The 72,089-nt window shown below is 41.9% G+C and overlaps 1 protein-coding gene across 1 annotated transcript; it reads right to left on the minus strand.

The window, feature by feature from the left end:
- Positions 1-36,472: 36,472 nt before the first annotated feature.
- LOC135730163 (taste receptor type 1 member 1-like) lies at positions 36,473-53,749 on the minus strand. Its single transcript, XM_065248004.1, has 6 exons — positions 53,568-53,749; positions 47,961-48,258; positions 45,289-46,026; positions 44,974-45,186; positions 44,768-44,888; positions 36,473-37,407 (listed from the first exon to the last, which is right to left on the minus strand). The coding sequence occupies exons 1-6, from the start codon at positions 53,747-53,749 to the stop codon at positions 36,473-36,475; spliced, it is 2,487 nt and encodes an 828-aa protein (XP_065104076.1).
- Positions 53,750-72,089: the final 18,340 nt, after the last annotated feature.

Here is a 72,089-nt window from a genome sequence, read left to right on the forward strand (position 1 = left end):
TGTAAACGCCGGAGCGCGATCTAATGGCATGATCAGAATACTATGCCTGAAAAGATTAAACTTTTATTTAGTTTAAAATAAATAGACTTTAGTCTAAAGAATGTGTTATTGGCGGCCCCCGGTGGTTTTGGCACAGTTCATTGCTATACCCATACTGAATATTTCATTAAATCATTTGTTACAAGCAAATGCTTTATTTTTGACAGAGTGACCATATTACACATTACCACAGCGGTTTTAAAAGACACTAGTTTACAATCAGCCCCCTGCTGTGAATTATCTCAAACACCCAGACGCTCACAGAGCAGCTTCTGTTTGAGGCTGATCAGAAAAATATAGCTTATAGTTAAATAGATAATAGCAGATTTAAGTTTAACCAGTTACAACTAAAATATTTTATTCTTGCGTGACTTTAAAGAAGTCTCTTGACAAAACAAACGTATTTATCAAGTTGTATTTGTCATAAGATACACGCAGTCAATTCACCTAAAATCTAAAATAATACTTTATTTTTGTCAGAGCAGACAATATAAGACTCTTTGTATAATATACACATATTCACACATGTTTTAAGAAGCCTTTAATTAAAAATAAACCCCTAAGATGGGATAAAGACGTCTTAAAAACATTTAAAAGTTTATTAACGTCAGATATAAGTTCTCTGTCACCGTCGGTGCGCGTATACACATGTCTTAATCAGAGACTTGGTTAAAGAATCCCCTAAATCTAAAATAAACCCTTATTTTGCCATAGTGGACAGAATTACATTTATTAAGTTTATTTTAAAACGGCAGATATGAACGCACACCCTGTGCGTTCTCAGAAACTGCCGGAGAGTGATCTTTAATACGCGTGAACCCTAGAGAGCAGGTCATGAAAAGACTCATGGAACTCGTGAAGCGGTTAAAATTTTATTTAGTTTAAAATATACAGGCTTTAGTCTAAAGATTGTACGTCAGCGCCGAAGGTTATGGCTTAGGGCTTTGCTTAAACTATACACATATACGGAATATTTAATTAAATAACTTGTGATGTTACAATCAAAAGTTTTAATCAGAGCCTTGTTCAAGAATTTTCTAAATCTAAAATAAACCTTTACTTTTTGTCACCGTAAGGGCGAATTACTTCTTATTACTACCAATATTGAGTTTTAGAAATCTTTACTCGTTTACAATGGACAACCCGCTGTGAGACACACTGGGGTGAGACGCGCACGGGCGAGAAAGAAGGGAGGGAGCGGGGAGAGAGACGCTCATGGCAACTGTCAGTCCAGAACCTGTACAGTCTAAAACAATAAAACTTTTTTTGACAGCAATAAACATGACAGCATACGCTTGACATAAAACACACACAGGAAAAACAACCCGCTGATTGACACGTCGTAAAACGATCACAGTCCGGACACTCGCTGTCTAAACTAGACAGCTTGTACAACTTTTGATTGATAGTCCCGCCCCCTGTCAAAACACCACCTGTCAAAACACGACCTGTCAAGGGGGTCATAAATCATTACTTCGACGAATGGTGGGTTACTACAACTACTGGCGCTGTTGTAATAGCGTCCAGCACAGCGGCTCGGTGAGCCTCTCTGCTATGAATTTCCTCCGAGCGCGTTACAGGTCTGGCACCTCCCACGCCGGGACCGCGCTTATATGCTTCGATTGTCTTATCCATGTTTCGTGCTCCCCCTGCTGTTCCTCTCTTGGGTGATACCGTTCATACGACGCATGGCTGTTCTGTCTGTGTTGCTGCTCCCCTCTACCGTTCCTCTCTTGTTGAGATGAACAAGCGGGAAACCGTAGAACTGGATAGATGCATACGACAAGCAAACACGGGCGGTCTGCCCCTGTTCTCTGTCATAGCACAGCCACTCGTGCTCCACGCTCGCGGAGTCCCTCGCTCCTTTCCCCACAGTGGTGAGGTCTCTTAACGGCTTAGTTAGCACGCGGTATTACGGCTCTCTGCCTCTAAATGCAGCTGTCTAGTGTTCAACGATTACAGAGCTTCATGCCCCTCCCCTCCTGGAGCGGCGCGATCTCATTCGTCTGCTTGATAGGGCGGATTCGCCGCTATTGGAGCACCAAGAACACTCATTATAAGAGCTACCGGCTCACTATTCATCTGTACAGAGCTTCATGCCCCTCCCCTCCTGGAGCGGCACGATCTCATTCGTCTGCTCGATAAGGCGGACACACCTCTATTGGAGCGCTAAAACACTTATTATAGAGCTTTACCGGCCTGAGCCTGTCTCACTTCGGAGAGCTCACTATTCGTCTGCCCGGTCATTTCTCTCTGGTTTAGACGGAATCAGAGGCAGAACGAATTTGTTTATAATATACTGAGGCCCGAATACCTCCCGACGGCAATCAGCCTTCGGCGCGTGGAACGCCCGTTTGTCTCATATCAATCACCTTGTACTGTGAATACGGTACATTAAGGGGATGATTTAGCACTGCAGCACTCTCGACCGTGTTATTGTGATAATGCGGTCGGGCAAACTACGGTGGTTTCATTATTTACCGAACCAGACTGAGATCTCGCCCCCTGTACAAGCTGACGAGTCATCTCCTTTATAAACTCATTGCATCGTTTTATAAGCTATGTTCAATCAGAGTGATACACATCTCATGCTTAAACTACCAAGATGCAGAAATATTAACCCATTACGATGGGCGTGCGGAGATGGCATCCGTGGGACACGACCTACATTACGTGCCTTATGACACGCTGACACGAGCTGCTAGGACCCCTTTACCGAGGCGTCCTTATGCAAAGTCTGATCCATTCTGTCTAGTGACATTAAAAAGTATAAACCCCCCGTGAATCGTGGGTGGAACACTTTTCTCCTCACTACAGATGCTCGTGCACCTCTCTCCCCTACCTATATCTATGTGGCCGTGATAACAGCGAACCACGCTTTTATGACCGACCATTCATTTAATTCACAAGTCTGTCATCTCTCTTACTTACTTACTTATTCATTTAGCTGACGCTTTTATCCAAAGCGACTTACAATTGCTGAATATGTCAGAGGTCTGGAGCAACTAGGGGTTAAGTGTCTTGCTCAGGGACACAATGGTGTGTCACAGTGGATTCGAACCCGGGTCTCTCACACCAAAGGCGAGTGTCCTATCCACTGCACCATCACCACCCGCATCTCTCAGATGCGGACGGCGGCGGTAACGGCGAACCATGCTTTTACGGCTGGCCATTCACTTTATTCATAAGCCTGTTATTTCTCAGTTGCGGACGGTGCCCGAGGCACAGCGCTCTGGAACTGCCCAAGGTCCTGTATGAAAGATACGTCTGACGTACATCAGACGATCAGCTGTTCATCTGTGTCACAGATCACTCACAAGAGCACCTGTCAATACGTTTATTTATGGATCGTTGACGTTATCACCTCCCGTGACAATTATGCTCACTCGTGTTTAGTCTACTCCATGTTTGGATTAGCTACTCGAGCATGGTCTTAGCGGTTTTTCATTTTACATTTGTGACACGGCCGGCTGGTCCCCGCCGTCCACGTTGTCAGTTTACAGCTTCAACATCCCTGCTTCGCGCACTACTGAGGTTTGTTGCATTAAAGGTGCGCCCATTAGCTCACCTGTATGCACGATATGGTTTTTAATTATATGCGTCCACCGTGCGCTTAGAGAAGTTCACATATGCACGCTATAACATTTTGGTATACACTAAGATGCGCTTGGAAAAGCTCACCTGTATACACGGCTGTGTTATGCTTTGTGACACATACATTGTTGTTCATCTGTGTACGTTCACGGTGCGTTGGGTGTCCACCGTTACGTTCATCAATCATATCTGTACACATTCACGGCGCGTTCTGTGCACTGATTTATCTATACGCATTCACGGTGCACTGAAGGGTTCACCCGTGTGCGCACAATTTATTATCAGAACACATGACGGCGCGCTAGAGAATCTTGCCGGCCTGTGCATTATAACACTCTGATTCATCTATATGCATTCACGATGTATTCAAGTGTTTAGATGGATTGTTGAAACCATCGCACTGGCTCACGCCCCTCTATGAGCTATGTCCTATATAGAGCCCACTCTGTGCGAGTTTGGCTTCTTCATGGACTGGTCTACAGGGGTATCTATATTTGATATCTGCTACGCGGCCGGCTGGTCTTTGCCGTCTACGTTGTCAGATTGTACAGCATAGACGTACCTGCCCTACGAGCGCAGGTTCTCTCGGCTCAATCATGCACGCTCATGCGTTTTATGTGTACACCACGGTGCGCTCAGTGAGCTCACCAACGTAACTCTGAATTTACTTATCTCGCACACCCGCGGCGCGCTCAGTACTTCGCCGTCTTGTGCTATGTTATGTGCCCCGGTGCGTTTAAAACCCCACCGTGTGCGCGTCAACATTTTATATGGTGCTTACACATTTGCTTTAAAGCTGTGAATATGCCGGGTATAGGGCCACACGCGGTGTCTCTCCGGTAAGGCACTTCAGTACATTGTTTATGCACGGCGTGATGGGATTACGTCCCCCCATAGCATCAGCTAACTGACGCAATGCTTCGTTCCCGTTATTTCAGGGAACCGGGGTTACGTGAATAACCTAAGCGTTTTCCATGAAGACTATGTTAACAAAACCAGATTTGTATGTAGAAATTATTTATTTCTATTGTTTTGAGGAAATAAAACTGTAAATTGAAAAACAATGTGGTGCTGTTTAAATTGCAAGAACATAATGTTGAAATAACAGCCTATTCTCATACCATTTTTGGCTAAAATTATTGTCAGAGAAGCTTTAGGCCTATAACATTAGTGAATTAGTGATGAGATTGCAAATGGAAAAAGCCACTCTGGAACCAGTCAAATGGATCTGGAAGAGGACTTTTACTTTGAACACAATGGAATTTCTCATGGATTTCTCATACAACACAACGCTAATCTTATATCGGTAAGTAACAAATGTTTTTTAGCCTTGCTATGTAGGCAAATTTACTTTACAAGCCTTAGTTCTTTGCAAGCAAATTATGTCAAATTGTTTTGTTTCAAACACAGCTCCGCCCATTTACCGGCATCTGTAATTCAGTGGTGTGCTTAAATTTAATCAGTTTGTTAACTTGATAAAACAGAAAAGTAACTGTAGTGCTTAAATTATTTCTAACAGGGTAGAAAAAACCACTTGCTCAGAATATTCTGAAAGTTGGGCCTCCAACATAAATTTTGCCTAGGGCCTCCAAATGTCTAGAACCGGTCCTGTATAAACCCTATGTGTTTCTGCATTGCGTGTAGATTTTTTCATTATCCGTCTTTCCTGCCATTTTAGGTTAAACAGTTAACTTAGCTGGTTAAGTCGAAAAGATACGTTTTAGTAAAAAAAACAACGTGTTTTTAGTTATTTCCCTAATTAATAGGTGGGCAACCTTTTAATTTGTTGCTGCATTTACTGCTGGCTGCTAGCTAATGGCCATTTTTTAAAACATGTTTTAAGCTCCCCACGTGGACTTGGCCCAACATGGTTGCATAGTCTAACGTTACAGATGTGGTAGCATCAGTTAAACATTGTGGTTTAAAATAAGAAGTTAGTTTTGAACATGATTGATTGTCGTTTTTGCGGCAGAACATTGCAAACGTTGAGGGGTTATGTGTTGCACTGTAGGATTCACAGAAACAAACCACGCTGTGTTTTTAAGTGTGAGAGCACTGATTGCAGGCAGACATTTTGAACATATGCAGCATTTAAGGGTCACTTCTATCGAAAGCACAATGTGCCAGCACCGTTTGTTAGTGCTAACACCGGCACAGCCATCGTATCAAATTTTATTTGCGCCATGTCGCTTTGTTCAGACCGATTTCAGACCGTGCAGGAACCTCTTGTACACTTAAAAAGACATTTATTGGAGGGAAATAAATGTCCAGTGGCCGGTTGTCAAAGCACATTTACTTTGAAGTCATCATTTACTGCTCACTTGTCTAGGAAACATCCACAATATTCAGTTAATAACATAAATGTTATTTACAGAGAAGTCACACCCCAGTGCTCTGCCACTGCTTGTGAAGAGGCTTCCCAGACTTTAGATGGTCCAGCAAAAGAAGGTACTGAATTGCCACCGAATTTCTTAGGAATGTTTGCTTGTTCTATCTAAAAATGCAAGGGCCGCTCCTACTTCCTGCTTCAACAATACAAATAATTGTTGAAGAGATGCAAAATGTACATGAATTAGGCCTTGATTACACGTTGAGCAAATTACAGTCATTCTTGAAGGATGAGGGAAAAGTCTGTGATTCTATTAAGGATTCTGATCTGTTCTCTTCATCTCACAAAGGCCCACTGAGAACCACCTATGCAAGAACTCAGACATTCAAACGCATGTTTAAATATGTAGAGCCCAAAGTAGTTAGATTAGGATATGATGAAAATATGAGCCAAAGGCATGCTTTTTACATACCTGTAAAGCAAACATTGATTAACTTACTAGAATCAGAATTTTGGAAGAATTTAGTGTTGCAACAGTCGAATGAAACAGATGCATGTGTTCTTAGTGACATTTCTGATGGACAAGCCTTCAAGTCCAACCAGTTCTTCATTGCAAACCCAGGAGGCCTGCAACTTACCCCGGATTTCCACCGACTGCGGAGCGGCTGCAGATCAGCTCCGCTGCCTTACGGCTCCGCACTCCGCCGTCCGCCAATACCCACCACAGGGTTCCTGCGGGGTCTTAAAAAGTCTTAAATTCAGAATGTTAAATTTAAGGCCTTAGGGGCCAGTCACACCAATAGCGTTTATGGCAGTTGCAGGCGCCTTTTTTGAATGATATTCTATGGGCAGGGTGCGTTTGCGCGCTGTTTATGCGCGCCGAGCGCCTTGCGGTTTTTTGCCGCCTGCCGCGGACGCGTTTTTGAAGGAGCGCTGAGAGCGGAGAAGCGCCCGACGTCATTCGTGTCTTTCCATTGTCCAATCGAATGAGGGGAGAGGCGGGCCTTACGTTGTGGCGAGGGAAATTTACAGTTGCTTTGAAGAACCGGACTCCACTCGCTCACTCTCTCCTGCGTGTTTGTGCACCTCTCATCCTCAAACAAGGTCAGAGCAAGCGTCCTCTTTTTAAAGTTTCTGCTGATATGACAGTTAACAGCAAAAGAGCGCTCACGCTTCAATATTTGATTGACAAGACAGCTGACTCGGTGGTTGCTTAGCAATATGAAAAGCCGCGTCGCACTGCTCTTTTTTTAAAAAGGCAGTGCGTCGCGCCTTGCGTTTGCAAGCGTTTAAAGCGCTTTTGGTGTGACTGAAGCCTTAAAAAGTCTTAAAAACATCCAGATTTTTATCCCAGGTCTTAAATTTAATTTACCCAAGTCTTAAATTTCTTACCTCTGTTCATTCCCGAAAAACGTTGTCCGCAGAATATAACATAGTAATTTAAAACGCTGAAGAACTAACTTAATCAGTGGCGGAGGCAGAAAGTGTATGATGGTGGGTCTCTAAAAAGAAACGTTCCGCACTTTGTCATAATCCACGCAAATCGTGCCATAAGCTATATTTCAGGTGTTGTGATCTTACTGTATACTGTGGGTTTGGCGAGAAACAATCCTTAAATTTAGTTTTGTATAAGCAAAAATCTTTTTCGGGGTAATTTATAAGCCAGTGGCACCTGAGCATTTGCCAGGTTCTGAAACAGAGGACACAGAAGCGAACAAAAATCAACGCTGCTTTATTGAAAATCAACTTAAACAGTCGGGCCGTCGAGTCACGAGCCACCAACAGCGTGTCAACTTTAGTGTTACACAGTTTTATATTTTAAACTTTAATATTTCTCTCTGCTGCAACGCACTCGAACCTAACACGCTTTCCCTTCAGCTCTCCACAAACAGCAGCGATTGGCAGACGGAAAGCAAGAAAGTACCGTAATAAACCATATATTTCAAAAAAGTGCAATTGTCGTCTTTTAGGAACAATTCAAACTTTTTGATTGCGCAAATGCTTCAGGAGTTACGGTTAAATGAACAGCGGTAGAATCAGAGCCCTTTCGGATTGGCAGCCTGCTGCATACGGCATCGCCTGGTTTATTTAGGTTAACTGAGCATAACATTCGCAAGTCATAATCATATTACAACAATTAACGATTAACTAAGAATAATAATATTTTAAAGTTAATTTCAAGGTTAATATTCTGACGTCTTTATACAGTCTTTATGACGTATCCATCTTAGAAATGCGACCCTTCGGAGGCTACAGCCTTCGGATTGAGAAACGGTCTTAGTGGATAATGTTAGCAACACATATCAAACAGCCTTTTAATGGTAAATTTCATTTTCTTAATGCAGATTAATCCGTTATTGTGTAATTAGAGAGGCTATTAAACCTGATGGGGGTATATAGTGCATATTTATGCATAAAACATATGGGTGGAGTGTTTTTTTGGCACTGATTCTGTATTCAATTAAATGCAATACATTAATTTATTAATAACTTGTTTTAATAAAATGCATATATTAATGCTTTTAGGGATTAATAATAATTGAAAGTGATCTTTGTATATTTATAAACAGGCACAAGATACACAGCACACAGTCAATTGTACATTAAACATTATGGGGTGGGTAGGGATTAGCTTAAACCAGGACTAGGCCTTAGTTTAATTATGACATTGAACTAGTTTTAATAAACATGCCTTACTAAAAACATTACTTATGTGCATTTTGATGTATTTTAAGATATGTCAGTGCAAATTGTTTTCAAGTTTGGAAAGCTCTTAAAACTAGTCTAATCCCTGTCTGGGAAACCTCCCCTATAAGCTTACGTACTACAGAGTGCGATGCATTTTAAAGCTTTAAAGTTTTTGAGGCAGTGTAAAACTAGGCACAAACCAGCAGCTGACCATAGTAAATGATCTTATATTAGTGGATTTTATTTGTCAAAAAACATTGTTGATAGAATTTTATAAAAATACTACTTACACATATTAGTGTGATGTATAAATTTTGTAAATCAATGCATTTCTTGACTATTAATTAAGAAAAATCACAGCTCTTTGCCTCTAACTCAATGTATTTCCATGTATTTTGATTATCTGTTTTAAAACTGCGTTCATTTTATATTTTTCTATAACTGAATCAATAAAAATAGAACGATTTGAGAATTTCTGAGATCATTTGAATGCTTCTAGTAATGTGTCGTGTTGGTCTTAAATTTTACTCATAATGGTCTTAAGAGGTCTTAAAAAGGTCTTAAATTTAACTTGCTGAAGCCTGCAAGAACCCTGCCACCAGATCCGTATTTGTTGCAGAGCGGCTGCGTGCTGAAGTGACGAGGACCCATGAGGTCTCGCGAATTCACGTGATGATCGCACGATACCTAGTTCTGTCTCTGCCCATTATTCCGTTGAATTATGACGTTTTTACAAACCAGCCCAGATCACAACACGCGATCTCGCATAGACAGAGCAGTACATCAAATCCATCCAAAATTCAAAAAATTAGAAGGCTGCTAAAACATTTATTTATGCTCTATCTTTAATGTATTTATTTGAAACTCCCCCTGGCTCTGTTCTTGTCTATTATTTGTTGTTTCTGTATTAATGACTTTATTTGTGTGTGTTTGTAATTTTTGTATTGCAAAGATTTAATAAAAAAAACACGAGTTCTCGCGTATTCAGGTATGATCACGCAATAAAGTCATGGCTCCGCCCTGCGGAGCTGTCCGGCATCCGTCAAAAAAAGAAGCTCTGCGTATTTGTGCCGGAGGGCTGCGGATGGCCGGAGCTGTGACGGATTCGGAGCGCAGTCAGTGGAAATACACACATGGACTTGAATGGAAACTGATTGACTCCGCCGTCGTTCCGCAGCGGATCCGCAGCCGTTCCGCAGTCGTTGGAAATCCGGGGTTATTTTATACCAAGACGCATTTGAAGTAGTCAATCCTCTCGGCTCAGCAAAAAAGACCCACAAAGTTGTTGCTGTTTATCTTTCGGTGGCAAATTTGCCTGTTCATGTGCGGTCTAACACGGATCATATGATCCTAGTCTTGCTGTGTGGAGAGAATGACCTAAAACAATTTGGATGTGCTCAAGTTTTTGCTGACATGCTATTAGATCTGAAAAATTTTGAAGAAAATGGAGTCACTGCAGGAGGGAAAACAGTCCAAGGGCTTTGTACTGTATTGCAGGGGATAATTTAGGGTCACATGGCATTGGTGGGTTTACTGAAAACTTTAGTCATTCTCATTATTTTTGCAGGTATTGTGAGGTCACCAGAGACGAATTTCAGAAAGAACCCAATCTTTGTGGACAGCAAAGAACCGCTGATACATACAACGCTGCTGTCGCCTCTCTGTCTGAGGAGAGCAGAGAAGTCAAAGGAATAAAACTGAGGTCAGTTTGCAATGTTTTGCCAAACTTTCATGTATGCCAACCTGGCCTCCCACCTTGTTTAGGCCATGACATTTTCGAGGGGGTCTTGTCCTATGATCTTGCTCTGTACTTGAAGTATTTCATTAAAGAAAGGAAATGGTTCACATATACCCAATTGAACAGACGAATCAAACAATTTAAGTACAAGGGTTCTGATGCTCTCACCAAGCCATGTTTTGTCAAATCAGGTGCACTCAAACTATCTGGTCAAGCTGTCCAGAACTGGAATTTTTTGAGGTTGCTACCTGTTCTAATTGGTGACAAGGTGCAAAATGCAGATGATGACGTGTGGCAGTTGACTCTCCTGCTCAAAAATATTGTGGATATGGTTTGTGCGCTAAAGATTTAGTTGTCACAGGTAGCTTATCTTGACATCATAATCCCAAACTATCTGGATTCAAGAAAGTGTTTGTTTCCTGAAAGTGCTCTAAAACCAAAACACCATTACATGAGACATTACCCGTCGCTTATGGAGACACACGCTTATGGAGACACACAAATCTGTTCATCTTTCCAAATACCACCTGTTCTCTGTGACACAACAAAGTACAGGAATGCAGTGTGTTAACATTAATGACTTGGTAGATTTTTATCCATTAACATCATACATCATTGATGAACACAGAGTCATTCCACTGAAACACAGCGTTTTGTCAAAGTGATCTTGGCCATGTATGAATAGTTAAAGGAACACACCCATATTTAGGGATTTCAGCTTATTCAACGTAACCCCCAGAGTTAGATAAGTCCATACATACCTTTATCATCTCTGTGCGTCCTGTAACTGTCCAGCTCCAGCTACCATGCTGCTCCCAATAAGTGACAAAATAACGTCAACATTTTCCAGTAAATATTTTGTGATTTGTATAGTCACAATGTGTACAAATAACAAGGTCATATGAGACACCTGGGGAGGAGCAGAGAGTTCGCTCAGAGCTGTGCTAATCACTCCCCCCAAGTAGAAGCGCTTTCTTTTGAGAATATAGTTCCCTGTGTATATATGGTTAAAAGATGGCTGTGTCTCATATGACATTGTTATTTGTACACATTGTGACTATACAAATCACAACATATAAATAGGAAAATGTTCCAGTTATTTTGTCACTTATTGGGAGCAGTATGCTAGCTGGAGCCATTTACTTCCAGTCTTTGTGCTAAGCTAAGCTAGCGGTGGGTGCGTCACTCAAGAGTTACAGGACGCACGGAGATGAAAAAGGTATGTATGGACCCCAAAATATGGGTGTGTTCCTTTAAAATTTTTTAAAGTTATAGTTTGCCAGAAAGGGTGAATGGAATGATAAGTTTAGCCTTAAGTTGTTCTCTATTTTTTTATCCCCACTGAGTGCAGTTTTGAACCTATTTCATTTTGGAATTAGAGTTGTCTAATATAGATACAATATGTACAGTGTTCCTGAGTAAATGTATCAGCTATTTTTGTAATATTTCCTTTTTATGTCTTAAATGCAATTTGTAGAGATGACTGAACCATTTCTACGTTTCGCCATCACGGAGGTCTTGCCTGACCTTCCAGAAGTATCAAAGGACATTTTGGTAGAAACTCTTCAATCCCTGGGGATAGAGACCCATGATGACTTTTAGTTTGTTAAGGAAGAGGATTTGTTGTCAGCCTTGAGGCCCATACAAGCCCGGAAGCTGGTTGCTGCATGGAGTCTGAAATGTAAGTTCAGCATTGCTATTTATGATGTGACCAGTTATCAACATGGCTATATTAGTTCAGTCAAAATATAAAAACATCCATATTATGTCTCTGTTTTGTGTATGTGTATATTTAAAGGCCAGGGCCAGGAAAGTGGTTCTTTAAGCCTTGCTACCTCAACAGGACCTTCCACGTCTGTGCCATCTCTGTTGCTAATTTCAATGTCGTCGTCGTCCAGCAGCTGTGAGAGCCCAGGTTGCTCTTTTCCAGACTCATTCCAGATTCCATGGGGAGAGTTCCCTGAGGCTTTGACGCAGGCTTTGGAGAGAGGTATACGTCCAGGTCCAAGTTTGAGGAAGGAGATGGTTAGAATTGTGGTCTGTGAAATGATGAAAGTAACATCGTCCATAAGTAAAATGAACGCTACTGATGTGGCCAAAAAAATGGTGGCAAAATATCCAAAATCACTTCAAGATGTCATAGAGGATGACATAATAGGCACGGGGTACCAGTCCCTAGTTAAACAAATTCAAAACAGAGTTGAAAATGTGAAACGACCTTCAACACCAAAAATAACACACCGAAAGAATTGGCATGATTCTGACTCTGACGAAATACCCAAACGGGCAAAAATTCAAGACACTTATGGGTGCATCCATTGGCATGTGAAGTTTCTGCCCCTTGGAGAAACAGCCGAAAGCCAGCAGCAGAAATAAGAGAAGCTTAAAAGTCTGTTTAGACAAAGTGAACAAAGTCCAGTTGCTTTGAAATTGCTGATGAAGTCGACGTTCTATACCCAATGCTAAGAGGTCAACAACGGGAAAGATGTAAAGTACCTCCTTGAAAACTGGCCATATTGGTTTCATGAGATTGGCATGACGGTACACTTCAATGAGCTCACAGGAGTAGATCTGAAGGAGACTTTCCTGAAGAATGTGGAACAGAAGGGGGAAAGGCTCTTGCACTTCATGAAAACTGTTGCTGCAAACAAAACCAAAAGATTCTATCAAGCTGCGACAAAGTTACAACTGCTGAGGGGGAAACACACAGGTTCCTCTGAAGATGTCACAGAGATGGTGCTGCTTCTGCTAGCTTATTTTGATGAGAAAGATGTGATGTTCCATTATGTTGAGGACACTTGTCTGGCTGGGGAAGTGGACATGGACAGAGTTCCCTTGACTCCCACAATTGTTGTGTGTGGGAAGATAACATTTCTAAACCACACACAAACACACATTCTCTCTCTCTCTCTCTCTCTCTCACACACACACACACACACACACACACACACACACACACACACACACACACACATTCTGGTTTCCATGTTTTTTGGGGACATTCCATAGACGTAATGCATTTTATACCGTACAAACTGTATATTCTATTCCCCTAACCTGCCCCATTCCCTAACCCCAACCATCACAGGAAACTGTCTGATACCTTAGATTTTCAATAAACATCATCTTGTTTGATTTATAAGCTTGTTTCCTCATGAGGACATCAAAATGTCCCCACAAGGTCACAAAAACACTGGTATTCCTATCTTTGTGGGGACAATTGGTCCCCCCAACGTGATAATTACCAGGTACACACACACACACACACACACACACACACACACACACACACACACACACACACACTCACATACACACCCCTGCCTTCCAAACACATGCTCTCTCATTCACACACTGACACACATCTCCACCTCTTATTTTTGTTCTTGTGTGGATTTGTCACTCACTCACATACGTACACACACCTGTTTTTACACTTGACACTTGAGATGGTGACAGACATGTTGAATGTTAACATTGTTGTTGGATCCTGTTTTTTTTTTGTAGGACAGTCCTGCTATCACTCCAGAAGAATGATGCTAAGTGTAGATCAAGTCATCGTAAACGTGCTACCAAATATTCTTATAGGCCTATCCTAAAAAAGATATAATTTAAATTTTTTTAAAATTCCAGTAAACTAAAATTACACTAACAGAAATATGATAATGCATATTAAAAACGTGAAGTTGTTCATTTGAAAGATAAATTGTAAACACATGTAGTACGTAACACCACTATCTCACATTAAGTGCACTACATTTCTTCCGTCATGCATCCCTCTTTACAGTAAATACATTACAGCATACTTGATTAAATGTGAGGACAGTGAAATTGTACACTTATTATCAGTCTTATAATGTACTTAAGTTACTCGGGCAATCAGTACAGGACCTCGCTGGTTTATTTTGGCTTAGTAAGTTATATCAAGTTATGTACCAGCTCAGGTTAGCTGCCCTTACGAAAATTAACCATGGTTTTACTACAGTTAAGACCAAAAACTGTACTCCCCCTGACGTGGACCCCGACGCCCTTCCTCCCTCTGGTCGGGTTGGGACGCCGGAGTTCGATCCAGAGATGGTGGCCGTGCTCGCTCGAGCGGCGGAGACCGTAGGGTTAGAGTGGGTTCCCCCCCCTCAGCCCGAGCCGTCCCGCCTGGATGATTGGTTCTTTGGAGCTGCCCGGGTGTCACAACCCTCTCCACCGGTGCCTTTCTTCCCCGAGGTGCACGAGGAGCTGACTAGAACCTGGAAGTCGCCGTTTTCTACCAGATTACGGCCGTTTCAGCCCTCCCCCCCTCACCAGCGGAGCCGTTAAGGGTTATACGGGGATCCCTCCTGTGGAGCGCGCGGTCGCGATGCAGCTGTGTCTGGCTAACGCTCCCTCTTGGAAGGACCGCCCAACCCTCCCCTCTCGTGCCTGCAGACAGTCCTCCGGTTTAACGGGCGCTGCCCACCAGGCATGTGGAGAGGCGGCTTCAGCCCTGCACGCAATGGCGTTGCTGCAGGTTCACGAAGCGAAGGCCTTGAGGGATCTGCACGAGGGAGGACACGACTCGCCTGTCCTTTCGGAGCTCCGGGCTGCCACTGATCTGGCTCTTCGCGCTACGAAGGTGACAGCCCAGGCGATTGGTCGTGCCATGTCCACGATGGTGGTCCAGGAACGCCACTTATGGCTATGTCTGGCGGACATGTCGGACGCGGAGAAGAACAAGTTCTTAGACGCTCCAGTGTCCCAGGCTGGCCTCTTCGGTGAGTCGGTGAGTCTTTTGCCCAGCAGTTCTCCGCCGCCCAGAAGCAGACGGAGGCGATCGCTCAGATCATGCCCCGGCGCAAGCGACCTGCATCTCGCCCTCCAGCGCCGGCGGGCCCGTCTGCTCCTCGCCGAGGGCGCCCTGCGGCGGCTGCCTCCACCCCCCCCCCACTAGAACATCTTCCAGGCCACGGAGGGGGAACAGCCGTCGGCAGACCGCCCCGCCCGCCCCACCCGCTTCCCGTGGTAAACGGAAATCGAAGCGGCCCTGAGACGGGCGACCTGGATTCGGATGGGATCACTCTACGGGAGACGGTGATGGCATCGCTCCCTCCACCGGTAGAGGGCCGGGGGGAGAATCTTTGGTTTCGTCTTGTTTCTGTTCCGCCGGCTTCTCAGCCGGCACCCACAAAACCACAAAAAGAGTGCATTCCTATTCCTTCTCCAGGTCTTCAGAGGATCGAGAGAGATGTGAGCGGGCATTTACATGCTCTTCCTCCCTCTCCTCTATCGCCAGCGGGTGTCCTGAGGAGTCCCAGCTCTCCGCTGAGGAGACGGGACCACCAGCACCCTCATCGGAGTCTGTGCTCTCCGTTGAGGAGACCAGACGACCGTCACCCTTAGCGGGCTTAGGTCAGTGTCACACACACACATACTGTAGATACTTATGCTGTCTCAGCAGACGTACCGGCAGTACCACCTGTCCCGCTCCGCCGCCCCACCGCGGGTACCCCGGTAGTGCCGTTAATTCCCCTCGTACGGTCCCTGGGGGCTTGGCTTCAGCTTCCCAGCCCGTCTCGTTGGGTTTTACGCACTGTCCGCCTCGGTTACGAAATACAATTCATCCGGCACACACCCAAATTCTCGGGCATTCGTTTCACCACGGTGAAAGCATCCGATGCACATGTACTGCGTGCAGAGGTCGAAGTCCTGCTGGCGAAGGACGCGATCGAGCCGGTCCCTCCTACCGAGATGAGGTCGGGTTTCTACAGCCCGTATTTTATAGTACCCAAAAAAGGCGGGGGGTTGCAACCGATCTTGGATTTGCGCGTTCTGAACAGATCTCTGCAGAGGAGGTCTTTCAGGATGATAACACCGAAGCAAATATTCAATTCGCCCCCAAGATTCGTTTGCGGCAATAGACCTGAAAGACGCGTACTTTCATGTGTCCATTCTCCCTCGTCACAGACCGTTTCTCCGGTTTGCATTCGAGGGACGGGCATACCAGTACAAAGTTTTACCGTTCGGGCTGTCTCTCTCTCCCCGTGTGTTCACGAAAGTAGTGGAGGCGGCGTTAAAACCCCTCAGAGAGAGCGGTGTTCGCATTTTGGCTTACCTCGACGATTGGCTTATAATAGCGCATTCTCGGCGGACGCTTTGCGAACACAGAGATTTAACGCTTCGGCATCTCGCCCGTTTGGGTCTTCGGGTCAACTGGGAAAAGAGCAAACTCTGTCCCACGCAGAGGATCTCTTTTCTCGGGATGGAACTGGACTCGATCAATTTATCGGCGCGTTTGACAGAAGAGCGCGTCCAGTCAATTCTGACTTGCCTCGGTTCATTTCGAGGGAAGAACGCGGTCCCGCTGAAACAATTTCAGAAGCCCCTGGGGCATATGGCAGCAGCAGCGGCTGTGACACCGCTCGGGCTGCTTCATATGAGACCGCTTCAGCGTTGGCTTCACGATCGAGTCCCGAGGAGAGCGTGGCGCGCCGGCATCCATCGTGTAGCTATTACACCTGCGTGTCGCCTAACATTCCCCCCGTGGTCGGACCCCGCATTTCTCAGGTCCGGTGTGTCCATGAGACAGATCGCTCGGCATGCTGTTGTACATACAGATGCGTCCGACACGGGCTGGGGTGCCACGTACGACGAGCTTACAGCTCCAGGGGTGTGGACAGCACCCCAGTTGCACTGGCATATCAATTGCCGAGAGTTGTGGGCAGTATATCTGGGACTTGTACGCTTCGCTACGGAGCTGCGAGGGAAGGATGTACTAGTACGCACCGACAACACTGCGACCGTTGCGTATATCAACCGTCAAGGCGGTTTGCGCTCACGTCACCTGTCGCATCTTGCTCGTCATCTCCTCCTTTGGAGTCAGAAGCATCTGAGGTCCCTTCGTGCCGTTCACATTCCGGGCTCGCTCAATACAGCAGCGGATGCGCTTTCTCGAGCTGCGCGCCCCGGCGAATGGCGACTCCACCCCCAGACGGTCCAGCTAATTTGGAAGAAGTTCGGTCGTGCGCAGATAGACCTGTTTGCGTCGCCGGACGATACCCACTGTCGCCTATTTTATTCACTAACCGAGGGCAGCCTCGGTGTGGACGCATTGGCACACAGCTGGCCTCGGGGGATGCGCAAATACGCATTCCCCCCAGTGAGCTTAATCGCACAGACACTGTGCAAAGTCAGGCAGGACGAGGAGAGCCTTTTACTGATCGCCCCATATTGGACGAGCAGGAATTGGTTTCCAGAACTAATGCTCCTCGCGACAGCCCCTCCCTGGTGGATTCCCCTGAGGAAGGACCTTCTTTCTCAAGGAGGGGGCACATTATGGCACCCGCGCCCCGACCTGTGGGATCTCCATGTGTGGTCGTTGAGCGCACGCAAGGTTTAGGTGATTTACCACAAGCGCTATCTAACACAATCGACGCGGCACGAGCTCCGTCCACAAGACGGGCTTACGCGTTTAAATGGAACCTTTTCGTCACCTGGTGCTCTTTGCAACGCGAGGACCCCAGAGAATGCCCTATTAACATCGTGCTTTTATATCTTCAACATAGGTTAGACGGTAGGCTGTCACCCTCCACCATTAAAGTTGATATCGCTGCTATTTCTGCTCATCACTCACTTATCAACGGCAGATCAGTTGGCCAGCATGATTTGGTTATTAGATTTTTAAGAGGCGCTCGTAGGCTAAACCCCTCGCGCCCTCCTTCTATTCCTCCCTGGGACCTGTCCATGGTGCTGAAAGCCTTCAGGCCCCCCCGTTCGAGCCTTTGCAGTCTGCGAGTCTGAAGCTTTTATCAATGAAGGCTCTGACCCTGGTAGCATTGGCCTCAGTGAAGAGAGTAGGGGAATTACATGCATTCTCTGTTGACGATTCGTGCCTTCAGTTTGGTCCTGCTGCCTCGAGCGTAACATTGAGGCCCAGACCAGGCTACGTGCCCAAAGTTCCCACCACTCCCTTCAGAGATCAGGTGGTGTGCTTGCAAGCGCTGCCCCCGGAGGAGGCAGACCCAACCATGGCTTTGTTGTGCCCCGTACGCGCACTGCGATTCTACGTGAACCGCACGCAAAGCCTCAGGACCTCAGACCAGCTCTTTGTTTGTTATGGTGGCCAGCAGAAAGGGAAAGCTGTCACTAAGCAGAGGATGTCTCATTGGATAGTTGATACTATCGCCCTGGCTTATATAATCTTCAGGGTATTCCTTGCCCCTTTAATTTGAGAGCGCACTCCACACGGAGTGTTGCCTCATCTTGGGCTCTCGCTCGTGGTTCCTCGCTAACAGACATCTGCAGAGCTGCTGGTTGGGCGACACCTAATACGTTCATTAGATTCTACAGTGTTCGTATCGAGCCTGTATCCTCTCGTGTTCTTTCCTCACCAGGGGGAGCACGGAGAGCAGTCTCGCAGGTCGGCTTGCAGCCTCCAACTGATGCTTCATAACTGTGTCAGTATGGAAGGCCTTCAGAGCAAAAATGCGTAATGGTTTGAATTGTTCTTCCTCCGCTGCCTTGGCAGCCTTTGTTGCGGAGCATTGGCTGTCAGCCTTCACTAGCTGTATCCTCACGAACCTACGTGTTGGCTTGGGCTCCACATTGTGTCCCACCGCGTTCCTTTGTGAGTATTTTTCCGTGGGGTTAATCCTACCAGCCCACGTTTCCCTTAGCAGAGCACTGCTTTGCTTACACAGCCACGGCTGTCTTTATTCCTCAACTACGGTTGACTTTCGCCCACCATTAGCCCTTAAGAGGGGCGGTGGCTTCCGCAGCGTTCCTATCCCGCTCAGGTAGGGCGCTTCCCAGTCGCTGGCACTTCTGTGGGGTTCTAGTGCCCGAGTTCTAGTACATCTAGTGCCCGACCTTCTGCCTTAAAACCTATCTCCTCCTCCTTAAGTGGAACCGGAGGGCTTTACGCAGACACTGGAAGAGGTCAGCCCCTAGTGGCGTTTTGGTAGGGATTCCCAATTCGTCGGTCACGACGTGATGTCGTAGTGACCGACTGAAAGGGAACGTCTCGGTTACGGATGTAACCCTCGTTCCCTGAAGGAGGGAACGGAGACGTCACGTCCCGTGGCCACAGGTGCTGCCACCTGCTGTTACGGCCGGTCACACTTTCCGGCTTTCTCAGCGAAAAAGAAGCTAATTTCCCTATTTGCACCTGCTGCTTATATACGCACCTGGCGGGGCGGCGCCAGCATTATGCAAAAATCTCAATGCCAAGTTCATTGGCGTTTTAGTAGTATTCGAAGCAGATTGGTCTCTCTAAGCGAGTTCCCAATTCGTCGGTCACGACGTGATGTCGTAGTGACCGACTGAAAGGGAACGAGGGTTACATCCGTAACCGAGACGTTTTGCTCATAGTAATCAATTGACCAAAAAACCATGGTTACTACACTTTTACCACAATAAAACCATGGTTAATTTTCGTAAGGGTGATAAAGTAGCATCAGAGTATTTAAACATTTGTGCTTGCCTTTGAGTTGCGGGATGACCCTCCTGCAATCGCGCATCACTTTTGTTTTGATTGTAGCATCGCATGTTTAACAAAGGGTCCCTTGACTGAAGCAAATGTGATATGCATCCATATGTTTGCTCTTTATCTCTTCTCTCAGACCAGACGCAAACTTTCCTCTACAGTTTATGACATACACAGCACGCAGATGTCCCGCTACGGTGGCTCAACGCAAGCCATTCAGCGTTTAACATCAAAGTACCGCGAGACCAGACTTCTCCTTATGCATTTAATTCGCTCTCGCAGTACTTTGATTTCATACGATTGCTCTGTGCAGCGCCAAATGAAGTCGCTCAGTTGTGTGTGTGCGTGTAACCTCGCGACAACAGATTCTATCCATCATCACCCTCTGACACTTTCGTCTCGTTTTTATTTGACGAATAAACAATGTAGCGACTAACGTTAAAGGAATACTTCACCGATTTAACATTCAGCTTTGTATCAGTAGAAACCTGACAATATTTTTGAATGACCGTGTTTCCCACCCTCATGTTCCTGTGAGAGGAGAGATATCTGTATTCTGGTTGTGCAAAAAATTATTCAGATGACGCAAAATGACGATTTTTGCGTCATTTGCAGAGATTTTGGCCAGAGGCAAAGACTACAGCCAGTATTAGGAGCTACTTCCGCATGTTTTCTCCCCGCCCATAGGGGTTGGACTGCGAGTGCATTCGGAAAAGCCCGAATCAAAACGAGAGTCAGCCATCTTTAATCTTCGCTAAGCTAAGCTAGCCTGATCTTGCTTTGTGGAGAAAGCCGATTAAACAAATCACGATGGCAGAGTGTAGTGTTGAAAACGAGATGGCAGAAGGGAATTTTGATGACCTGTTGCTCGAATCTGATGTTCGCGGTTACCTGTACGAGCCGCAATACAACGAGGAACAGTTACGGATGATCGAGGAACAAGAGGCTGCCACCGCGGCTGCTGTAGCCGAGGTGGGGCCGGTCTGGTGGTTTACGTGCTCTCGCTGTGCGCCTCGCTGTTGCTCGAATCTGATGGTCGTGGTACTTGTACGAGCCGCAATACAACGAGGATCAGTTACGGATGATTGAGGAACAAGAGGCTGCCACCACGGCTGCTGTAGCCGAGGTGGGGCCGGTCTGGTGGTTTACGTGCTCTCGCTGTGCGCCTATGGACACCGAAAGAGAGTCATATTGCTGTCGCGAATTTCAGCGATAGCATTTTCTTCTTGAAGCCCGCAGGGAGAAACGGAGGCATGGGTATAAAGTGAGTATTTTGTTTGTCACGTCCGTCAGCTGAGCTATGGTTGTTATATTTACACCTATGTTAGCCTATTCTGTATGTGAAAATAGCTTGCACTGCTAACGTCGTGCTTACTTTTTTTCCTTACATCCTCGTCATTTCATGGAATGGGTTTAGCAAGGCGAAAGACCGGGGAAAGGACATCGACTTGTATTACCTGCCTGTGTTGTTCAGGACATCAGACGTAGATATCCAGCTCCTCACGGACATTATAGCGGCTATAAAGAAACGGATGAAGCTCTGGATCAGCTATGAGTGGGAGTTGTTTATGTTTTTTAATAAAAAGTTAAAACTCACATTTGTTGTGGTTCGTGTTATAGTCCTTATTGTTGCTACATTAGAGTTTATAAAGAAACAGTGACTGCAATTTGAGGAAAGCATTCGTTTTTTTAAAGTTTAGGTCTAAATTCTGTAACACACATAATATTTGGCTTTATTTTTAACCCACATGATTTTGTAAAGTAAGTAATGACAGCTAAATCACAGTAACAGTAATCATTGCGCCTCCACAAGTCTATAATGTATAACTTTGGTGTACAAAAGACAGGGTTAGATGAAGAAATGTATTTTTTATTATTCAAAAAGGAAAAATATTGTGCCACCAGTGGAAAGAACACATATAAATAAACAAGGACATCATTTACATCTAAAAATGTCCTGCACAAAATCAAAACAAAGCAAAACATAATAATAATTATGTGTGTATATACACACAGTATATAATAATATAAATATAAGAGTGGTGGCAGAATCTGATTAGGCACAGCAATAGAACTCAGGAAAGGGGTGATTGTTATTATTATTAATAGAAAGTGTCAGTCTCAGAAGTGACTTTTGAAAGAAGTCGTGGCAGCCTCCTTTGATGGTTTAGGCACTGGTGCAATGTTGGGTGGCAGTGGGGAGGTTGGCATGTTGAACACAATGTTTGGATTGAGTCTTTTGTCAATGGCCTTCTGGATGAGTTCGTCTACAAACTGTGTGGTATGAAGCTTTTCTTCAAGACCCACTGCTTGGATCTCTTGCAGAACATTTGGTTGAACCGTGCTTCTCCTGTAAAGGGTAGAAAATTAGATTAGATTCACTGTCATTATGCAGAGTACAAGTACAAAATTTGTGTCCAACCAGAACTGCAAAAAATATAGTGCAGTGTAGACAGTAGTATACTGTTTGTTTACAGAGGGTGGTTAGAGTAATATAAACAAAATATAAATGTTTCAGTTTATTAGCTGTTACCTTGTAAGAGCAGAATAAATATGGATCTGTAATATGAAGCATGTATGTATGTGCGATGTAGTAGCAGTAACCTAATAGTAGTATAAATAATATTGATTTATGCAGTGTATAAACAGAATATATTATAAGAAAAACACAATAAATATTCATATTCAGCAAGAACCATATAGATAAGATATGTACAGCTATGGGCAGTGTGGTACCATTGTAGTGCAGGAACTAACATTGAGGAGGTATTTCAAAAGTGGGCTGTGAAAGACTTCCAGCGGCCCTGTGTGCAATTATATAAAGAGAAAGAAAGAAGGGATATAACAAATTAAAACATGATCATTAGGATTTGGAAAAACAATGAAGTGTACAAGCGCAACTTCTCACCAGTACGTTTGAACAGGGCCATCTTTTCCATGTCTCTCAGAAGCCTTTTATCAAGGACCAGCGATGACAGGTCTTGAAATGCCACAGGATGTCCTCCGTCATCATCTGTACACTCATGCTCATTACACACATGGTGTAGAATGGATTTACACGGGAATTTCAGTACCTGCATGAAAATATGATTATTATCAATAAGTCTAGAAAAATCGTTTTTCCTAAAAATGAATCAAATTAGAATCAAATGTCTTACCTCAACGTCCCCCTTACTGGTTGCACAGGAAAACCACATATGATTTAGGACAGACCTATAAAAGATAATACAATTAGTAACTTTTAACCTTGCAAACCAATGTAAAGTCTCCCACATTACAAACAAACACTGACCTGGTCCATGCAAGGAGGATTTCATTGTTCTTTTTTCCCCCTTCTTCTGCATCTTCTTCTGGAAACCTGTGAGTAAATGCAGAACAATACTTTTGCATTACTTTCACCAAAATAACAGCAGAAGTTTGACTTTGCAGGTAGTTTTTGAATTTCACCATCGGATCAATAAAGTCTGAATATGAATATGCAAAGTAACTAAAGCTATAAAAATGATATGCAATACAGTAATATGCAATGATAAATTGCATATTATAAAACGGGTTCTGGTTCTTCATTCTGATTGGTTGAAACGCGTTCTAAGCCGTGATAAAATACACCGGTAACCTCACGGTTCAGACCACATTACATAAGTATCACTGCGCCACTGTTACTGCGTATTGATTTATGAAAATAAACACCACAGTCTTAAATCATATTTTTAATTTGTCTACAATTGCACAATTAATGGCGATATCCAGATGAATGTCAATAAATATTGTTGAGTCATCTCGTCGATAAAGAGAAAACGTTGTCTAAGGATTTTATAACTCAAGTTCATACGTCCGCTATTATCCACTGGGTGGCGATCTTACCCAACTTAAACACTGACGCATTCACTGAAAACACCGTGTAGTACTGTTCATGGCTCTGTCTGAATCTGATCTCTTACTAAAGTTCTTCACAAAAATGGAATTATCTCCGCTTTTAATAAAAAAATTTGAGAGGTGATAAGAGATCAAATGAAGGTAGGATGAAATGTTTTTTTTGGTGGTTTTTGTTTCAAAGCGGATGGTCTGTTCTTTCATTTGATATTTTATGTTTATATAAAGAAGATAATTTTCTGCAAGGCATTAAACTAAAACTGGGTGGCAACTTAAAAAAAAAAAAACGCTGACGGGGAAAGAGTAAAGCATGCTTCCAAGCATATTTGATCATCACTTCAACAGTTGCACGATATAAATGTTAATGTATAAATTAGATGAATGGTGATTTATAAAATAAACACCACAGTCTTAAATCATATTTTCATTGTGTCTTTGCTGTGTCTGTGTTGGTTGGGAACTGCGCTCTGTTTCAGTCACACTTGATTCTGAGGAACTACTTTGTTTGGCGGAAGAGTAATATTTGTACTAATATAATTACAACTTTTTTGGGTTTTATTTTGTAAAATCCCGCTAACGTTATGCATATGAAGTAACAGTTTTATAAACGCAATAAACCCCTCGTAGCGTTGGGTTACCAGTGCATTTTATAACAGCTAAGGGGGTTTACAACGCCCCTTAGCTGTTATAAAATGCACTGGCAACACACTGCTTCTCGGGGTTTATTGCTTTATTACTATATTTTACAGTTTTACAGATAAAATGCAATGTTATTTACGTGTAGCATGCATAAATATTATTTAATTAATCATGTACATCTGGCAAATGTATCTGCAGTTATCTCAACCATCGAATAACTTTACAGTAACAGGCTTTCGTGCTTACGCAACTCCAGAAGTAGCTCGGTAGCTAACAGTTGATTTATTTTGAAAACACCCAACTTATGTGTCATTATCTATCTAGCGTTACTTTGCTAACCACTGTATCACTATGTAAAGGCTACTGTGTGATCAGAAACGAGTATTAGCAAGAGTCTTACCTCAAACGTAGACGAATGCGTTTGATACCAGATGGCTCCGGCTGTTCGTCGTGTCTGTGAAGGTAAACATGAACGGAATTCCAGTGTCCTTTCGCGTGTTTTGCTTCATTCCGAGTACATTGGGTTCGATGTCTTCATGCTTTAAATGGAGACTGCAAACCCTCTGGTTTTTTTATTTTACCACATCGTTGTCTTCTCGACACTTTGCGTGGTTGATAGCCCGCAGCCATTGTTTACACCGCAGCAAACGATGAAAACTTACTGCTTGTCTTTTTCCGGGTTTTGGTTGAACATCCCGGTACAACGCAACTTATCATCATTTCGATGTGGAAAAGGTAGTATTTATAATAATATATCAACTAAATCGTCGCAGACGTGTCTGTAAAAGTTGTATTTAGTCTAGTTGAATCTCCCTCCCTCCTGCCGTCTCAAACCAGTAGGCATGACTAGGGAGTGGCCTCGTAGAGCAGCGAAGCAATGCATTCTGGGACTTGGTGTTTTTCATCCACATAAGCCAAAAAACACATTTTCTGGCTTTTCTCGGCCTAGAGGGTACCAATTTCTAAAATAACTTCACACTTCTACTACATAGGTGACCCAATTTAATAATATATTCAAATTTAAATTGTCTGAAGTTTTCCTTTAAGTGTCATTTCAAATGTAGTGGAGTAAAGAGTACAAATACCCAATCAAAAATGTAATTGAGTAGAGAGTAAAAGTTGCCTATATTTTTGATACGCAGTACAAGTACAAAGTAGCCCAAAAAATACTTAAGTACAGTAACGAAGTACATTTACTCAAGTACTTTACACCTCTGGCATCAACCCTAGAATTTCTACAGAGGTAAGTTGTTTTTATTTTATTTTTTGTATTTTTTAATTCTATTTATTTATTTGGTCACTTGGCTGAGGCTTTTATCCAAAGCGACTTGTACATACAAATACCTTCAGAGCCAATCTCCCCTAGAGCAACTTGAAGTTAAGGGCATATTAGTGGTTGTGGGATTCGAACCCCTGACAAAAATAGTGCAATAATAATAGCTTATGGCTTACTGAAATTGGGTAATCTAAAGTGTAACTCCGGAGACCTGTTGTGTGAGCCAGGTCCGAGCCACCACTACACAAAGCAGCGAGAAACTTTGATTCAACATAATGCAAATAGCAGCCCAGCAGCTAATGCTAACCCAACAGGACACCTTTATGGAAGTTTAGATTAGGTAAGCATTAGTTTCCAGGCCACCAGTCATTGTTTGTTGTGCCAAATTATGTTGTTCATTTACCTATCATGGCTCATGGTAACCCCGAACAACAGGGCTATGGGCTGAGTAATGCCAGTTACACTTTAATTAAAGGAAAACTAACTCGAATTCTAACTTGTGTGTCTTTTACTTTGGACTGATTTGACTTATGGAGGTGGTTGTGTTTCATGTATAAATAAAGTAGTCTGTGTTTCTTCTCTCTTCTGTTTCCTTAGATGTTTCTTTTCTATTAATCCTGAGAGGGGGACGAAAGTGGAACAAACAAAAGCAAAACGGTTACATGTTAATCCAAGAGTCCTTACCTTGATTCAAGACCTCTCTGACCATGAATGGCGAGCCACGGGCATGCTGAATGCTTTATTCTGATTGGTTGAGAAAAGTTCTATGGGTATGCATTATTTTTCAATTAAACGCACACCTAACCTTTTAAATGTTTTAAAAATAGGTACCAGAACAATGTTTGTGGTAACCGTGTTATGGTAACTCCGGTCCTTTGAATTATTTGACAATAATGCACACCCACGGTGTAACTCCGCTTCGCATCGTGCCGCATTACCACCTTGGGTACCACCCATACGCAATGGTTCTGCTGTTTACTTTCTCCTAAGACCTTAATGGTCGTGTTTATATGAGGATACTGCAAAGACGGGATTTTTGACGCATATTCGTATTTAAGGCCAATAAAGTGGCAAAAATACTCACAAGCTCAATGAGTAGCGAATGCGCGACTTGCGTGTTCAGCTCTGACACAGAAACAGCGGACGCATTTAGCACTGTTGTTTATGTTTGAATGGCTTAAAATCACTTGTTTACTGACACTGAAACTGCAAGAACCGACAGGTGGATGACATCAAAGTGCCGCGAGAGCATTTCGGAAGCAGTCTCCTCTTATGATTCCTCGAATCGCTCTCACAGAATTTTGATGTCATCTGCCTCTTGGTTCTTGTGGTGCCAAATTAAGTTTACCCACGAGTATAGCAAACCAGTTGTATCAGCAACTGGCCTGATGAGCATAGCAGTTAAAAACGGGACGCGGGTGATCACGTACGTGAGAAATCATAAAGACACGTAAATTACCTGGCTGTTTGGTTTTCTTATCCCACAAACTGAAAGGCTTGCCAATCTTCATCATTTCGCTAAGCCAAGTCAATCTCCATTGGTCTTTTACACCTTTATCAATCGCCAAAACATCAGAGCCTTCCTGCATTATAAGTTTGTCCATGCTAGCTGAAATAAAGTTTTACCTCAGCTTAAGGCGGCGCTCTGGGGAACGGCGGTGTGGGAGAATCAAGATCCATGCTGCGACTCATTCCAGACACTCTCAGCCGAAATGAAGAGGGTCTTCGACCGGGCGCTCGCTGGTAGAGAGGCGGCTCGTCTACTGGCGGAGTTGAAGCAGGGAGAGAGATCGGTTTCGGATTATTCGATCGAGTTAATAGACTAGAAAACTATGTTGGTATCAGTGGTCAGGCGCTAGCCTGGTTTAGGTCATATCTTACTCAATAGACTAGAAAACTATGTTGGTATCAGTGGTCAGGCGTTAGCCTGGTTTAGGTCATATCTAACCAATCACTATCACTTTGTTTATGTAAATGAGGAAGAGTCATATCACTCCCTGGTTAAATACGGTGTACCGCAGGGATCAGTTTTAGGTCCTATCCTGGTCCGTTATACATGTTACCCCTAGGAGACATTATCAGGAAACATGACATAAGTTTTCACTGCTATGCGGATGATACCCAGCTTTACATCTCCTCGCATCCCAGCGAAACACACACGTTTTCTAAGTTAAAAGACTGCATTAGCGATGTTAGTGACTGGATGGCACATAACTTTCTTAAGCTCAACTCCAATAAGACAGAGAAACTTATTATTGAACCAAATCGCTACAAACATAATATGTCAGATTACAAATTGCACATAGATGGCTGCACGGTGGTGCCATCTTCCACGGTTAGGAACTTAGGTGTGATGTTCGACAGCAACTTATCCTTTGATAGTCATATCGCCAACGTCTGCCACACAGCATTCTTCCATCTTAGAAATATTTCAAAAATACGCCATATACTGTCTACATCTGATGCAGAGAAGCTTATTCATGCTTTTATGACCTCTAGAATAGACTATTGTAACTCGTTACTCGGGGGATGACATGCAAATCAGGTAAACAAGCTTCAGCTAGTTCAAAACGCTTCTGCAAGGGTACTTACTCGATCTAAGAAGTATGACCACATAAGCCCAATTCTGGCATCTTTATCGCAATAGTTATTTTTACGGAACAAAGCACTCACGGTCATAACACAGACCAACCAAATAAATAAAAAAAAACCCTTTTCTGCATGAACACTTAAAATGAATTGCATTAAATAGTTTGCCAACGTTTGCCACTGAACTTGCATTAACGACGACAGTAAGGCTTCCGGCCTTAGTCAAACGGTTTGGCACGTATGGTTGGGTTGCGATTTTGGTGCTTTCGTGTGTCTTGTGAATAGTATGCCATACCGACCCGTTTGCCACTGAACCTGCATTAATGACGACAGTGGGGCCTCCAGCCTTAGTCAAACGGGTTGGCACGTACGGTCGGGTTGCGTTTTTGGCGCTATCGTAAGTCTTCTGAATAGTATGCCATACAGACCCGTTTGCCACTGAACCTGCATTAACGACGACAGTGGGGCCTCCAGCCTTAGTCAAACGGGTTAGTATGTAGGGTCGGGTTGCGTTTTTCGCGCTTTTGTGTGTCTTGTGAATAGTATGCCATACATACCCGTTTGCCACTGAACCTTCATTAACGACGACAGTGGGGCTTCCGGCCTTAGTCACACGGGTTAGCACGTATGGTCGGGTTGCGATGTTCTGCCGTTTTCTCGTGGTCCTGTAAATGGTATACAATATAGACTCGTTTGCCACTGAACCTGCATTAACGACGACAGTGGGGCTTTAGGCCTTAGTCAAACGGGTCGTCAGGTTTCGTTTTCTCTTAAAGATCGGAAGGTGACCCTTATTTACCATATATACCCTCGCATTGGGCCCCCAATTTGCTAAATCCTCAACTGTGGATAATATAATTATGCCGCAATAGTTTATCTGTCTGGAACTAAGAGTTAAACCACATCACTGTGTGACACTTCAATACATATGAACGGCCGCTACGCTAATACGATTTTGTTTTTCTCTCCCTGTCTCGTCCTCGACCCGAGGACAACGAGACAAACAGACCCAGTCCCGGTAGATGTGAAAGTCGGCACACCTCTGATCTACTGGCCGTCCTTCAACATGATGCCCAGCTGATGCCTGACCAACGATCACCGGCAGAACCCTCTTAATCTCCGCTAAATCTCCTTATCCGTTCTCCCAAGGGTTTTTCACTCCTAGGACTTATTTTTCCTCGGATAAAAGCCCGGGGTTTTTTTTCTCCTAGGGGGTTTTTCAGCCCGGGGAGGCAGCCTTTTTGGGCTTTACTTAGCTTCCTCTTCTAGACGTTACTTTAGTAATACGTTCACTTATAATATTGAGTCATAGCCGCAGCAAATTTAACTGCTTATGCTATCATGTATTTTGTTGTGCTATCTGTCGTTTTTCTGTGCTTTTCACTGCTTCTATTTATGTAAAGCTGCTTTGAAACAATTGACTTTTGTGAAAAGCGCTATATAAATAAAATTGAATTGAATTGAATTGAGTTCAGGACGTTAGCTGCTGAGTGTCAATGGAATGAGGAGGCGCAGTGGGACATGTTCCTGCATGGGTTGGCGGACCGCGTCCATCAGGAGATCTACACCATGGAGTTACCCACTACACTCAATGGGCTCATTGAACTGGCGCTACGAGTCGATTCCCGGTTATCTCGAGTGAACCGAAGAGTCACGCCCAGACCCGGCGTCAGCAGAGCGGAGGTGTTTCGGCCCGCTGGCGGAGAAGCGGTCAGCCCAGTCAACGATCTTGAGCCCATGCAGGTGGGTCGAGCCCGACTCTCTCGGGAGGAGAAGGAGCGGCGGAGGTCCCAGGGCCTTTGTTTGTATTGCGGTGGGACTGGTCACTTTGCATACAACTGTCCAGTAAAAGGCCCAGCCCGGTAGTAAGTTTGAGGCTACTATCGGGCGGGGTCTCAGCCGAGAAGTCCTCATCTACATCTACGCTCCTCCCGGTGAGACTGAGGTGGCCAGCACATCATCACGATTGCCAGGCGTTGGTGGATTCGGGTGCAGAGGGTAATTTTATGGACCATTCATTCGCTGTCAAACACAAGATCCCACTCAAACCACTTTCGCACCAGATTTCAGTTCATGCACTCATGGACAAGATCTTTCCACCATTGTTTCTGTCACTGAGAACATTACACTCGTCACGTCTGGCAACCACACTGAAACCATATCATTCTACATTCTGGACTCACCCCTGCACCTGTTGTACTTGGACATCCTTGGTTTACATTACACAACCCCAAAGTGGACTGGCAAACTAATTCAGTGTGTGCTTGGAGTGTAAAGTGTCATGAGTCTTGTCTTGTTTCTGCTTGTTCGTCTGTGCCTTTGTCTGTGTTTCAGGAGGAGGCAGTGGATTTATCTAACATGCCCGCAGAGTACCATGACCTGAAGGAAGTGTTCAGTAAGTCGCGTGCTGCTTCTCTTCCTCCGCATCGTCCCTATGACTGTGCTATAGAGTAAATGTCAGGTAAGTCTCCGCCTAAAAGCAAGTTATATTCGCTTTCGGTTCCCGAAAGGGAGGCTATGGAGAAATACATTTCTGATTCTCTAGCAAACGGGTTCATCCACCCTTCCTCTTCTCCAGCAGGGGCGGGGTTCTTTTTTGTGGGGAAGAAGGATGGTTCTCTGCGACCTTGTATTGATTACAGAGGGTTGAACAACATCACGGTTAAGAATACTTATCCTTAACCGTTGATGTCTTCAGCTTTCGAGAAGTTGCAGGGAGCATCCATTTTCACAAAATTGGATTTACGTAACGCTTATCATTTGGTCCGCATTAGGGAGGGGGATGAATGGAAAACTGCTTTTAACACCCCTAGAGGCCATTTTGAATATTTGGTGATGCCTTTCGGGCTATCCAATTCGCCAGCAGTTTTCCAGGCACTCGTCAATGATGTGCTGCGAGATATGGTTGACCAGTTCATATATGTCTACCTAGATGACATATTGATTTTTTCCTCATCTCTCCAGGAACATGTGCAGCACGTCAGACGAGTGCTTCAGAGGTGGCTAGAGAATGGGCTTTTTGTCAAGGCAGAGAAATGCGCGTTTCATGCACAGTCCGTACCATTTCTGGGGTACATCATCTCTACTGAGGGAGTGCATATGGATCCTGAAAGGGTTAAGGCTGTGGTAGATTGGCCAAGTCCAGATTCCCGTAAGGCCCTGCAAAGGTTTCTGGGGTTCGCCAATTTTTACCGGTGTTTTATTCTCAATTTCAGCCAACTAGCCGCACCTCTGACCGCCTTGACCTCTTCACGAACTACGTTCAGGTGGTCAGACGCAGCTGAGGCTGCGTTTGCCAAACTGAAAGGTTGCTTTGTTTCAGCCCCTATTCTCATTGCCCCTGATCCTTCACGTCAGTTCGTGGTCGAGGTCGATGCGTCAGAGGTGGGGGTAGGAGCAGTGCTATCCCAACGCTCTTCCACAGATGACAAGATGCACCCTTGCGCGTTTTTGTCCCATCGATTATCTCCCGCGGAACGTAATTACGATATTGGTAATAGAGAGTTGCTGGCAGTCAAGTTAGCATTAGAAGAATGGCGCCACTGGTTAGAGGGTTCCGGGGTACCTTTTATTGTTTGGACTGATCATAAGAACTTGGAATATATTAGAACTGCTAAAAGACTGAACTCCAGGCAGGCTCGGTGGGCACTTTTTTTTGGTCGTTTTGATTTTTCTCTCTTGTATCGTCCGGGTTCCAAAAACATCAAACCCGATTCTTTATCACGCATTTTTAATAGTTCCGAACGCCTGTCTACTCCCGAGTGCATTTTACCGGAGAGGATAGTTATCTCCACACTCGTATGGGAGGTCGAATTGAGAGTCAAAGCGGCTCTAGAAGGGGTAACGCCTCCGTCCAGGTGCCCACCGAACCGCTTATTTGTGCCGGAGGGGTTAAGGTCCAATGTTATTCAGTGGGGTCATTGTTCCAATATTGCTTGTCAACGCAGTAACACTGCCGCAATAGGGCAATTACAAGCAAAAGTGTCCCTTACAACATCAGCATTGCATTTTAAACAATTTTTATTTCTCACCTTGCCCTTCATTTTTTTTTTTTTGGAAATATGCTTTTAAAAAGTAGAGAGCGTTGATGGACTCTGCACTCAGGCGGTTTCGGATTTTTGTAACAAATTGGCCACAAATAGAGAACGCTCTCTCCGCCTCCACAGATGTAGCCTGAATAGTGCTAAGAGCGTCAAACAGCTGTTGCAGGTGGGGTGGTCTCCTTTTGGTGGCTTCGAAGAGGGAAAACTCTTTGTTTAGAATGCTCATGAAGTCACCGTCTTTCATTTCCTCTGAGTTTGGCTTAGTGGTCATTGACATAACCTGCTGCAGATCTAATGCTAGGTCCCTTTCACTCTCCGTGACCTCTTCAGTCGGACGCGGAGCTTCCCCTTGCGCACTTGATGTCCTATCTACTGCCTCTGAAGGCGCACCATCGCTCTCTTGCTCTCTCTCCTCATCATGGCAGTGGCTGGCAAAAAGACGCTCCGCAAGACCCTTAGCGGTCCTCACCAGCATCTGTCTTGATGGCATACCGAAGATCTCAGTGGGCCTTGCTGCTTTTGCGACTAGAGCACCAGAATCCAGAAGGTACCTGCCAAAAATGATAGTTATTAAAATGAGCCTATTGACATCCCCAAATGTAATTAATAATAATCGAATTAAGGCTAAATTCCATGAAAGGCCCACCTGTACAAAGACACTATGTTCTTCTGTCTCCGCTGCGTGAACCTGGTCTCAATTGCGTCTCTCATCTCTTGGCTCAGTGGAGTCTCCTGCTTACTCAGCTGATCCATCATGAAAAAAAAATTCTGTCTGCCTTAATGAGAGTGGTGTCTCGCTTGCAAAGAGATTCGATTCCCATCCTCACCGGTTTCAAGCAGGAGCTCAGTTTTTTTATAAGTGCGAGGTGCTCGCTGGTGATTATTAGTGCAGGATTAATGTCAATGAGTGTCTTGGTCACTGGTCTATGGAGTACAATATAGCGATCCAACATATCAGCCAGGGTGTTCCAACGGGTACTGCAATCCAATATAAGTATCTCGTTTGATGCATTCTCTCAACTTGTCATTACTGACAGGTGACTTGTGAAAATACCTGGCAATTTTCCGGACTCGCTCCACAAAGCTCTTGTACGTTTCTTCTCTCACCCTGACCGATCGATAATCACCACACTCTGCAGAATCTTCGTCCGAGTACGACTCGGCGTCACTATTCTCCTCTTCCTCTTTCGATCGCTCTTTCAGAGACATCAACAAGCTCTTCTCGGTGACCACGGCGGTAGAGCACATCTGTGACCGCCAGGTGAACCGCATGCGCATAGCACAGCTGTAGTTCGGGCAGCACTAGTCTTCCAAATTTCACCATCACTGATGCTCCATCGTTAGTGCAGAACACAATGTGTTCCATGTCAAGCTTGAATCTTTTGAGCTGGTTTTGAACAAACACTTTTACTTTCTCGGCAGGCATTGTTCCATTAATCTTAACGATACCTAGATTCCAGTATGTTTGTGCACCATGCACGTTTATGCTCATGAATCTTTTATGTTGTGAAGAAGTATACTCGTCGATGGTCAAAGAAAAACGGGTTCCTTCACCATGTCTTGAAATATATCTGCCAGTTTGTTTGTTTGTTCATTAGCAAACTCTCTAACCTGTTGGGATATTTCAGAGGGATTCTTGGGAAAAATATGTCCGTCTCTCTTAAGTGCTGATCCGAGGTAGTCACATTTTGCCATACTATTAAATATAAATCCATCAAAAGCTGCCATCTCCGCGAGTATTTCACCAAGCGACATGCTATCTTCAAAATAGCAATCTATCGTTCTTAAACGTTTAACTGTCGATGTTGATGGGCTTTCTTCAGGAACTTTCTCATGCTGAGATTCTAAATGTCTGCGCAATCCGCTCGTTGATCCCCCGGAACACCTGATAACCCGGTCACAACACATGCACTTTGCCTTTTCATTATCCACTCTTTTAAAATACTCCCATACAAAGCTGGCCGCAGACATCATTAGGACTCGGAGATTAAACTAGGCCTGCCTTGCTGCTGCAAAAAGTACCAATTATTACATTTGCTGCCGCTAGGGTGCGTGCGTGGATTTCTAGACTACTAATGCAGCATTGAATTCAGCATTAAAGAGTGTAATGTGTGTAATGAATAAATATGATATACATCTAACCAAACGAACATTTAAATAGCATTTTATCTATTCAAATAATTATTTCAGATAGAATCTATTTGACTAGCCCTAGAAGTAAAACAGCTAATAAGAGGTCAGAAGAGATGCGAACTGTTACTCATTCCCCGCCAGCCAATTTTTATACAGTTTTTTTCTTTAAAGTTTTTTGGAAAGCATTTTTATGAAGGAATTTTTTAGAGATCAGAGGGATGTTCCATAAAACAAGATTACAAAATAAGCCAGGCTTATTTTGTTAAGTCAGACTTATTGTCAGTCGATTCGGTTCCATTAAGCAAACTTGAAAAAGTTGGAACTCAGTCACTATGACAATTTATGTTTAGGAACTAGCCTGGTCAAGGGCAGGCTAGCCTTCAGGCTAAGCGTCAGTTGTTGCTTATAGACTTCCACTAACACTAAACTGTAAATCCTATAGTATTACCGCTGTCACGGTTGTGACACACAGACGAAGACGAGGCGGATCCAAATGCAGGAAAGAGTAAATATTGATTTACTTGAGTAACACAAAACAACACAAGCACGCCGGGCACAATGCCGTGACAAAAACACAATGAACCGTAACAAGGGGTGAAACAGGAAGTGAATATATGTAAACTGTCAGGTTTAAAATACTTATGAACCTTAACAAAAATAAGACCCACTCAGACCACGAATGAGGTGGTATAATATTCTGCAGGGAGAACCCAGATTGAGATGTCTCATCAGGAAACACTCAACTGTCTCTCGATCTGAGCTTCTCTGCGGACTGTATTTATTTAGGTTCTAATCACAGGGTTGGTTTATTCCGAAGGTCGAACCTCACAGACCTTCACAATGGTAACAACATCACACATTTTTCTAAGTCTAGAAGAATAGGATTGACTACATTCTACCAAAACAGAGATGGTAACTTGATGATGCAACTTGAATATGCAGTAATCAAAGGTCGTATGATAACAAAAGAACATTCTACCCACTATTTCACCTTGGCAGTTTTCTGAGTAGCTGGTAAATATGACCCCAAGCGAAGGATTATCCATTCATAAATGGTAATATATTCAAAAATGTCATAAGAAATACATTTTCTCCAACATTAACAATGACCAATCAAAATCCAGAGGGAAAACAAGACACGTGAGAAAATGAATGAACCAATCAATGAAACCATGGTAACAGATGAGGGGGTGGAAACATGATCAAACACAGGGAAACAATGACACTAATGAAACAAGGTATACAAAGACAAAACCGACAGTGCAAAGACAAGTAATGAAATAACAATACACTAACCGATAAACAAGACATAATCCAACCCAGGAAAAGTATAAATAACTAAACTATGAAACAAAAACAAGGCATACATAAAAAAGTGAAAAAAAATCATAACACACAGACAAACCCTGACAACCGCTGACTCTCTGACATTTTATTTGACTTTATAAACCACTATTAGTGTAAAAATGAACTTGTATACTAAATTAAAAATTTGTTAATAAAAATTGATACAATATAGACATGTGTTTAATTATATGGTATATGATAGGCTTCTTAAATATTTAGACTTATGCTAAAAAAATAAATTACAATCTTAACTACCCCAATTTATGATAGCCACAGCAGTACAATTCTAACAAATGTATTGTTAAAGAAGTGACAAAAGAAGTTGTATCTAAATCCAATAGATCATATTGAATATTTATTGTCAAACTTTAATTCTTAAATGACAAGAATTAAATAAATTACAATAGTGAATTATATCTCATATTTATTTTCTGTTTTGCATATGTGTTTGCTTAACATTGTGGAAAATAATTGTGATCCTGAGCAATAGAGCAACTACTAATGCCAATTTAAAAAAAGATGTATTACAGTCATAAATAAATCTGTGCCGCATAACAACATAAATAGAACTGCCTTTAATCTTAGAAAAAGCACTACTAATTACTTAACACATTAATCGAAAAAGAGCTTACTAAAATGTCCAATAACTATTTTATCTATGAAATATAAAAATAATTTCACATTAATCACTAAAAGCAATAGCAGTTTGCTTGTGAAAGATTTTTGCAGTTCAACTTCTACTAATGGTTTGTGTGTAATTCTGAATAGATGTTTGAAAGTATGCAGCACTGTTTTTCTTTGGTTGAAATAACATGATGTAAGATTTTGGTATGAAATAGCTGAAGAGAATTCCATATATACTGCTTATTTGGGCAAGTGCGTTCAAAAGAAGGACGTATTTGCTTTTGAAGCTGAGATATATTGTGAAATAAATAATCCAGCTCAGATAGTACATAAGCAGACTGAAAGTTATTGATTTGGCCTCATTGTAACTTTTTGGCAAATCTCTTCCCATGTAAGAAAATGAGATGCACAGGAAACCAAGAAACCAACTTATGAACAAAGCTATGCTGATGGTTACAGTGTTCCTCCTTTCACAAATGAGCATAATTTGGTCATTAAAAGTAACTGAGTCCTTGACGGGATCGCCAGATGAGACAGTTGCCCATAATACACAAGAAATGAAATGAATAAAAGAAGACGACATAATGAAGAGCCACTGGCCGTTGTGCTTTACCCACAAGCTGTGTAATTCAGGGAACTCTGCAGCCATTTTGAAGACACAAACGATTTGAAAGGAACGAACGGTCAAACAAGAGAGACAGATAGTGAAGAAAAATGTAAATATAAAATTTCTCAAGACACAATGTACAGATGTTGGTTGTCCAAAGAAAAAGAACACACTTATGCTCGACATTGTTAAACATGCTAACATTAAGAAACACATGTTGCCACCAGCAGATCTCACCACTGGTGTGTTGTAATTGTAAGCAAAAAGACAAAAGATGAAAATGAGCAGAGCAATGAGGCAAACAGTAGAAAATATGACAAGAATGGAGGCAATGTCTGTAAACTGTAGATAGACGACAACACGTATCTTACAGGTTGTGCTGCCCTCATCAGACCATTCACTCTCTGCACATGGAAAACAGGTATAAGGGTCTCCTGAAAAATAAACAACAACAAGAAAAGAGTGTGGAAATTTAGTAATTTAGCCAAAATCAGTTCTGTGACCTACTGTACATGTTTTAAGAGTCCTAAAGTGGACATTCCATGAAAATCAGACTTTTTCCATGTTTAAGTGCTATAATCGGGTCCCCAGTGCTTCTACCAACCCAGAAAACATGAAAAATAGCAACCCTGTAACTTTGTTTTGGTAAGGCTCTCTTTGCAAGCATGTGAATATATAGGTCATTCGGATTTCGCTCCCCCCTTGACGAAGTAAGAGGATCTTGTTATAATGATACCGCCCCTTCATCGGCGCTATCCAACCATGCAGTGTTGTATTCGAGACCAGCTCATTCGAGTCCGAGACAAGACAAAGAACAGAAAAGGTTGAGTCCAAGTCAAGACAGAGTCCACATAAAGTTGGGTTTGAGAAAATTATGTGTCGTGCCACTCTGTGTTTTAGCGCCACCGTCTTATCATTTTGTGTAACAGCGGCTTATCTAATGCTTAAATGTCACTGGACGGGTGCGTTTTATTGCACTGCCATGAGGTAAAAGTCATGGCAGTGCAAAAGCCTCCTCAGGTCTGACCATCTGACCTCGCGCCAGTCTGATGTGTCCAAAAAATCACCAATCACTGTTCGTATCAATTTTACATCAGTTTAAAGAAACAGTAATACATATTTTAAAAGGGACTCGTGTGGACTCAAGAATAAGTCCGATTCCAAATGTATTTGAGTACGAGTCGAGACCGAGTCAAAATGCTCATGAGTCCATGACAAGCCCAAGACCATTAAAATATGGTCTTGAGACGGAGTCCAAGATCGAGTCCGAGTCTCGGGTACTACAACACTGCAACCATGACGCAGCCTCACGAGTGCGAGAGATAGAGAGAAAGAATGACTGACAGTACGACGCGTTTGTATTCCCTCAAACACAAACAGTAACCTACAATCTTATAACTTGTAGTTTTAATGGTCTTTCTAAAGGTTGAAAATGATGATTAACGTTACCTGAGTGCAAGAGTGAGAGAGAGCGAGTGAGAGAGAGCGAGTGAGCTAACAAAAGAGAGAGAGAGAGAGAGCAACGTGACGGTTCACTTTCATCAATACAATATGTTGTTTAATATGTTTCTCTGAAGTTTATATGAATGAACTAGTTTTGTCACGGTACCAAAATTTCAGTAGTCAGTACCGATGCCAATACAAATTTACGGTTCTCGGTACCATTTTCGATACCAAAGCAAAACACAAAAACATGCAAATTAAACATGATTTTATTAATAAAGTTACATGTTAAAGCAACACTATGTAGTTTCCATGTAAAAATGACTTACAGCTCCCCCATGTGGTTGAAAAGCGTAACAGTGCCTGGTATCAGACACTCTTCTGCAGGCAGGGGGAGGGAGTTTTTTTTACCTTTAAATAATGTCTCTAAAATTATTTCAGTGATAGAACAACTTTGAACTGGACAAATTGTACTGTTGCTGAAACCTGCGCAGCCTCCTAGCTGCTACAAGCACACTCTGAAAGTGTGTGCTCTACCCTCCACCACCACTTTCAGAGTGTGCTTGTAGCAGCTAGGAGGTTGCGCAGGTTTCAGAAACAGTACAATTTGTCCAGTTCAAAGTTGTTCTATCACTGAAATAATTTTAGAGAAAATAATAATATAAAAGCATTGCCATTCTGTATAAAATGCATTTGTTGCTGAAAGGTTTTAGCAGCCGTCTGTGTGTGTTTGCTGGTGTCCTTCATGCTGATAAACATAATCCTCTGATGCTTTAAAAGACAAATACAAAAAACTTCTGTAAGACAACTGGTTGAACATAGATGCATATACAACATTAGATGACTGACACTAAATAGCTGTTTTTAAATAACAAAACTGAGATATTACATTTTACAAAAGACTTCATAGATTTAAGTACCTGCATGCATTAAACGACATACATTGCTAGCCAAACATTCATTACTTTCTAACACAATAATTTTGTATATATATGTCATCAATAAGAGAAAACATTTTTTTTCATTTATTTTACCCGTGTAAAAGTTTTTAAAGCATTAAAAGGTTAATAAGAACACCTGACAGAATGAGCATAAGCCCCGCTAGTACTGTACTTACTATTAAGTTTACAAACCAGGGTTTATTTCATTCCAACATTAAAATGCTACAACACTCATAATGCAAATGCAATAAATCTGAAGCTCACCTGCTTGAACTCTAATGAATCCAGCCGACGCCTTTAATGTTTTTTCTCCTTTCATCCGGACATTTCACTCGTTCTCTCGGTGATGCGCTTTAAATCTGAAGTATTTCTGTAAGCAAGTAACGCGACTCTGCACATCTTTAAATGATTTTGTGGAGTTCAGTGACCCTGCGTTGCGACTCGCATCGCTCACTTCTTCTTGTTGCGTCTATGAAAAGTTTCCGACTGACAACCTGTCAAACGGTGCATTAGTTCCGGGTACACCCGGTTCCACAGTTGTTCCGGTACTTAAAAAAAACCTGGTACCGAAGACTTTTTTTATTTTTTAGTACCGGCTTGGTACCGAAGACCCGGTTACTTTTGACAAATGAACATGAGGATTAATGCACTGCAAGAAAGAGAGTGAGAGAACAACGCGTATTCACTATCATACACAATAAGCATAAATATGTTGTTTAATGTTTCTCTGAAGTTTTAAATGAATACGAGGAGTCACAAGACAGAGAGTGAGACTGACAGAAACGCAAATGTGTTCAATCATACACAATAACCTTAAACATGCAGGGCTCAACATAAAGGACTGCCCGTTAACCCGGAGCAAGCGTGAGAGACGTTCGGGCCAGTAAAAAGTATTGTCACTTGCCCGATCGGGCCAGTGCTTCACCCTCAGTCACTAAAAATATCTTTTCATCAATGTTTATAATTTAACATCTTGGAAGCAGACATTTACTTGGTAAAACACAACGAAAGAAACAATGCAATATTTTGCACAATTTGCTGTCAGTTTACAGGTAAAGCAGAAAAGTTGGGAGCCTTTTTTCATTGGAACATGTCTGTATATATATACAATTATATTTGACTTTTGAATTATTATTTTATCATATGTGGGGCCAGTGTAAACATTTTTTTGCGTTGAGCCCTGACATGTCATTTGATCTGTTTCTCTTAAGTTTAAGCATTAAACGTGTTGTTTTATTACAGATCATTTAAATGTGCTCGTGTGGTTTGGTCAAAAAGTAAACTTTTAAGTGTTTGTGGAAGTGTATTTTAGGTTGTTTTCACATATGTTGGTGCGCACCGTGGTGCGGCCTCGGAGCGCACCAAAATACATTGTATCATTTTTCAGTTAGTGCGGTCCGTGTTCACATATATATATTTTTTACTTTACTCGAAATGCCACACCGTACACCATGTGACAACGGTCAGCGCTGTCATTGGTCTCTGACAGCTCTTACCGTCTCATGACCACCCCCACGTTTCCACGACAACCAGCCTGACAGGGAGAGCGCAGCTATCAAGATGTGGAGATAAACGATGCACGTCTTTGCGAAGTTTCTTTGCTTTAATGCGAAATTGCGTAGCTGTTCTATTAAAGCCTTTCTCACGGAGCCGTTTGCTTAAAAGCCCGTAATGCCACTATTTGTGTGTGGAGGACAGCTATGCATTTTTCATCAGCTCAAACGTAAAGGAGACAGCGAATCTCTATGCAACGGACCAGGATTGGCTTGTTTGTTGTTAACCCACAATATAACATCCGGCTCACGTCACAACGAAAGCCCAGTGGCTCAAACATGTGGAGAACTTCCTGTATTTGGTTCGGCCCGAGGTCCAGCAGTGTTCACACCACAGGTGGGTCGCCCCAGAGTTCGGCAACAGCGCTCCGAGACCACCTGTTTAGAGCGGTCTCGGAGCGGCCGTTTAGTGCGCACCCGAGTGTGGCTGTTGTGTTCACACTGACCCAAACGCACCGTACTCGGAGCGACACGTCATTTGGGCCGACCTAAACAGTGTATATGTGAAAACACCCTTATTGTACCATGCTGAAAATCATTGTGCCTGTTTAAAACACTGGAGCATGAGACCTATGTTCCCCATCTGCTGATAAACAGAGGTGTAAAAAGTACTCAAAAATGTTACTCAAGTGAAAGTACAAGTATTTAGTGTAAATTTTACTCAATTAAAAGTTAAAGTATCTGGCAAGAGTCATACTTGAGTAAAAGTAAAAAAGTACAACATTAAAATTTTTAGTATTAAAAAAGTAAATGTATCGTATAGAATGAAAACTATAGATTCTTGTTTAAGCTTTTAATCTCTAAAAACATGAAGTGAATTAACCACATACAAGGTTTTGTGCTGCCTTACAACTGTTTGTATTTAATTGTATTTAATTATCAAACTATAAAACGACCTAATTTCAGTATGCAACATGCTACTCAAAGTTGTAAAACCTTGAATTTAACTTAAGCAGAAGCTGATTTTCAAAATTGAGTATCAAGCCTCTCACAGACAGCCGATGCAGAAAGAGTTGTATTAGACCGTGTTCACACAGTCAGTCCAAATCTGATTTTGGTGCATATCCGATTGGAATCCAATCACATTTAGAACGTGTGAACGGCCAAAAAGCACATGAAATCTGTTTTTTTCTTTTCCGTTTCAGGCTATATCCAGAGGTGGTTTGAAATACTTTTCAAATCACATTTCTAGAAATACATTTAAGTCTGACTGCTCTGATCGCATTTTTGTAGCTTTTAGTTTACGTCATGTTGTCGCATCACGTAAAATGTAAACATGATTGTTGTGCCAGTATGACGTCATTGCCATAGAAACAGTGCAGATAATCCGGAAAATGGCAAAACACTACAGGACGCACAGATTGGATCTAAACAGTTGTAATACACAATGTGGACAGTAAGTCTGTCCAATCAGACATGCACCAAAATCAGATTTGGCTTGACAGTGTGAACAAGGTCTTCATAGAGAGGCTGCAAATAGTAGGGAACTTGAGCAGAGACTTCCTGCTGTCTGAAACTCAGGTCAGATATCCATCCAACCTTTCCCGGGCCAACATACGGCCAACCCATCCCAGATTTTCCCTTGGCCTTACGCCAGTTTCACACCGCATGCGTGAGCAGTGCGTAAGCGGCGCGTGTTTTTTTTCGGCGCCCATGTTAACAAGTTAAAGCATGTACACCGCACGCGTGAGCAGCGCATGCTCGCGCGGCAGGAGCAGTGCTGCTATCGTTTCGGCATCGGCTCTATTTTTGCTGCGCTGCTCACGCTCAATTAAAGTGACCATGCATTGTTTTTGGTTTAAATGGTCGTGAATTGACGCGAAAAAGTGTAATTTTACAATAAAATCACGAATGTGACGCCAAGTGTGTTTGAAACAGTCATGACTTTGAGCAATTTAAAAGAAAGCAATGAAATATTAACACACTGTTGCCAGAAGACTGCGTTCTTTCACTTTCTGCCCAGCAAATGAGTCCTCATCTGTCTTAATAATCTTCAGAGAAATAGATTTATCTATAAATCTAAATCTTATGCTTAAACTGTTGAAGGGAAACACGATCGACTGCTTCATGCTGTCAATCACTGAGTGAATTCTTTATTTTATCGTAAAACTTCAGAGAAACCGATTTTATAATGTGCCATGGGCTTTTTATGTCTATAATTGTGTTTTGTGTCTATATCTGTCATTACACGGACCAGAACAGCACAAAAACAATGTGGATTAAACAAATCACAGTTATATAAATTACACTGACCTTCAAAAAGCTTCTTGAAGAGGTTTTGCTCATAAATGCATGTAAAATAATGTAATGTGAACTTGAGATTTTTTTTCCTCTTTTTGTTATTTAAACTGCACAGTATGCGGTGCAAACGCAGCCGGTGTGAAAGCACAATGGCCACGCGCAGCAAACGCTCTCCTCACGCGCTGCTCACGCTACACATACGCGCTGCTCACGCATGCGGTGTGAAACCGGCGTTAGCTTGGGCGCCTTAAGTCCCAGGCATTTGCCATTCGCTTACTCTACCCGATGGGGCCTTTCCAACGGGCCAACCCACGAGTCTCTAGCTGTTTCTCCGGCCGAGACAGAGAATGCAATACCTTGTCTACAGTGCGATCGCTTGAGACTCCGCCCACCTGAGCAGCTCATTTGGATTTAAAGGGATACACACAAAAATGGTGCATTTTTGCTCAGACCCATAAAGTGACTATTTAAACATGCCACAATAAATTACCTATATGGTATTTTGAGCTAAAACTTCACATATGTACTCTGGGGACATTTATTTGAATATCTTAAAAACATCTTATGGAATGTCCCCTTTAAGAGAACTAAATGCATGATGCACCACTGATGATTTTTTCTAGTAAGACATCGGCAACAAGAAGTCAGTGATTTGTTTGCAAGTCAGTCTGAGACATTTTTTAGTCGAGACTGTGATAAAGAAACCGTGTGGACATGATTCCCAAAAATGTTAAACATTGGCATGAAAAGTGAACAAAAACTTTTCACACTCCGTAATATAAGCTTTTTAATTTCTACAAGTAGGGCTGTCACAATGATTAAATAATCGTCTCATCAGAATTGTTTGACCTCATCGTGATGATTTCAGATCACCGCAATGATTGCATATCTCTCTAAAAACCACAAGGGGGAGCTGCAGCGCCTGTATAAACGAGACGTTATCAGATTACTTTTAAAGATATAATGGCGCTCCTTGACTGACAGTGTAACAAGATAAATTGCAAAGCCATTTAATACAATGGTAAAACAGCATTTAAAGAAATGCTGCAAAACTTTGATAAGCAATATTAATTGCCAAGTAAAACATACATTTCCAAAACAGCAATTTCAAATTTGGGGAATTTAATCAAAGATATATTCATTAAATAATTACTTTCAATATATGTTATGTGTATTAATATTTACTGGCAGGTAAACCTTGCAAAAGATTTTTGCAAGATCACACAAGATCACAACAATGTGTGAAAATTATTTAATGAACAAACTAAAAAATCTATGAGAATTAAACGTCAGGGCCCTAAAACAGTCAATTAATTGTCATAATCGTCACAATTAATTAGGCAATTAACCATATGCCAGAATTCCCTCAAGACAATAAATGATGATGGGAAAATTCTTCACAGGTTTGAATACTAATTCAGTTACGTAAAATTTCTGAGCATGTGCAACAACAATTCTGTTTGGATATCTGAGGGATAAACAATATGAGCCACTAATTTATTTTTTAAATATTACTCATCCAGACTTTACCAAACAGCAACTATGGAAATCAAATCAACCAATTCTATACTGTTGTGGATACTGTGACTAAAAAGCTGTATCACAAAAGGACTTACGAGAATAGTCTACATAAGTGTTTTGTGGGCATTTTTTACACCGAAAACAGCAACTATGCAATCCCTCATGTTCCCTTGAATATCCCTCCATACACTCAACAGAGCAGTTTGAGAAAGGAACCTATAACAAGAAAATAGTGGTAAATAATTTATTGACAATTGAATCTAGACAACTAAAATGTTGCTTGCTATGACAAATAACTCACAGAAGTGTTGTTACGCCAGGGCATGAGAGAGTTATTGATGGTTAAAATAGTTTCTGGATATGTGTCATAAGTGCCCACCATCTCAATCCATGAATGATTTGTTTTAGTGTGCCAGAGCGCTACGGCGTAACTGATGGTTGGATTACCATTAACATCAAATTTCACCTGACGTCCATTGAGTGGAAAATCTAACTTCTTCAGTTCTCCTAGAAGCTGTTTTAACGTGCAGTAAAATTTTAATTTTTCCAAAATTATAGATTATAATATTATATAAAAAGATATTTTTCTTTATCAGGATAATTACAATTCACTCACCATATATGGCTTTACTGCTAGGTTTTTGCGGCATTCATTCAGATTGCACTGCAGAACTTTATGTAATGCATGAGCTATGGAATATATGGCAGCGTAGATGGCAAAGGAGGATGTGGGATTTTCATTTATAATTTCCACTGCGGACACAAATGCACCTTCCTTACATTCCTGATTGCATATCTTATTTGGGACTTCAACATCACCATTATTATGTTTATTAGCTGCTTTCATTTTATAAACAAACTGATCAAATCCAGGCAATGACGTGATTCTCTCTGTAATGCCAATAATTGTTCCAACCTTCTCAATTCCCGGCTCTTTTAGAAGCTGCTGATTCATAGCCCACGCTTGACTAGAAATCCAAACTTTGTCTCTGATGTTATTTGCTATGGCAGCTTTCATTATGCTTTCTGCATAAAGCGGCACAGTGAAAACCACAATGACATTAATGTTTAGCATGTTGATATTTTTAAGCGTTTGATTGTAGTTTCCCTGTATTTTAAGAAGCTCCTGATATGCCACACAAATACCAGTATTCTTAGTATACTTGTAAAAAAGGTTTAGGCCATCTTTACTGTAATCGTCTGCACCTCCAATAAAGGCAACCCAATTCCATCCAAACCACTGTATGATGTGAATAATCATCTGTACCAAGTCTTTATTGCTGGGGATTGTTCTGAGTAAAGTTGGATAGCGAAGTTTATCACTAAACACAGAAGTTGTGGCCGCATATTGAACCTGTAAAAGAAAAAGCATTTTACTTTATCTGCAACATTTCTGCTTAAACACTTAAATGTTAAGTGTTAGTAAAGAAGAGAAGAGTTATTAGCACTGTTGGAAGTTTTGATTAAAAATTTGTCAAATGTTCTTTTAAACCAGTTTCAACAAGCATAACAAATTGTACTGAATTGTTCAAAACTGTTCTTGTCTCAAGTCAGCAATAATCCACCAGTTCTTTCAAAAGTACTTAAAATTATAAGTACTTTCAACTTGAAATGTTTTTTGTGATACTTAAAAAATAATTGACCCAACTATATATTTCAAATAACCTGGAATAACAAAGTTTAGTTGAAATATTAGCTACTTACTTTTTCAAGTTGTCCGTACTAAAATTCAAGTTCATTCAACTCAGGCCCGAGTTGTTTTATTTTTGCATTCATGGTTACAAATATAATGTTCAAACTTTTGAGTTAAATAATAATTTAACCTTATACCCATATGGGATTTAGAATGTTCAGTGACGTGACATTACTGCCAGATTCAAACCGTCTTTCGCGTTGGTTGGTGCTGAGCCAGACGGACGAGCTCAGCGCTGTCATATCAATGCAGTGTTTTCAACCTCATAATGTTTATTTTAGATTTCAGACATTTAAATACACATAAGCACCGGTAAAACAATAGCCTATAGTTTGTAAAAAAACACCCTGATGTCTGTGGAAGCAGCAATAAAAATCTATTCAAATAAGATAATAATTTGCAAATAATAAATAAATATTATATTCAAATAATAATAATTTGCAGAAGTGTGTTATTCATATCAGACAAACACAGTGGAAGCAACTATAAAGTTTACTCTACGTTATAAAGGTTATAATGATACCTGTTTGAAAGACGAGGATGCGCACCTGTCAAGCAGCTATTACACAACAGAGCGAGGACAGAGACGAACGTGCTCTTAAACAGGAATTAATATATGGAATAATTTGTGCATCTTTGATTAACTGTAAGAATACATTTCCTTTAAATATAATTTTTTTTTTCATATAAAATTTTAAGGGATAACAATGTTTTATTCACTTTTATTGCTTATTTAAACTTGCGGTTAACAGCGTGTTTGACGCTTAAGAGTTTATTTCAAAAATATTGCTGTTTTTTTGGTAATAAAAATACAATTTGCAGACGTTTATTGCCGTTGAATAATCTCGTCTATAATATGGAAATCACATAGGACATAGGCTATATAATGTGGTATACTGCACAGTTACCTTGCTAATTTAAATTATATGTGGAGATAAATAACCCTTTCAAATCTGCTGATTTAATCCATTCATGTACTGACCACAGGCTAGAGATTTTAAACATCCTTAATCCACACTTACTAGTCTATCAAATAATATATCATGATCTATCATCAATAGTGAGTTTCTGGTTACCTGTGCTGTGCAGTTGGATATGGAGTGTTTTATGGACCGCTGCATTTCAAATATGTCTTTCCAAAGCAAGATCGCAATGCATCATTAATGGTATAAAGTTAAGCCCCCTTAACAATTTCATCCTGCAGCCGGGCCTCATTCAACTTAATGTGACTTATGTTACTAACTTGGATTAGCAAATTCAACCAAAAAAATTTATACTTAATAATAACACAAGATTGATGAAGGTTGTTATTTAATGAAATTGAATGTAATTTAGTCATAGGACTTTATTTGAATGTGTGTATTTTTGTCTGCTGGAGTGATTCAACTGATTATGAATGAGGTCATTACGTGAGGATGTCAAAAGAACTGGTAAACTCTATACAAAAAAAAAAGAATTCAGATAATGCCGTTACACAGCATTTCTTCAAATAATATAAAGGACTGGAGTCAATTATTTCGCTTATACCACGGTTATCACAAACATTGCTTTGGTATTTATTTTAAGACATTAAAAATAAAATAAACATAATTTACCCATGGTATATAGTTCATTGTGACAAGTGGTGCGATAGTAAGAGCTCTTGTGCTTCCATATGGTCCTGTTAAAGCAATGACTTTAGACTGATGGTTGTTAAGTTTTTCTTTGGGATTTATCAATCCGTTCTGTGAGATAAAACTGAAGACTGAAGGGAAATTCTTCGTGTCAGAACAATGATCAAAAACTTCATAACCCAGAGTGACATTGGGCAGCAGGGTGGTTGAGTTATTAATCTCCTCAACAGCAAACCTCATTACTTGAAACATCTGATAGCCTGATTTTGTGAAAGTTTGCCTAGAAAACATTAATAAGAGAAATAACAGAGGTTAATTGCACTTATCTTCATAAACATTATTAACATCATTAACAGCTTAGGATTATTTTAAAGCTGTAATGTGTAGCTTGGATTTACTATCACCATTTCTGTTTGAGATATAAAATCGCAGGTTAAACTTGCATCCGTTAAAAAACAAGTAAAATTTTTCTAGAAATCCAAACCAACACCTATAACAATTCACAATGGTAAGCATATTATAATGGTTTATAAGGTTTCATTATTGTTTATGTGCTTGCTCAGTACCTGAATTGTAATAATTTTATTAGGGCCTGCACCGAAAGGTGTGAAGCACCTTTTGGATTGTTTCAAAAATGCATATGATGTTAATGTTACTTTGAACAATTACTAATACTTTTTAAAAATCTTGTTAACGTTAGTTAAAGCTATGGTCTACGATTTCAAAGATTGTTAATTATTAATAACCTCCTTTAGATGCTGGTTATGGTTCTACAGTAAAATCCCTAACAATATGAAGAGAAAAAAGATTGAAAAAAATCTATTCACTCTATGTGTACAGCAGCAGAGAAGTTGACCAATGTAAGCTGTTCAGCTGGACAGCTTACATTGGTCGACTGCTCTCATCCAATTCCCGCTCCATTTGAAACTCCACCATGCGCTCGCGTCTCCACCCCATCGCACCCCACCCCGCCCCCTCTTCAACATTACATTTCTGACAGTGTATGGTAGCTACCAAAGTAGCAACAGCTCACAAATGAAGAAAAAACAAACCGACAGCAGCAAGCGGCCTCTGCTTGTCCCTACAGTCAAGGTTGGAAGAAAGAGAAAGTCTGTAGAGGAAAGAGCAGAGATAAAAACGGAGACTCAAAGTCGAATTAATATAGGGTCCGCCATTGACCGTTGGAGGAAGCTTCAGGGAGATATCGGACTGAAAACCGACGCTGACAAGGCTGATTGAGCAGGTACGCATTTATTTATAATTTTATGGTGTGAGGTGTTACATAAATATCTTTATATTAGTCTAACAACATACTCATGTTGCCGGTGGGTATTGGAATGTTAGCCTTTTAGCATCGCCTATCACGGGTCAAAGTAATTATATTTCTTGAAGTACTTGAATTTCAATAGGCCTAGCGGGTTTCTGTTCGAGCCGATCGGAATTTGAACAAGATGCGCTGTGTGCTGCTATAACAATTACTCAAAACCTTAGCAATACTAACTAATAATTATTGTGCAATTAATGTGCGCTAGGTAGCACTTTTGACCAGGGTAAACGAGGCTCAGGAGGGGAAACGTATGCCAAACGTTGTTGTGAAAGTAAATGACGTCAATCAGTCATAATTGTAAGTGTTCATTCCTTCAAGGCTTTATGTATTTACTGCTCGGTAAATCTCTGTTCCGATGTTTAATACCGGTGATCACAGCTTGACTGAATGACGTTGTTCAGGTTGTTTCCCGGTGGGAGGGATCAGGTAGCATATAGGGGCGGGATGAGTTTTTTAAAACTCCCCAACCGTCTCAGGCTTTCTTGACCGATTTTCAACATTGTAGACTACAGCTTTAATGCACCATGAACTAACATGAACAAACAATTAAAAGCTTTATTTCTATTAACTAACATTAACAAAGATTAATAAATATTTTAACAAATGTATTGCTCATGGTTTGTTCATGTTAGTTAATACATTTACTAATGTTAACTAATGAACCTTATTGTAAAGTGTTACCGTTCTTTTAAATACTCCTCCTAGGATATTCATGCGATTGACACCAAAAGTGGTCAACATGATGTTGAGACATTGTAGATGATAAAGTTGCTGAATCCCAATTCGCCTACTTATACTATGACCTGAGTGTGTAGCAAAAGAGTATGCACGTTCTGGGACATACTTCGATGACGTCATGTAATGTGAACGAAAACGTGGTTGCCTAGGTACTCACACCACCACTGTTAACAATATTTCATTCATTCTTATAACTTATGTGTAACAAAAGCTACTTATTTTTATACTTAAACACGCTACTTTTTTGACACAACATCAACCCAATATTACGAGACAATAAAATATAACTTTAACACTCTGGGGTCGACTGTCGCCGCAAACTCTTTATTTTTCAATCCTCCGCAAAGAGACTTAAATTACTCTGCTGATTTTTGACATACAGATATAATTTATACATAATTTAAAACGTTAAAGTGTCTATTTTTTTCTGTCCACTTCCAATAAAAACAGGATGTTGTGCTTTTGCGCAAAATTAAGAAAATAAACACGATGCACATTTTGTACTCTCTCCCTCAGTAAAGTCCTTTTAGAAACGCGTCAGAAAAATTAACTGTAACTTAACGAATACTTGTCATAGAAACAAAAGATAAATGTCTACATAATGCTTGGAATGTCAGCTTTTAAATGATGTAAGTGAGATCGAAAACATATATTGTCATTCGGTGTAAACTGTATGAGAAGGAGGAGAGGTACCGTCTTTCTCCTGTTACCTGTTTATCTGTAATGAGATGAGATCGCCACACCCCCGCGCCATTGAAGTGAACGAGCAGAAACATCCATATGCATAACTCGTGCCTCCTGCAGTCAATGGATACGCAATCCACAATCCAGTCTCTCCACTCCTTGTTGTTTTATCCAAGTGCACCAAACATGACATCTAAATTCTTATTTACTTGCGTATGTGTGTCAGTATCTCCAGACGCGAGTGTTTTCTTTGTTCTCCCGCCAAACATTTCATGCGATGGGAATAAACATACACAAACACACGAGTCAGGAAACTCAACGCGCTTTTTGGTATTCTTATAAAATACGCGATTGCTAACAGTACAATCCTTATTTAGTTGCGTCTAAGCGCATATCTCCGCACAGCAAGTTTATTAAACACAGGATCACTCGCGTGTGCACACACTCACTGCTTTCATGATCAACACGTGAGGTAATAGCGGCGGCTGTAAACAAACATTGATAAGTTTATCACGCTTGTCCCTGTGTTTCTACTATAATTATTACAAAAACACAAATAAGAGTCCAGACAACCATAGGCAGTTGTTCTTTTGAGCTTTTTACTGCACAAAAGTAAACCTCTCGCTGGCAAACCAAACACTAACCCTGTGTTCATTTCACGATGGCCAAACAGTAGCTTTAACATGATTAGGCTACTATGGTTTTTAAAAGGTAACTTAAACTTATGAAATTAATAAAAATATTTCAATAGAAATAATTTGTAATTTGTAATGTATCAATATATTTTTTTATGTAAATGAGTAGGTCGAATGATTTTCACATCATTTTGAAGAAAAAACTCTAGACTACTAGATCCTGTTTTAAAAAGTCTTGGGAAAACATGTTTAGAATGAGTTTTGTGGACTTATATCAGTGACTTAAAAATGTTGCTTTATCAAAAACCACGCATAAACATTTTTCTCTCAAAAATACAAACATGTACATAGATGTTGATTATATAATATTGTAGCCCCAGTTTGTGCTGAACAAAGTGTTATGATACTTTTGCCATTAATATGTTTTTAAGCAACTGAAAAAAGAACAAATGTCAGTGCATGTCAAAACTTCCCCAGGGCCCTAAAAACCCCTTAGACCCCAGAGGGTTAATTAGGGTTAAACATTTGAATTCTTATACTTAAAGGCGTTCTAAGCGAATCTGCGAGACGTTAGTTTTTGTTGACGTTTGAATTGTTTTCAAACAGACGGAGCGTAGCTAACTCCTCCCCCTCCCTTCCGTGCTTTCATGAACGCGCCCAACCCCCACCCCCAAATCCTTTTTGTCGTTTATTGGCTGGAACCCTTTGTTTTGTTTTGTGGTGCTAGGTTTGGCCACTATGTTGATATTGCCGTTTGTGAAGCCTGGGCTGTCTACAGAAATCGCGTTTTTTTACAGTTTGATCAGCGAACAGGCAGGAAGCAGATAGTGAGGAGATGTTTGCTGTATGTAACAAAAAATGTTTTATGGTCTAAAACGCGTCAATTCGCTTAGAGCGCCTTTAAAAGCTGAGGGCGCATCTCCGCTGCTGCATCCGGCTGCCATGTGTACATCACCACAAAGCTCCTCCCTCCCGCATGCAATGGGTTGTGGGCAATATTAGCCGTTAGAGTGTGCATTGATCTGCACTTCGAATTCTAACTAGAAATAGTAGACCATGCGGGTATCTTTGGGATACTCGTTTCAACATACTACGGTTTGGGACTTACTAATTCTAGTTTCTCATACTATTTAGTACAGATAGTATGCGAATTGGGACTCAGACAGTGTGAAGGGATTTTTGATATCTCGAACGCTGTTCCCACGGCAACGCGTCAAACTTTAATTTCATTTTCAGGCATATTTAAGCTCTTGGCGTGAACTTTGGGTGCCTTACCATACTCAAAAACTCTTGAAATTTGGAAGAGAGATCAGAGTCGTCCGTCATTAGGACAGGGCAAAGGCTGGAAGAGGGGCGTGGCAGAGGGGCTCTGTAGCACCCCCTGTAATGCAAAAAAAACATTAGTGCAGAGATCGGACAAACATGTACACACATGTACGAAAGTTTGTACTTGTATAGATCTCATCGACCCAAACAACTTTCCCAATCAAACCTATTATCTCCGCCCAACAGAAAGTCAGACATTTTGGATGGTTTCAAAAGTGCCTGCGGTGAACTTTTAAATACTCCTCCTAGGATATTCATGCGATCGAGACCAGGCCAAGATGATGCTGAAACATTGGAGATGCTAAATTGCGAACAGATTTTGGATATTTTGAACGCTGTTGCCATGGCAATGTGTCAAAATGTATTTACATTATTGCCATATTTAAGGCTCTTGGCGTGCTTAGGTTAACTTAAAATTTGGGCACATACATCAGAGTTGTTGGCTGTTAAGTGTGGACATAAAGGTCAGACAAAGGTGTGTCTATTTAGTGGCTCACTAGCGCCCCCGTTTGTCTAAAATGTGGGGTTTCTTTTACTTACAGTCCCCAAATGGGTCAGTAACAACATTAAATAGTCCACTGATACTTACCCACTTGATGCACGTGCCCACCATGCATCGTTTTCTCGGAGGCACCGTATACCGATAAAAAAACGTGCTATGCCCGCCATCACTGATTGCAGATATATTTTTTGATTTTATTTTTGACCAAAAATGTTACAGATTGCAGCTTTAAATGAAATACTGAGGTAATGCTGCTTCAATGCAATGAACAATACTGCCTAGTGATGATAATCATAGACTCAGTTTGATAAACATCAATTGATGACAGGATTGTTAAATCCACCGTATGAAAAAGCAATAGAAAGATCTTGGCTTACCATTTACATTCAATGACCTCCGGGAAGAACATGGGTTTCGCCAATACGACTTCATGTACTGGAAAAAGGCCACCCAATAGGTAATCTCCATCCAAGCTGAACTCAGATGATAAGCAAGAAACCTTTAAAAAGACACAATTTGTAAAACCCAAAAGGAAAGAGTAAATACGACTCGGAAGCATGACTCAAAATAGACGATTGCTCAAGAAACAGGGATGTGTGGTGGCTCATATACTGTCCTTCAATTTGTTTAAACCACTTTTTTTACTGACACAAATGTCAATTTTCATATCTAAATTCACAAAGCAGACACTATTCAGTTTTTAAGTAGAGCATTACACCACACCACACCGCAAACAATAGATAATGCAAAATATGAAAGTATTCTGACTGCTGGTCTCATCCATAACACAAAGACTTTATTTAAATCTCTTATGTTACATCTGCCTAAAAGAAATCATAAATCTTTTAATTATGCATATGATTTTATGTCATAGAAAAGAAGAGCATTTAGTAGCTCTATGAAAATGATTTAGCATTTTTGCTTCTGTATGATTTAGCTAAATGTTTAAGATTATGTAAACCATTATGAAAAAAAAATATATTATTTACATAATCTGAGAAGCCAGCAAACTGACAGTATAAAACAATATAAACACATAAACAACCCACAGATTGAATCTAATGAAATGTGTTTATTAAATTAAATGTTAATTTTAAAGGGCTTATACTCGTGTTGTAAACTAGATGATTAATAAAATAATTAAAATGATGATCAATTGAAATATATTATGATAAACACTATTGTTTTACAAAATCCATTGCTATTATTTTGGCAAACACAGTGACCTTTAGTCAGGAAGATTATTTACATATTTTTTTAATTTGCTTAACCCAGTTCCAGTTCACTTACTGTTGAAGACAGAGAACTTAGAAGAGATTTTAGAACGGCATAATAACCACAAACTATTTTTCATAATGCATTATAATGCATGATCAAATTCATATTGTTGTGGCAAACGTAAAGATGATAAAACCTGAGGTTAAAACACTTTACAATAAGATTCCATTTGGTGCCTATGTGACCTGCCAATAGCCAATACGTCTAGAGCATTTGTTTATCTGACTTTAACGAATGGACCACCAAAAGAATCTAAATTTAAGAAAATATGAAAATATATTATTTCGTCAGCTGAACACAATCTGAGTAATTCAATAATCCTGGCTTTACTTAGCTTTGTAATATCATGAAATGATGATCATCTTCAGCGATTTTTCAAAGACTCTTCTCTTAATTTCTCATAATCCACGGTAATTGCATTACATTACATTAGCAATGACCATATTTACAATCGCAGTTGTCAAATGATGTTGTCTACCTGCATGTGATACAGTACTGTACACAGAAGAACAAAAAAGGGGGCACTAGGTCACAAAGACAATGCATTACAGTTTTTCTGGATTGCTAAAGCACTAAACCCCTTTTTCTCTGAACTGAATTCCCAGAGGCCTAATCACAGTTGTTAAATCATTTACACTTTTAATTATTTGGAAAAGTCTAAACAAAGTCAACAAAAGTTCAACACAACTAAAACCCAGTTATCACTGAGTAAACGCAACAACTCAAAATGGTTCTTACTTCTTTCTAATTAAGTTTTTTTACATTTTGTACACAATATAAACCAGCCCAGAGTGTGCAAGTGATACAGGTGTGTTTATACCAACAATGAATGGAAGCAATCTGAGAGACAGAGGAGGAAGATAATGAGGAGAAGGGCCCCAGAAGAAATGCAACTGAAGGTAATTTGTAATGTATCATCTGAAAACATTGTTTGGTTCTAAGCATAGATCAAATTATTTTAAGGCAACTGTTTGATTTTGTCAACATATACTGTAAAAACATGTAACAGTATGGCAACAGTATCGTTCCTAAATTGACAGAAATGTTTGAGTTGGACAGGTTTTAAAATGTTTTTAAAGAAGGAAACAAACAGTACTCTATGTGCAATGTTGACTGAGGAACTAGACTGTAATATTTTTACACGTCCTGACAGTCCACAGATTCTCATCTACATCACAACAGATCTTCCTTTGCAATGCAATATGGAAAGAATCATTTGGAATGTCTTATTCACCTTCTGCAGGGGTCTGCTGTGGTGTCATCATATGCTGCAACAATTGCAGCCAGCTACCTCATATGAGTATAAGAATAGCGATCATAGACCATCCACCTACATGCCAAAAATAAGTCCTCAATTGGGTTAAGGAATGGGGAGTATGGTGGTAGGAATTCCATCAACATCTTTATGTGGGTCGCAAACCATTGCCTGATAGCATCTAAGTGGTGAAAACTCACATTGTCACCAGTTACATACTTCTGTAGATGATCATGAAGCTGACCCTTTCTCATCATCAAAAATGAAAAGTCTATAGAGGGTGTCTAAGAAGGTAAGAGGATGCTGCGTATTATATGGTCCTACAATGGAAATACGAGTTAGCTCACAATTCTCTGACATAGCTGCACACATACCTTCCTTTGACAAATACAGTAAGCTTTACAGAATATAATTTAAGAAACATTTCATGTGCATTAGCATGTCAAATGTATATTGTAATACATAAATAAATGTTTTAATATATTTTTATTATAAAACTTTTGAAAATAACAATCTCAGTTAAAGGCACACAGCAGAACTTTTTGACCACTAGGGGGTGCTAGACATGTATTTTTCACATCTAGCTCCCCTAGAGGCCACAAGCGCTGCAACACTATCGCAAACGAAAAGAAGACAACTCTTCAGGTCACAAAGTGTGCCTTCCAGCATGTCATATGAATATAATTTCAAGGGTTTTATTTTCTTTCAGATGCCAAAAGATTGCGTAGCTCACGTTTTCAAGCCAGTTGTAATGGTGGTCGCTTGGTTAAAGTTTATATAAAAAATTGCCTTAAAGGGGAATCGACAAGTCTCTCTCTAAACTCCAAGTAGCCCCAGTAAAATTCACGTAAAAAAAGTGTTCAGGCGCCAGACAGGACTTAAGTTACTTCCTGCTTCGCTACTGTTCGGACGCTTTTACTTGCGCTCTGTGCTTTGCGCTTTTGCTTTTATCTTTTGATTCAACTACCAGCAGTTCAGCACAGTGCTCAAACTAAACAATTGGGCACTCACACTAAAACTTCAAATTCCTGGAACTATATGTCAGGATCCTGAATGTCATTATATGTGTTTAGTCTTGTTTCTTGTACCAGGATCCTGACACCCTCATATAAGTGTTCTGTGTTTGTCTGGAGAGTCACGTGACCTATGTGTCATGTGTGGCACGTGCTCTCCTGTCTTAACCTTACCCTCCTGTTTCCTTATTATGTATGATTAGTTTCCTCACCTGTTTGTTATTGTTCCCTAATTAGTTCCCCTATTTAAATGTCATTGTGTCTCTTGTCTTTGTGGTATCATTGTATGTGTTTGCATGTCATTTTCAGGAGTCTTTTAGTTTTGTCATGTTTGCTATTATTTCAGTCTTGCCTTGTTTACCCCCTCGAGGGATTTTTTGTTCTATAATAAAAGTCTTTTGAGTTGAGAGCTGTCTGCACTTGGGTTCATCCACCCCCACACCTGACACTATATTGATATTTGGAATATTCAACAACTTGGGGTTTTTGTCATAGCGGTCTACCAGTCTGCTATTGCCGGCAGCTGACAATCCTAAAACAGGACAACACAGCTGCCCACACTCAAACAGAAGAAAAGAAGATAAAATGCCTTCTTTTGGATCTCAATCCACCTGCTGCTCAAACTGCCATAGAATTTTACAAAAGATTGCAGTTCTTGAATCAAAGTTACTTGTGGTGCTGCCGACCGTGCCAGAATATACAGCGAAGCTTCACCGAGGACCTTCTCAAAATAAAGCTGGTGAGTCCTGTGAACCTAATGTTTTTAAATGCTTTTAAATAGTCATAGTGAGCTCAGAGAAACCTAAAGTAATTGAGGACACAAACCGATGGCATAAACAGGGTGCGAGACCCAAAAGTGCTCAAGACATTAGACTGTCACAAGTGTCGCAAATTGCTGCATTAGCATCATCTACCCCAGATATGGGTACAACTCTAGTAGCCAATATTGGAATTCTATCACCCCCTGTAAGGCTTGAAAATAGATTTGAAGCACTAATGAGTTTGGTTGAAGAATCCCCAAATGTTAATGGACACAGATCACATCAGCCAGTAGCTTACAGAGCTAACAGACGCTCAATATCATACAGGCAGCAGCGCTCTGCTCGGACAGCAGCCGAGCCAAGCAAGCTGATAGTGGGTGACTCTATTATCAGAAACTTTGAAAACAAGGGTACCCGTACATACTGTTTTCCTCGGGCAACGGTTTCTGATGTTAACAAGGAACTTTGCAACATTCTGATGAAACATAAGTCTGTCAGTCGGATTGTCATACATGTGGGAAAGAATGATATTAGGAAAGAGCAGTCTGAGCTCATTAAGGGGGATTTCAATGAACTTTTTGAAACACTTGCAAGACTGAAAGTTCAATCTTTCATCAGTGGACCTCTCCCAGCCCGAGGAACAAATATGTTTTCTCGGCTACTAAGTTTAAATTCATGGCTGCAAAAAACCTGCACCATGAGAGGACTGAATTACATTGACAATTTCAATATCTTCTGGAGTCAAAGGCAACTTTTTAACATAGATGGTATCCACCCAAACAAACTAGGTGCTAGGTTGCTTAAAGACAATATATTTTTCACCATGCATCATCCATCAGCTGAGTGTGCCAGTGCACTACTGAACAGCGTAAATGACCACAGGATTTTACATCAGCACCTGGATGGACATTCAGATGACAAGGATAAAACTCTGCAGTCACAACAACTACTGCTCACAGACACAGCTCAGGCTGAGCCCTGCCCGCAAAGCTTGCTACAGCTGGATTGTGAATCAACACCCAAGGATGTTTCTATTGATAACGACGACCAGGGAAGGCATGATAACACTCCCTCCCAGCCTTCAGGAACACCAGAATCACAGCTGATGTCGTCACAACCTCTCTCCCTCTCTCCAACATCACCACTTCTGTGCTTTTCAGAGAAAATGGAGAAACTGATATTTGCTGGAACAAAGCTCTCCCACTCTATTGCTGCGAGTCCCCAAATATCAACCAAGAAACGGTGGGCTCCTCAACCACCAAAGCAATCGGGCCCAGCCCGCCCTCCCCCTTCATCTGAGAGAGCACTCCGACCTCTGCCTCAACGTCAGGGATCACACCAGCCCTCATCTGCAAACAGCACTGGTAAGTGATATGTGTTGGGTTCCCGCTACGTCAGAAGTAACAATCATAAATATTTTAAGAACAAGCGGGTGCCCGATGTCCCTTTAGCTTTCCCTATCTCTGTCCTGACATGTGATAGAAAGACGAAGGCCTTCTCCAGCCGCACAGCAATTCTATCTAATCTACTGCCTATTATACGTCATTCTGGGATTGATACAGTGCCAAAACCAGTTACTGTTAAGTTAGCACTTCTGAACATTCGTTCACTAAAGAACAAATCCTTTTTACTTAATGATCTTATCACCACTAACAACCTGGACTTTATGTTTCTAAATGAAACCTGGTTAGATGACAGCTGCAGTGCTACAGTCCTCAATGAATCAGCCCCACCCAACTTTACTTTTATAATTGTCTGTAGAGGTGGAGGAATAGCTGCTTTATTCAAAGATGCCTTTCAATGCAAGCAAGTGTTACTTGGTGATTACCAGTCTTTTGAATATTTATGTATTGCTCTAAAAGTTACACCACGCATTCAGTTTACAATTATTTATAGACCTCCCAAATACACCTCAACATTTGTTGATGAATTCACGGAACTTTTATCAACAATTTCCTCTAAATTTGATTATTTTGTTATTGCTGGAGATTTTAATATTCATATAGACAATGCAGAAAACAATACTGCAATTGAACTGTTAAATGTTTTAAACACTTTTGATCTGACCCAGTACGTGCAAGGTCCTACACACAATAGGGGACACAATCTTGATCTGCTCATTAGCAAGAGTCTAAACATTTCATCTACTGTAATCAAGGATGAAGCGCTATCTGACCATTTCTGTGTTTACTTTGATTTATTGATCTGTCCTGCCACTGATGCTAGATCTGTCTATGTAAAAAAAAAGGTTCATAAATGAGAACACCAGTGAGGTATTTATGAATGCTATATCAATGTTGCCAAACATATCGGCAGACTCTGTTGATCTTCTCCTTGAAAACTTTAACATAAAAGTTAAAGATGCCATTGAGGGTATAGCTCCAGTAAAGGTCAGGGTGATCACTGGCAGACGTAAAGCACCCTGGAGAAACACAACAGCAGTACAGCACATGAAAAGAACATGCAGAAAAGCTGAACGTATGTGGCGGAAAACAAAACTTGAAGTACATTATAGCATCTATAAGGACAGTCTTCGTGCTTTCAATGTAGAACTAGGAACAGCTAGACAGACCAAACAACAACATAAACAACACTCACACTCTTTTTTCTACTGTAGAGAGACTAACAAATCCCCCAAATCAAGTTCCTAGTGAAATGCTCTCAGACAACAAATGCAATGAGTTTGCATCCTTTTTCTCTGAGAAGATCAATAAATCAGAATGGCGATCAATACGCCCTCATATCGTACTATGATCAGTCAGATATCATTGCAACAACCTCAGAAATGTATCATTCTCTCAGAATTTGACATAATTGATATAAAAACCTTGGAAAAAACAGTACAACATCTTAAAGCATCAACTTGCAACCTTGACACACTCCCCACATCTTTTCTCAAAAAGGTTCTTAACTGCTTAGAAACTGACCTCTTAAAAATAGTAAATACCTCTCTGATCACAGGCACTTTTCCAGAGTCATTAAAAACAGCAGTTGTCAAGCCTCTCCTAAAAAAGAGTAACCTAGACAGAACCATACTTAGCAACTACAGACCAATCTCAAATCTTCCGTTTATAGGCAAGATTATTGAAAAGGTTGTTTTTAATCAGCTGAACAAATTCTTAAACTCAAATGGCTATCTGGACAATTTTCAATCTGGTTTCCATCAGCATCACAGCACAGAGACAGTGCTCATAAAGATAATAAATGATATTCGCTTAAACTCTGATTCAGGTAAAATATCAGTGCTGGTGCTACTAGATCTTAGTTCTGCCTTTGACAAAGTAGATCACACCATACTCTTACATAGACTGGGAAACTGGGTAGGGCTCTCTGGGACGGTCCTCAAACGGTTTAAATCATACCTACAAGGAAGAGGTTACTATGTGAACATAGCTAACCATAAATCTGAGTGGACACCCATGACATGTGGAGTCCCACAGGGTTCAGTTCTTGCACCGCTTCTGTTTAATTTGTATATGCTCCCACTTGGTCAAATAATGAAAAAGAACCAAATTGCTTACCACAGTTATGCAGGTGACACCCAGATATACTTAGCCCTGTCACCCAATGACTACAGCCCCATTGACTCTCTATGTAACTGCATTGATGAAATTAACTGTTGGATGCTGCAAAACTTCCTCCAGTTAAACAAAGACAAAACTGAAGTCATTGTATTTGGAAATAAAGATGAAACTTTCAAGGTTAACACATACCTTGACTCTAGGGGTTTAAAGACACAAAATAAAGTCAGAAATCTTGGTGTTATTTTAGAGTCTGACCTTAATTTCAGAAGTCACGTGAAAGCGATAAGCAAATCAGCTTACTACCATCTCAGAAATATTGCCAGAATTAGCTGTTTTGTCTCAAGACAGGACTTAGAGAAACTTGTTCATATTTTCATCACCAGCAGGGTGGATTACTGCAATGGACTTCTTACTGGGATCCCCAAAAAGACCATTAGACAGCTGCAGCTAATACAAAAGACTGCTGCCAGAATTCTGACAAGAACCAAGAAATCTGAGCACATTACTCCAATCCTCAGGTCCTTACAGTGGCTTCCTGTCACATTTAGAATAGATTTTAAAGTATTGTTACTCGTTTATAAATCACTTCATGGCTTAGGACCCAAATACATGACACACATGCTAACTGAATATAAACCTAAAAGATTACTCAGATCATTAGGATCTGGTCAGTTAGAAATACCAAATGTTTACTCAAAACAAGGTGCGCCAGAATAGTTATTATGCCACCTGTAGCTGGAATCAGCTTCCAGAAGAGATCAGATGTGCTTAAACAGTAAACACTTTTAAGGCTCCCTAGATTAAAAACACATCTATTTAACTCTGCATTTACTGAATGGGCACTGTGCTGCTTTACACTGACTGCACTTTTAATTCAAGTCACTTTCACTTCTGTTTTATTCTTTTTAACATTTTAAACTTTTTATTGTGTTTTTATTTAAATCACATTTATTTTCTTTAATTGTTATTCTAAATTCTCATGTATCTTTGTTTTTATTGTGATTTTATCATGTATCTATTATTTGTACACTTTCTTTTTTCTCTTTTATATATTGTTTTCTAATTTCTAATTTCTATGTAAAGCACTTTGAATGACCTCTGTGTATGAAATGTGCTATACAAATAAACTTGCCTTGCCTTGCCTTTCCTATATCATCACTGTCAGATTAAAACCACGTATGTCCATTTTTCCGATTTTGAGATTTTTCGACGGATTGTATGTCCAGGTTCATTTCCGTATGCAGTATGCTTCACATATCTAAATGGCCAAAGAAAAGTTGTGAAATCATGTCATCTGATTTTCACGTATATCCATTTGGTGTCAAAGCTGTCAATCATGCTGTGTATCTCCCGCCCTGTGGAAGCATCTCGCCGGTCTCGTGAAGTTTCATTGAAGCTCAGCACTGGATTGCCGAATAAACATAGCCTGGTGAGACAATGACTTTCCTTCATCGAGGTAAACGTTTCCCCCCTAATGCCAGACGTATGTCTAGGAGTGACAAAATTACTGTAGGACTGTGCAAACAAAGTATCTGTCTAACATTACCATGTCAGTGTATTGATTCATTGTCCCTTCATAGTTTGCAAGAGACATTTAATAAATGTATAATTAATATTAATAAACTAAGCGTATTTAATAAACTAAGACGTAGGCTATTTAATAAACTGAGCCTGTCGATATGAAACGCGACTTAGCCATTCTAATTAATGATCGGAATAACACGTATCGACCACCGTTACTGTAAAATATGCACGTATGTCCATTTAAACTCAGTTTTGGTCAAATGTGGATTATATCATTAGACTGGCAAGAATATGGTTACATTTAAAGATGCCGTACCAAGTATAACAACGCTACATTCAACTGCTTTTGAAATACGGTGTTTTTTTCACTTCCTGAAAATTAACCGTTTTGGACATATGAGAGTTTCATCGGGCAGCGACGATATGCAAGCAATATAACATTACTTACTAGGTTTCTGACCAATGCTGACTTGGCCGTCAGAAACCCATCCTCCTCCTTTAGTTTAGCCAACGAGCGAACACTGGCCCAATATTGAACCTCATCCTTCTTTTTATTCGGTCACTCACCCGTTTTCTCTTTCTTGTCTCCTCCGACAAATCCTTGGGTTTCTTTTTCTAAGTTGCTGCTTCGGCCATGACAAAAACAACACAGAAAAAAATAAATAGTTGCGTTCTCACGTCCGACTTTGAGGAAGTGGAGGAAGTGACGTATGCCGTAAAGCAGATATTTGTTGTGTTTTTTTTTTGCGCTCAGGTTACTACCTGAAACCCCAAGTTTAAAAGTAAGAGTAAAAGCAATATAGACCCCGTCAGGCTGTTAGACATGTCATTCAACATATTTTAAGTCGATGTACCATCACAAGGGTTTTGAAAAATATATTATGAAGGTTGAAAAACTACAAAGTGTCACTTTAAGTGTCATAAACTACATGGCTAGTCAAAATGTCATTTATATTTTATAACAGTTGTGGCGTTACCAAGTAGGGAAATGTATAAAATAATCCGACTACGCCACCCAGGATAAAATACCGGGGAAAAATCCAACCCAGGCAGGCACACAGGTAAAGTCTACCAATTAAAGGCAAAGGCAAATGGAGACGTGTGTATCAGTACAAAATTACACTTTATTATAAAATATATAAAATGTTCATTCTTCCCCACAAACCCCCAACAATGAATGAAACTCCAGGGCCAGGATTAGTGGGAACAAGGCAGGCCCGCTGCAACCATGGAGGTTGTCTAGACGCACCCCAATTCACATCACAGCAATTTCCCTGCACACCCCGAGAACATATGTCAATACACAGCACACCGTGAACTACGCCACCCACTGGAAACAGCAAGCCCCCCCCCCCTGTTCCACACGAGTCCGTGTAGGCCCTTAGAAAAAAAGAGAAAAACAAACAACAAAGTTTCAATTTTACACACTATAAATAATCAAATCACACATACAAATGTGGGGACAGCAATTGGCATATTAACCCCAGACAACAATCACTGGGCCAATGCCTATAGAACACTGGAACACCACGAGACAACTCACAATACACAAATAAGAAAATTAGAAAATAAAGCAAACCATAACACACCAATTATACAAATAACAAACAAACTAATATAAATGAAATACACAACATTACACAAAAAGAGGGCCACGCCACTAAGAAAGTCCAGCTGATGTAACTTGACACCACCCTCGGTGGGGGCCGAACTGTAAATGCTGCGGACACCCGTAACACACGCCCACTCACAGAGCATTCATCCACAAGAGCAAAACAGCAGCGATGTCACAAAAGCGTTCATTAGGAATAAGGGTTTAATTCAATCGTGTTCTCCATTTACCCCTAATCAAAGAAAACGGACATTAGTTTACCATTTAAAAACTTCAAAACCACCCCAGTGCAAGGGATAAGAGGCATACTTACGATGTGTTTTAAACGCTAGACGCACAGCTGTATGACTACTCACAGATCGCAGCAGAAGCTCAATTTAGCAAACGGAATTCGTCCGGCGATCTTCGCAGCGATAACTAAAAACACCACAACATGAACATCACTGCTCATGTAGTCAGAAAAAGAAATTAATGTACCTGCCAGCGAACTCCGCCACGATCGTTCACAACGACGCCACCAGCCGCACTCTAAATTAGCCTATAAATAGTACACACATTAGTCTCACAGTATACAGGTCATCACTCCTCCGGCAAAAGCCAAACATACCGGGAGAGAAACAGCAACAGGATCGGGAAATGCCAGGGAGAACGAGAAGCATCCCACACCAGCGAACTCTAACTGTCAAAATAAAAGTCCTTAAATAGTTTACACGCCGCCACCCCATTGGTTCTGCCGAATACACTCAACCCAACCAATAGAAAGGACACAAAAACTACTCCAATCATATACCCAGCAGTATATCAACCAATTAGATACAAGCCTCATACTACACAGTGTTGATAGCGATTGATTGTCATTTCACAATAACAGAGCACTGAGCTTCAAATACAATGAAAATTGTACTTAAGTGAAACAGCTAACTATACAGCACACTATATGGCTAAAAATAGCTCCAGCCTGCATAGCTAACTTGCTTAAAAGTTCATTCATGATAAAGTCGTATATATTTTAACAACTGTTAAGATTACTCATTTAAAAATATAAACAAAATAAAAATGGATTACCGCTATGTGTTTCCTTAGATTTGAAGGAGTATTCTTGTAAAAAGAAATAGCACAGTTTTAAGGCAGGCAGAGAAGACACGAAGGACTCGTTCTTTATTCAAGGACTTAAAAAAACTTGTGTAAATAAGGCCATTGTTGTTGTGGCGAGTCAGTTATTTCCTCAATTGTTTATGAATGCAGTTTCATTCTCTAAACGATACGCTGGCTGGCTGCTGCACTCGCATCGCTTACATGAACCATTACGGCAATCAAAGCAAGTTCAAAACGAAGGGTGTGCTTTATCCTGATTGGTGATTTGACGTCTCAGGTGTTCATCTTAGTTTGCCCAGTTACGTTTTTATCCACTGATAAATAAAAAGGAACAAAATGTAGTAGAGTAAAAAGGAAGATATTTGACATTAAAATGTAGTAAAGTAAAAGTCTGCCAAAATAAAAGTACAGATACTCGAAAAAACTACTTAAGTACAGTAACGAATTACATTTACTTTGTTATTGTCCACCACTGCTGGATTTACTTAAAGCTATGGTCTACGATTTCAAAGATTGTTCATTATTAATAAACTTGTTTAGATGCTGGTTATGGTTCTACAGTAAAATCCTAACAATATGAAGATAAAAAAGAATTTAAAAAATCCATTCAGTCTATTGGGTGTACGGCGGCAGATAAATTGACCAATGTAAACTGTCCGGCCGGACAGCTTACATTGGTTAACTGCTCTCATCAAATCCCCGTACACTTGAAAATCCACCTCGCGATCGCGTCTCCACCCCATGGCACACCACCCTGCCCCTCTCCTGCCTGCGAAATGAAATTTGTGTCAGTGTATGTTAGCTAGCGAAGCAGCAACATCTCACTAATGGAAAAAAACTAACAGACAGCAGCAAGCTTCTTGTCCCTACAGTAAAGGTTAGAAGAAAAGGGAAGTCTGTAGAGGAAAGAGCAGAGATAAAAAAGTGTGAAAAACACCGGACTCTAAGTAGAATCATTATAGGGTCCGCAATTGACCGTTGGAGGAAGTTTCAGGGAGATTTGGGGCTGAAAACGACGCCGACACGGCAGACTTTTTGTTGAACAGGTACGCATCTATTTATACTTTTATTGTGTGAGGTTACATAAATATATTTTTATGAGTCTGACAACATGCTGCCGGTCGGCATTGGAATGTTAGCTGTTTAGCATCGCGTATCACGGGTCAAAGTAATTATATTTACAAAGATTGTGTGTGGTGTTACATAAATCTTTTTATCAGTCTAGCAACAACATGCTCATGCTGCCGGTCGGCATTGGAATGTTAGCCGTTTAGCATCGCGTATCACGGGTCAAAGTAATTATATTTACAAAGATTGTGTGTGGTGTTACATAAATCTTTTTATCAGTCTGGCAACAACATGCTCATGCTGCCGGTCGGCATTGGAATGTTAGCCGTTTAGCATCGCGTATCACGGGTCAAAGTAATTATATTTACAAAGTCATTTCTTGAAGCTCAGGAGGGGAAACGTATGCGAAACGTTGTTGTGAATGTAAATAACGTCAATTGCAATCATAATTGTAATTGTTTATTCCTTCAAGGCTTTATGTGTTTACTGCTCGGTAAATCTCTGTTCTGATGTTTACTACCGGTGATCAAAGCTTGAATGAGTGACGTTGTTCAGTTCGTTTCCCGGTGGGAGGGATCAGGTAGCACAGAGGGGCGGGATGAGTTTTTTAAAACTTATGTCACCGCCCAGGGGCTGGCTGTTAATGGCTAAGCCACGCCCCTTCTCAACTTCCACCTCGAGGAGGTCCCCAAAGCCAACCCAATGACCAGACAACACGAGAACAGGTAAGTATTAAAACAATCTTTATTTAAATATTTAAAATGTAGTGGGGAAATGGGGAAGGGAACTTTAAAACTCCAGGTGGGCCTCAGCCGGGGGTAACGAGAAGCAAGGGGCCAACGGGGGTCCAGGACGTGGGACTCAGGCTCCAGCCTGGCCTTAATGATCCGTGGCGCGCTCCTTCTTCCTCCTGGAGGCAGAATCAAAAGCCAAATGAGTGTGGGGGGGTTAATATTCGGGTTGCGTACCTGGATCTCCCTCGTGGAGGCTTTTCCTCGTACTTGCACAGCTCTTGTCGTGTCGCTCACTACTTTCTCTCTATCTCTGCACAGGTGGCAACTGGGGCATAGAGACACGGTTAATTCAGTGTGGATGGTTCTCACCTCTTGGCTGGACTCAGCGTACCGTAAGTACAGGTTTTACTCTGTTTCTCCTCAGAATAATCACTCTCTCTCCTCTTCTCTCCACAGGTATCGACTTGGACACCGAAGCACAATTAGTAGGCTACAAGATGGCTCTCACCTCTCGACTGGACTCAGCGTACCGTAAGTACAGGTCTTGCTCGGTTTCTCCTCAGAATATTCACTTTCTCTCCTCTTCTCTCTACAGGTATCGACTTGGACACAGAAGCACAGTTAGTTTGCTTTTCGATGGCTCTCACCTCTTGGCTGGACTCAGCGTACTGTAAGTACAGGTTTTACTCCGTTTCTCCTCAGAATAATCACTCTCTCTCCTCTTTTCTCCACAGGTATCGGCTTGGACACAGAAGCACAGTTAATTTGCTTTAAGATAGCTCTCACCTCTCGGCTGGACTCAGCGTACCGTAAGTACAGGTTTTACTCTGTTTCTCCTCAGAATAATCACTCTCTCTCCTTTTCTCCACAGGTATCGGCCTGGACACAGAAGCACAGTTAATTTGCTTTAAGATGGCTCTCACCTCTCGGCTAGACTCAGTGTACCGTAAGTACAGGTTTTACTCTGCTTCTCCTCAGAATAATCACTCTCTCTCCTCTTCTCTCCACAGGTGTCGACTTGGGCACGGAAACACAGTAGCGGGCTTACAGCAGTCGGCGCGACGTGTACTGGGGTAAGTAGTTCCTAGATGGCGTCGGGGGCGAACCCTCACGACCAGTAGATGGTAGCAGAGGGGCGGAATATCCCAACGTCTCACCGGGCCGAGCGCTGCCCTTTCCCTCGTTACCGTCAGGTGTTCGAACTCTGGACAGGGGCGCCCCTTTGTAGAGGCCACGGGACGAAGGAATTACGTCACCTCTCTCTCTGCAACAACAATGCTTATGTAATTGGAAACATCAACAATAATAGCCCAAAATCGTACTCACACCTCTGCTGTTTCCTCAGCTCTTCACCGCCACTCTTCACATCCGCCCAATGGCTAGACAGGGGAAAAATAGTTTCTGAACACCGTACTATTTCTGGAGGCCCGAAGCACGCTCACAACATATGCTGTACTGAACTAACTACGCCAGCAGCTTCTTTGTCTTCCCTTGACGAAGTGTGTGAAGGCGGGGGTTAATCTGACAAGACACACAGCCAAACACAGCAACCCACAGCAATATACAGCACCACGTCAAAAATAAAGGTTTCCACAGCACAAAGACTCACCCACCACTCCAAGTGTACGAAAAGGACGCCCGTCTTCCCTCACTTCGCTTAGTTCAGTTTTGGCGATGGAAATATGCGGCCCAGCTAGTGATGTCGTTATTGTGTCTGCTTCGGTAAGTATTTCCTCAGCTCACCCACCACGCTCTATGAGGGGTAGGGCCGTCCTCCTTCTCCTGAAGGGAGTTAACATAAACCAGGTCAATACACAAGTCACTTTCAGCTTGATCTAGTACTCACAGCGATGCCGTTTAAATCCCCTTTTTCACTTCGTCTCAATCCGTCATGTGTTCGTTCTCCTCACAACCTTTAAGGTTCACGATGTCCTCACAATTTACCGTTTCAGCCTGTGAGAGAGAGAGAGTTAAACAGCCACAGAACAGCGTACCAGCGGGCACAACACAGTGCTTACACACACACCCAAAAGGTTCTCCTGACTGTGAATAAACTCAGCCTTAAGTACTGCCTTGTTCAGCGTATCTTCCAATCACCAACCGCTGTTCTCAACTAGGCACAGGTGCATTGAATTTCCTAATTTTCCCTCTTACGGCGCTACCGGAAGTCCGGTGTTCGGTTCTTCCGGTCTGGGCGTAAACACTTCCGGGCGGAACCAAACTTTCCCAACTTTGGTTCCGCCCCCCTAAAAGACCGTCACCTTGAGACATCCTCCCCCGCCAATGCGTTCTAGTCCCTAGAACGTCTTCGAGTTGTCCACTCACCGTAACGGGCGGGGGGTCGGCCTCGGTTCTCCCGCTGGGAACGCCTTAGAGGTGAGTCGGGCTCAGCCTGTTCAGGGGCCGCTTCTGGTTCTCTCGGGGCAACCGGGGGTGGCGCTACCACGGGTCTTCCCGGTACCACAGCCCACCCTCCAATCCAGGGGCCCGCCGGTACAGGCTCCGTGGGGGTTTCTTTCACGGCTTCGGGATAGTTAGGGCAGGGGCGGATCATATTACGGTGTACCACCCGCTCTGGACCAGGCTTGCCCTCGGGCCGGATGGTGTATACCGGCTGTCCCGGTCTTTGCTGTCTACAGACCACATAGGGGATGGACTCCCATCGGTCGCTCAACTTTCCCTTCCCTTGCCGATGATTATCCCGCACCACAACCCTCTCACCTGGCAACAGGGGGGCGTCTCGGGTAGTTCGGTCATACAGCCGCTTGTTCCTTTCTCCTGTCGTCCGTATCTTCCTCGACACCTGTTCATAGGCGTGGTGTAATCGTTGGTGGTGGCGCCCCACCCACTCGGTCACACTCCCCTCTTCCCGACCTGCTACAACTCCCAGGACCAGGTCAATGGGCATACGCACGTGCCTGCCAAACATCAGATAGGTCGGGGCGTACCCCGTCGTACTGTGTATGCTATTATTGTATGCTTGGAGAAGATTTGGTAAGGCACTCACCCAATCACTCTGCTGCTGTTGGTCCAGGGTCCCTAATAACCCCAATAGGGTCTGGTTGAATCTTTCGCAACCACCGTTGCCTTGGGGATGGTAAGACGTCGAATGGGTTTTTGTGCAACCGTACAACTGACATAGTTCCCGGATCACTCTGGATTCAAAGTTGGCCCCCTGGTCAGAATGTAAAAACTCTGGGCACCCAAACGTCTGAAAAACGACCCGCCATAGAGCTGTGGGGGTAGTGTTTGCCGTCTGGTCGAGTGTAGGGACTGCCCAAGCATACTTGGTAAACAAGTCTGTGATTACCAAGATATTCTGGTATTGATCTTGGGGCCGGCCCAGCGTCAGGAAGTCCATCGCAATAATGTGAAGGGGAACCTTTGCGTGGATGGGCACCATGGGTGCTCGGGCCTCTCGCCTAGACTTGAACAGTAGGCACCTGGGGCACGCTTGGATCAGGTCGTGTACCGAGGCTTCCAGCCCCGGCCAATAGAAGAACCTGCGCAGCAGGGATACAGTTCTCTCTTGGCCCTGATGTCCCGACTGATCATGATATGCTGCAACTAATGCTGTCACCTGGTCTGTAGGTACCACGATCTGGCGCACCTCCTCCCCCAGTTTTGGATCACTGATCCTCCTACACAACACTCCTTCTTGCAGCTCCAGCTTGACAACAGCCGCCTTCCAGCATCAGTCTGGGCCACTCACTCGGCCGGTGTCGGCCGTCGACCTTGCTCCACCCACTCTCGCACTTGGCATATGTCCCGGTCCTGGGCCTGTCTCTCCGTCCACCGGCGGGGGTCCCACCCCCAGTTCTCTGGCACGGCTTCCCACCATGTAGCCTTCCTCACAGCTGACCGCTTCGGGATCGGCCCGGCCCCTTAGGCCTTCTGTCCCCTGCAACCGGGAGAGCACATCTGCATTCGTGTGCTCCCGCCCAGGGCGATACTGGATTTGGAGGTCATAGTTGGCTAGTTGGGCCACCCACCGCTGCTCCACGGCACCCAGCTTCGCCATCTGCAAATGTACTAATGGGTTATTGTCGGTTATCACAGTTACCTTGGCACCCCAGAGGTAGTCCTTGAACTTCTCGCTTACAGCCCACTTCAACGCCAACAGTTCTAATTTAAAGGAGCTGTAGTTCGCATCATTTCTCTCAGCTGGGTGGAGGCTCCGACTTGCATAAGCGATTACCCGCTCTGCTCCCTCCTGCCGTTGGGCTAACACCGCCCCCAGTCCGAGGTTGCTGGCATCTGTGTATAAGACAAACGGCTTAGTAAAGTCAGCGTATTCTAGAATGGGGGCCTGCAATAGTTCCTGTTTCAGCTTGCGAAAAGCTGCCTCGCAGCCAGCGTCCCAGTCAATGGTGAGTGACCCACGACCTCGGTTCCGACCTGTGCCGACTAATAACTGGTTAAGGGGTTTAGCAATCTTAGAGAAGTCCTTTATAAACCGTCTATAATAGCCCACAAACCCTAGAAAGGATCGTACTTGCCTCACCGTCGTTGGTACATTCCACTCTTTCACTGCAGACACTTTCCCCGGGTCCACGGCATTTGTCGGGCTGGAGCTTCAAGCCATACTTCTCCATGGCCCGAAAAACTTCCTCAAGGTGCCGGAGGTGAGAATCGAAATCTGGGGAATAGACGATTACATCATCCAGATACACCAAAACTGACTCCATCAACTGACCTCCAAGGCACCGCTGCATCAGGCGCTGGAAAGTGGCTGGAGCGTTACAAAGCCCGAAGGGCATCCGATCCCACTCGAATAATCCGAAGGGGGTCGTAAAGGCGGTCTTCTCCCGATCTGCTTCGGCCACCTTCACCTGCCAGTAGCCACTGGCCAAATCCAGGGTGGAGTACCATGCTGACCGCGTGAGGCCAGCAAGAGAGTCTTCGATCCGTGGTAGGGGAAACCTTTCTGTCGGGGCGTCCACCTGTGTCAGGGCCACCTCGATAACAGTGGGGCACACCTGACGAAAACTGACGTCTCTCTCCTCCCTCACCTGATGGGGCGCAACCACCGTCA

Source organism: Paramisgurnus dabryanus, chromosome 11, assembly GCF_030506205.2.
Source record: "Paramisgurnus dabryanus chromosome 11, PD_genome_1.1, whole genome shotgun sequence".
NCBI lineage: Eukaryota > Metazoa > Chordata > Actinopteri > Cypriniformes > Cobitidae > Paramisgurnus > Paramisgurnus dabryanus.

Bases quoted from the DNA above. Each gene is read 5' to 3' on its own strand.
- LOC135730163 (XM_065248004.1), bottom strand. From the start codon at position 53,749: ATGCTTCCGAGTCGTATTTACTCTTTCCTTTTGGGTTTTACAAATTGT. The intron at 44,889-44,973 runs GTGAGTTATTTG...TTCTTGTTATAG, and splicing joins CCTGGCGTAACAACACTTCT to GTTCCTTTCTCAAACTGCTC. The intron at 37,408-44,767 runs GTAAGTCCTTTT...TTTATTTTTCAG, and splicing joins CACTTATGTAGACTATTCTC to GAGACCCTTATACCTGTTTT.